General features: G+C 39.6%; 7 protein-coding genes and 1 pseudogene across 12 annotated transcripts; 3 read left to right on the forward strand and 5 right to left on the reverse strand.

Moving 5' to 3' along the window:
- Positions 1–14,523: 14,523 nt before the first annotated feature.
- On the reverse strand, positions 14,524–21,242 carry snap47 (synaptosome associated protein 47). Its single transcript, XM_061044921.1, has 4 exons — positions 20,708–21,242; positions 20,046–20,554; positions 19,601–19,725; positions 14,524–16,876 (listed from the first exon to the last, which is right to left on the reverse strand). Exons 1-4 carry the CDS (start codon positions 21,202–21,204, stop codon positions 16,730–16,732), a joined length of 1,278 nt encoding a protein of 425 aa, XP_060900904.1. The 5' UTR covers positions 21,205–21,242; the 3' UTR covers positions 14,524–16,729.
- A 365-nt stretch (positions 21,243–21,607) lies between these two features.
- On the forward strand, positions 21,608–24,364 carry jmjd4 (jumonji domain containing 4). Its single transcript, XM_061044920.1, has 6 exons — positions 21,608–22,300; positions 22,406–22,571; positions 23,074–23,199; positions 23,315–23,582; positions 23,678–23,824; positions 23,945–24,364. Exons 1-6 carry the CDS (start codon positions 22,036–22,038, stop codon positions 24,278–24,280), a joined length of 1,308 nt encoding a protein of 435 aa, XP_060900903.1. The 5' UTR covers positions 21,608–22,035; the 3' UTR covers positions 24,281–24,364.
- A 119-nt stretch (positions 24,365–24,483) lies between these two features.
- On the reverse strand, positions 24,484–27,389 carry iba57 (iron-sulfur cluster assembly factor IBA57). Its single transcript, XM_061044923.1, has 3 exons — positions 26,898–27,389; positions 25,316–25,665; positions 24,484–25,176 (listed from the first exon to the last, which is right to left on the reverse strand). The coding sequence occupies exons 1-3, from the start codon at positions 27,254–27,256 to the stop codon at positions 24,785–24,787; spliced, it is 1,101 nt and encodes a 366-aa protein (XP_060900906.1). The 5' UTR covers positions 27,257–27,389; the 3' UTR covers positions 24,484–24,784.
- Positions 27,390–27,947: 558 nt separating this feature from the next.
- On the reverse strand, positions 27,948–40,211 carry gjc2 (gap junction protein gamma 2). 2 transcript variants are annotated; one of them, XM_061044925.1, is made up of 2 exons: positions 40,099–40,211; positions 27,948–30,263 (listed from the first exon to the last, which is right to left on the reverse strand). In XM_061044925.1, the coding sequence occupies exon 2, from the start codon at positions 30,232–30,234 to the stop codon at positions 28,978–28,980; it is 1,257 nt and encodes a 418-aa protein (XP_060900908.1). In that variant the 5' UTR covers positions 30,235–30,263; positions 40,099–40,211; the 3' UTR covers positions 27,948–28,977. The 2 variants fall into 2 exon arrangements, with proteins under 2 accessions (XP_060900908.1, XP_060900907.1); XM_061044924.1 differs by lacking the exon at positions 40,099–40,211 and adding an exon at positions 33,240–33,950.
- A 7,051-nt stretch (positions 40,212–47,262) lies between these two features.
- Positions 47,263–49,909, reverse strand: LOC132979262 (5-beta-cholestane-3-alpha,7-alpha-diol 12-alpha-hydroxylase-like). Its single transcript, XM_061044926.1, has one exon. The coding sequence runs from the start codon at positions 49,864–49,866 to the stop codon at positions 48,331–48,333; it is 1,536 nt and encodes a 511-aa protein (XP_060900909.1). The 5' UTR covers positions 49,867–49,909; the 3' UTR covers positions 47,263–48,330.
- A 1,113-nt stretch (positions 49,910–51,022) lies between these two features.
- On the reverse strand, positions 51,023–51,810 carry LOC132978534 (5-beta-cholestane-3-alpha,7-alpha-diol 12-alpha-hydroxylase-like; annotated as a pseudogene).
- A 4,376-nt stretch (positions 51,811–56,186) lies between these two features.
- On the forward strand, positions 56,187–58,638 carry higd1a (HIG1 hypoxia inducible domain family, member 1A). 2 transcript variants are annotated; one of them, XM_061044932.1, is made up of 4 exons: positions 56,187–56,345; positions 56,873–56,947; positions 57,181–57,315; positions 57,434–58,638. In XM_061044932.1, exons 2-4 carry the CDS (start codon positions 56,878–56,880, stop codon positions 57,505–57,507), a joined length of 279 nt encoding a protein of 92 aa, XP_060900915.1. In that variant the 5' UTR covers positions 56,187–56,345; positions 56,873–56,877; the 3' UTR covers positions 57,508–58,638. The 2 variants fall into 2 exon arrangements, with proteins under 2 accessions (XP_060900915.1, XP_060900914.1); XM_061044931.1 differs by lacking the exon at positions 56,187–56,345 and having other exon boundaries at positions 56,854–56,947.
- Positions 58,639–60,054: 1,416 nt separating this feature from the next.
- ccdc13 (coiled-coil domain containing 13) lies at positions 60,055–65,419 on the forward strand. 4 transcript variants are annotated; one of them, XM_061044928.1, is made up of 14 exons: positions 60,055–60,166; positions 60,762–60,946; positions 61,442–61,590; positions 61,681–61,823; positions 61,979–62,062; positions 62,153–62,269; positions 62,579–62,683; positions 62,780–62,950; positions 63,027–63,203; positions 63,749–63,958; positions 64,082–64,182; positions 64,471–64,533; positions 64,653–64,773; positions 65,332–65,419. In XM_061044928.1, exons 2-13 carry the CDS (start codon positions 60,765–60,767, stop codon positions 64,744–64,746), a joined length of 1,596 nt encoding a protein of 531 aa, XP_060900911.1. In that variant the 5' UTR covers positions 60,055–60,166; positions 60,762–60,764; the 3' UTR covers positions 64,747–64,773; positions 65,332–65,419. The 4 variants fall into 4 exon arrangements, with proteins under 4 accessions (XP_060900911.1, XP_060900913.1, XP_060900910.1 ...); XM_061044930.1 differs by lacking the exon at positions 64,653–64,773; XM_061044927.1 differs by lacking the exon at positions 65,332–65,419 and having other exon boundaries at positions 64,653–65,196.
- Positions 65,420–70,211: the final 4,792 nt, after the last annotated feature.

Raw genomic sequence — 70,211 nt, forward strand, 5'->3', positions numbered from 1 at the left:
TCTTATTACCATCTTATTTTAAGACCTGGGTGTTGTAGACTATAACCTTTAATTTTGTCACATGGAAGGAAATATCGGTTTAATTATGAAATGAAACATTTTCCGAGCCGTGCCTTTACGAGAGAAAGCGTCGAGGTGGGTAAAGATCAAAGACAATGATGTAGCTGAAACTGTTGGGAATGAATGTCACCCTCGGGCGCTTTGCTGAAGAATGTTCTTAATCATTCCCCACTTACAGGAAGTCAAATTAGTTGCTGAGATTATGAAACAGTCCTGACCTTAAACACATGGCCTTCACCCTGCTTGCCGGCTTGGCTGTGGTGCAGGAGTGCTACTGCATAGCAACAGAACAGGAAGATACAGTAGCACCACCTTGTGTTGTGCCACAGTCAGAGGTTAAAGGGTCCACAAAAATACCCCTTTAGTAGCTGTGTTCACCATAACATTTTAAAGAAACATTTAAAGACTAAATAATTATAAAACCTTTCTGTATGAGGCATCTTTTACCCTTGGGAATTTCTCCCTCACCCAATGACAGAGCTGGGTGGTATGAGGGCATCCCCCTGGCCTTTATGTCCTACGCACAGACAAGCGTAGAAGGGCTTGTATTGGCTCTTCCTCCAGTCAAACGCAGCCAGACTTTGAGTTGTTCTGGCATAATTAGAACCTGCTGCAGATGTCTGAAGTATTACCTCACTGCAGAGAACACGGCTTCCCCAGCTTGCAGCCCCAGCTAGCTGGATCTGGATCCTATTCGGCTTCTGATCAATGGGGAGCTCCCTGCTCTAACAGCCAACATTGGTGATGTATATCGACCGAATCAGATAAGAGGGGTGGGCACTGGGGGTAAGACATGCTCTTTCATTGAGCTCTTGGCAGAGCAGGGGCCGGTCCCTCCAGGATTTCCTTTTTTTCTTTGAATTATTGCGACCTAAAATTCTTGATTTCACAGCAGCTTTGCCAAAAACCTACAATTTAGCCTGTGATTTCTTTTTAGTCATGTGTGTAATACATTACATATCCACTGTGAGCCAGTGGGCAGGATTCCTTTAATAAAAATAATTTATTGGAGGGCACGATGTTTGTCATTTGACATCACATCCAGCTATAACTTGGGTGTCAAGATGCCCAAATTTTGTAAAAGCTGAATGAAACTTCAGTAAATAGCCTTGGAATGCTCGTTCTGCACTGATCCTACATATGACGATACTATACATCTGTGCAAAGAAGAATCTACTCACTACACATTCACATTCATCAAGATGAATTCACTGCATGTAGTATCTGAAAAGAGCCTGTAGTTTAAGGCTACTTTAGGAAGCTCTGAAGGACACAGCCACATTTTAGCTATCGTTAGAACAGCGCAGTTGTTTGCTTCTCAGATTCTTCCTATAGTCCCGTATTAAACTGGCTGGCATGTATAAGTTCTTCACACTGATGGTCTTCACAATCACGAAACAGTTCCCTCAACACATATTTGAACTTTATTTATTGGAGGACAGGGCTCTCGTTCTCCTTCTATCTTCAAGTTCAAAATGTGCTCACACAAACATCAGGGGAGTCCTTAAACTGAGTGCATGCTTCGTAGTAGAAGAAAAGAAAATACATATTTTCCACTGCCATTCTCATTCTAAGTTCTCAGAATTCATTAATAAATTAATTATAAGAGCTCTTATATCGCACCAGGCCTTGTGCCGTCATAACGCAGGCATTATAATATCTATGCACACTTCCCAAGTGGCAAAGAATAAGCAGAGTCTTAGAGTTTAAGCATGTGAGGGACAGCTTTGGGATCAAGGCCGTCTCCAAGGTCTCCTAACTGCCTGAATCTAAACTTAAGGTCGTTCCTCTGCTGCTCGACCAATTACTCACAAACGCAGCTCTGCAGAGTCTCAGCCAGGCACTTTGGCTGGATTTTCCAGGACATCCTCCTGTGAGTTTACACTGGAAAAATGGATTGCTATTTACTGACTTTTTTTCAATTTTACAAACTCGCCAATACACAGGGGACCCAAGGGATTGATCATTTACTTGCCCGTTGCAGTAAGTAGCTATAGCAGACATTAAATAGCTGTTAGCATCGGCGTGAGAATTAATTCTTAATTTCTTGCCTTTTTTCGCTTTGCAAATCACTTAACTTAATGGGCCTTTAGTGACACATCACTGCCTTTTAATATTTTCCAAATCTCAAAGGAAATGTGTAATCACTGCCCGATATCAATGACACCATGTCTAGGACAGCGAAAGCTTTCACATCCCTGAGAACATATTTGTGGACGCTGTTCGCAGGGTGAGTCATGTCATGACTCGTCTGTATGTTTGCTCCATAACCTCTCGTCCCCGCAGAGAATCTTATTACAGGGAAAACGGTGGTAATTGTTTTTTTGTGATGGGAGGAGGAATCAAGACATGTCAAAGCAAAGACGGAGACCAAGAGAGACTACCGTACCGATTTAAACAATCTTGAAAACATCTCAAAGCTACGGTCCTTCATTTTATATCAACAAGGTCAATCCATAATTTGTATCTTGGAGGAAGTCTGTCAGAGTGGTAAACATAACTCTGCAGAGCTCTGCAAATAGTTTTAGCATCATTTATCTTATTGTTATAGTATCTTTTCTTGTAGTGTTTCGGTAACATCTCAAATGTATTTTGCTGTTATTTGTCTGCTGTATGTCTAATTTGCAATTGTCAAAGGTTTGTAGAATTTTATGACAATGTTTACGTTCAAATATCTAAGTAGCAGAGAGAAGTCCCATGATTCCCCACCAGCCTCAACGTTATCTTTTGTTATTGTTTTGATTGAGCGCCCCCTGGTGGCAGATTTTACAAACTGTGCGTTTAAGATGTTTGATAAATACATAAGGTAAAAATGCTGTTTGCAGCTTGTTGTGCTAATATTCAAGAGTTTGCTCCTGTGGTTATAATTCTGGGACTCGTTTGCTGTTTTCTAACATGTTCATATAGCACTGAAATAAATAAAAATGGTGTATTCTACAGTATGTATGGAGGGCCTGTATAAAACCCCATTTGATGCAGCCCCCCCCAAAAAAGAGAATTTCATCCTCTTTTTTTAATTTAAAAAATGTACATGCTCTGTTAGTATTTAAAGCCCCAAGATAGAGCATGTCTGTTTTGATTTATGGAGAGGAAATGGTTGTGCTCTCCTTGTGGGTGGGCCTGTTAAACCCATGTCCCCCCCCCCCCCCCCGCCCGGCCTTGTGTAAGCTGCAGCGTAAGCCCAAATCACAAGAGGTCGTCACCTCCAATAGTCAGTTGCAAGTCTTGAATTACAACTTGGTCACTGTAGAGAAATAGTCCAAGATGTGGCTTCAGTTTGAGAGTCGAACCCGGGAGAAGATACTTGATCACCTCCAAAAGCGTTGCTGAAACGGCTGTATGGAGAGAATCCCTTGATCATTGAACAAGAGAAAGAATCTGGCTATGATTCAAGATAAAAAATAATCTAGTTTCTTTGAATTATGTGAACGATAATGAGCGCAGTATTCACTTGTTATTAGGGAGTGATGTGTGGACTGACATATGAGGGTAATAATAAAACCAGACATGGTGTCATAGTTGAACACTTTTTTACTGCTTCTCTGCTCCTCAGTACCTTTTCAATGGACTGTAAAAATGCAGGATGGGTCCCATGAATTCACGTAATCGATGGCGGTTATTACCTCCCCACAGGCTGCAAGGAGAATGTATCAAGAGCAGGTGTGCTCCTATAAAAAGCATACCTAAATAATGGCATATGACTCTCAAAAATAAAGAGATTTAATAACTTTATGAGACACCTGGACTTTTTTCTTTTTGTAATAACACTCCACAGTGGGCACATTAAACTGAAGCAATAATCCAAGGAGGTTAATCTGGGTCTATAGCCATGAAGAGAAATATTATCATAAAGCGCTCCAAAACAGTTCAGATATCGTGCGAGTGTACAAGACATTTTCTTTGGGTCCAGTGACTGCTTACGCAAAGCTGTGACATCTTTGTTGGCCCGCTCGTCATGGAGACATGATGTAATTTTTCGATTAGGTGGTTGGTTTTGGTATCACCTCAGCGTGATGTTCTCATGTCGTCATTGAGTGATATGTCTCTCCGCTTCAACGACCGCAGACCCTGATGACCCGATCTGCTTCATAACAGATCTAACCAACACAAATGTCGTACTTCTCATCTCCTCAGAGGTCAACGGAATCTCTCTGGAAAACAAATTGTGAGAACCAAAGTAATAAATTCTAACTAATACAGTATGAAACGTTACACCGCTATAAATCAAGTTAGTGAACTCGACAACAATGGGTGTGAGCACGTTCGTGACCCACCAAAAGCTCCGGCCTTTTCCTCTCTGGAGTTTCATAAGAATGAAATAATGCACAGTGTATAACATACAATATGTCGACTGTAATATAATGTGAGCAAACTGAACCTTAAATCTTAAATGTAACATCTGCTACTTTTTAAGCAAATCGTACAAATAATCAAGGGTAGGGAAATGATGTATGAAATAATGAAATATCCCTGATTTCTTTTTCTTGAAGCCATGCCTTTAACTAAAGCTATACAAAAAGGTATGATAACTTTTGTATTAAATGCTGCAACTAACTTAAAAAAAAAAAGCAGGTGACAGAATTTTACTTGAAGATGCATCTCAAAATACTAGGGGTGTTACATATCAAAATGTCAGGATAAGAGAATACCCCAATAACAAATCTTTGGTTAGCGATATATTTAAAAAAAAAAAAAAAAAAGGAAATTGAACACTTGGAAAAACAATGATTGAACATTGAAACGTTGAATGAGATAGGTCAAATGACCTAAAAGTCCCTTTCATTCACAGTATAACATCTATGATTTTTTCTAACCTTCTCTATGCTGTACCTATACCTCATTGTAGATTAGGACCCTCGCTTCCTTCAGAGTCTTTGGCATGGCTGGATTTCTTTCTCGCATCTTTTTGGGGTGACAATTTACCAAGTGGCTTTTTCATATTAGCGTAGGTCAGCACAGTCTGTCAGTGTCTGCATCTTGTTTTCTGTTTGTCCGACACTTTCTTCTCATTCTCATTTCAAAGGACATGGGGAAACCAAAATGCTTTCACACATCAGATTTAAAAAAAAGCTGCTGGAGCATCCACCTGTACTCCCTCTCAACTAACCCCGGTGACTTCCATTTTTGCTTTACTGAGGCAGCGAGCTGAGCGCAAAGGATGATGAGGCGTATGGAAGACCCAATTGTTTCATGTCGTCAGAGGTCCATGACGGTATTGACATAATTTTGTCCTGGCGATAGTGTGACTTGACAAACCGTTATATCCTATAAACATATTAGAATTTGACCCACTCAACACTGTTTTATCTTTTTTTTTCCTTCTGTTTTGAAAAGTAGTTGATTACAATAACATTTGCAGTAAGAATTCCAAGGACAGACAGTGTAACTTTGCATAAATACAAAAAGTAACTTAATATGTAGCTTGCATTAGAATGGCACTTAGCATCCAGTGTACAACAGGAACCAAAAGTCTGCCAGCTGTTTTTATTGAACAGAACATTCTAGTTATACGTGTCTCTGTTCACAGAGTTAAGCAATATTTAATGAGCTACCCCTCTAATTGGAGATTAAATCTCACCACTAATAACAGAACACCACGGTAGCTTAAAGCTGTGCCTGTAGTCTTGAAAACCACAGAGGAAGAGAAGAGGCCGGAGAGTGACGCACTTTGTCGTATATATAGACCTGGTGATTCCACCTCTCTCTCACCAGAATGGAAGGAATGTCGTGATAGATCTGCCCACGAGCAGGAAAATAACAACCAACATAAGATCCTGAAATTCATGTAAATATAATGTTTATTACATGTGTATTTCATTACAGTCATCATATGTAAACTGTGAAAGAAACAGCAACTGCGCAGTGTTAATTTTTCCTGTCAATGCTCTAACCTTGTCACATCATACGAGTATAAAGCCTTTTCAGTAAAGCAGGGATTGTGGATTGATGCTGTAAAAATATCCTTATGATGACAGATAGATAGCTACAGAGGACAAATGTGGCAAGTGAATAACAAAAAAAAAATGTGTTTGTTTTCACAAAAGTGTAACAGTTTGAGGAAGAGAAAAAGAGAAAACAGTATCTGACTAAAATCACCAGAACTAGATTTTCTTCACTTTCACCGCAGTGCTTCTGTAGTTAGCCTGAGCAGAGCAGCTAAAAAATACAAACAGGGATATGTGGACCAAAAATACCACAGAAGACTACCAGCAAAAAAGCAATAAAAGACGGGAGCCACTCCATTTCACCAACCAATGAATGCAAAGGAAAAGAGCGATAACATTGACTACATCAACAATCATATCTGATCAATCACACTTTAAAGGAAGCACAAGCTCTTACTCTAAGCTTGAGATGGACAATGTATGTACATGTACATATGTACACATATGCATACATTTATAAATATACAAATACAAATATAAAAATATGACATACAAATAAATAAACTAATTTGTATAAATAAACGTGCATTTGTAAATATATTTTCGAGATTTGAAAATGAATATGCTTGACTTTGTGTGTGGATTCTGCATTTGTGGATCGCTTTTGGGCTTTTATCCCGATGACATAAGTTTGAGATATTTTTACCACCATACTGTCATCTACAAATAAATACCCCCGAATTCGGATGCGAATACACCCTCCCCTGAACAACCAGCAGATGGCAGTGTTGTGCAGCCACCGCTGGTTATGGTTAGGTATTTGGCAGACGCTTTTATCCAAATTTACCGTCTATGACTGCTGCAGGATCAACAACATGGAAGCGAACAGTGGACTAACTGGATGGGTAAGTAATAACTAGTGATAACTGTTTCTTGTGCCATTCTTTAATCTACTAGACAGTATACATGAGTCCACTTAGTCAGTGTACAGACAGATGTCACTGTCAGATGTTACCGATGTTGACATGACGTCTGAGAACGTTAGCCAGCTAGCAGCTAGTTCTATGTCCCTAGCAAACAAAACAGATCAAGCCATCTAGCAGCTATAGTGCAAGAACATTTGTTGACTAGCAGCGATTGCTAACCATGCTAGCGAAAAATGTATTTTTAGTTTCCATCAAGTAACAAGCATACTACTGTGTGGACAACGCTGCCTTCAGATGAAAACAAATAAACATTCTTGTTTATTTCGTTACTTCGAATTGACTATGGCTTAATCCAGACACACTATAGCTGCTAGATGGCTTGATCTGTTTTGTTTGCTAGGGACAGGGGACTTAGAACTAGCTGCTAGCTGGCTAACATTTGCAGACGTCATGTCAACATCGGTAACATCTGTACACAAGTGGACTCATGTATAGGTTGTCTAGAAGATAAAAAAAATGGCACTAAATATCATTTCGATATGTATAAATCTTTTTGAGACAATTCTATCTCCATAGTTGAAAGAATGGTAGAAGAACGGTTACTTGAAATCCTGGTAGTAACAACAACTAGGATCTTTTGTGTAGACATTAAGATTTCATTCACAAAACCTTCCTGAAGATTGTCGTGAAGACAGCAAATGGGCCGAGTTATTGTGATGGGTGTGTATGATGGGCTGTTTATTGCATCATGTGAGAGTATCACTGCAAACCATATGAACTTCCCTCAATAAGTGTTATGATATAATACAGGATACGTCAAAGAGTTCATGTATTTTGCCAAAACAATTACATCATGCATGTGTTAACACAGTGCAGACAAGGGCTGGTGAATCAAAGTGCATGGCATCAGTGTTAACTATTATTACCCTCATCAGTGTTAGACCAGTAACATGAACTTTTGCTAAGCTTCAAAATGACTGGAATCAAATAAACTTGTATTAGAGATTGATTATGTTGGTTTTTAGAGCCCATAACTCATGGCAAATACTTTTTAAATGGTCAAGATGAATGACAAATTATAGCCGAGTATTAAGTCAAAGCTCTCAATACTCCCAATCACAGTGTAACCGTTTGGTTCCAGACATTCTTGTACATCAGATCCAGTCTGGAATTGTTTTTTGGACAAAGTCGGAGCTCCTTCTCACATGACAAGAGCCCAAATATTCAATGTTTCTGACTCTCAAAAACATCGGTCTACCACAGGTGCAAGCTTTCCATACCAATTAGCAAGTGCTCCACCCACAAATTTTCCGTCAAAATAAACTTAGAACACATAAAAAATGCACATTAAAATGGGAGTGATTGTCTTTGATATTCAATGCTTTAATTGAAACCAGGCAGCGGAGCTTTATTTTGACGGCTCCATGGTTTCCATCAGTAAAAAAGGGGATTCCTGAGTGATATCCTGAGGAACACTAGATTTCCTTTTAGAGGAAAACCAAACAGGGTAACACGTCATTGTTTTGGGTTGGCTTCATGGTCAACGGGCTGTGATTTTTTTTTTTTGTACCTGTAATGGACACTGGGTCAAAGGTTCACACTCCTTCTGTCTGCCACTCACACATCTTACACATAAGTTCAGAAAGCAGCTCACATATGGCCGGGCTGAGTAAACATCTGGTAATCTGTGTTTCAGCTTCTCAATAGCTCACCAGGCCACGGTCTCTCTCTGTGTACTCAATCTTCTCAAATTACCTAGTTGCTGGCTGCTCCCCTGAGGTTTACGCGGACAACCTTTTGGGATTGCGGAAGGAGTTTCCACATAATAGGTGTTGTCCAAAAATTCCTTGCAGTTATGGAAATAAACCCGCAAAAAGAGAAAGCAATATCAAGACCGGGGAAAGACATGGCGAGCTTATGGGCATGACTTTGTGTTCAAACAAGATTTTTGTTTACAACTTTTCATCATGGAAATCAGCCATTTAGTGCAATAATTGAAGGGGACATTTTAAGTAAAAACAGACATTGTTAAGGCTCATTTGTTATAAGTTGCATTAAAGAAAGGGAAGAATTGGTAGACCCAAAAATGTCCCTGGTTTCACTTTATTTCTTGATTAAACCCATTCTAAGGCCAAAGATGGTTACAATTATTCTTTCCGTTAGTAGTTGTATTGACTTCAAAAGTCCCAGCCCATGGTATTAGACAGGCGGCTTCCTTTTAGAAGTTCTCCGCAGAACACGTCATAACATTTCCAACCTGAATGTGATGGTTCCACACCCTCAACACAGGCCCAATCTAACCTCCTGGCATCGCTCTTCACACATTTCCAACCATCCTCTTTGCCTTCTGCTGATCTAAATATACAACCAACTGTGTCCATTCATTAATTTCTAAAAAAGGTGCATCTGGATACCGACGTCTTTGGTTCGCACTGTTGAGCCTGTTTCATACTACGCTGGCGGCGACCTAGACAAGGCCGCCGGCCTCCGGGGCTCCTTTTCCTAAGTCACACCCAGACGCTGCGTGCGCCGTCATCCTGCTGAAATGTAAACCCCACATTCAGCTGTGTTTGTTATGGTTGTAACGCTGACACAACCTAGCTATAACAGCGGGGCAATATTTCAACAACAATCTATTTGGTCAGCTGCGATGCCATCACTAGGTGGTCGGCCACATTAGTTTGCTGGAATGATAATGAGGATTATTTCCCGGGCAGTCTTAGCGAGGGTCCTACCCAATGTTCTTATTCCCTTACACACCTTGACATTCAATACAAGAGTTTAAGACGAGCGCTTTTAGAGTGTGTTTTGATTGTGTCTGAACTTGACCCCACGGTTCACAGCAGCACCATTATTACTGTGTTTGTGCCAGGATGCTCTGTTTAACAGCAGGGCCGACTGTACCCCGCCGTCTCTTTTAATCATGCATCCACAGTATAAACAATAGTTTTAGACTGAACACTAGCGTTGCCCTTGAGATCACTGGCCTGCTGCACTAATGGCTATTTACTTTCCAGGGGAAAATAAGTAATAAAGAAAGTCTATTTTTGTCCCCAAATGACCCCTATGTCAACCTCAGTGAGGTGCAGGAGGTGGGGAAGGGGAGGGGCACATCCTTAACTTTAATCAAACTGCCGGCCCTGCAGGCTGTACACTGGTGCAACAGCCTTTGTGTGATTAATTTTCTCTAACCCTCATGTAAGCCCATGTGACTCAAAGTCACCATCACCCAGCAGATTCCAAGAGGATTTACTGTAAAAATATAAATCTATAGTTTGTGTGCGTCTAGCTGTGGCTCTGTGCAGTGTGGCACAAGTAGGGTGGGTAATTTATTGTGGGAGCTAAGTGTTTCCATTTGCAGTAAGAGCCACTAAAAACAGCCTGACTGTAGGTTTCTGGGGGGGCCGCTTGTTAAAGTACTGATGCAGTGTGCACTGAGCACTGGCTCAGTGCCTGACAACTTGTTTGCGGAGCTGTGAAGATTAAAGAATACCGACGCAAATCTCAAACACAGAAGGAGGAGTCCTCACACTGGCCAAAGGTGGTGCACTAGGGGTGTTGTCTTCTTATCCACCTTATAAGGAGGGTCAGGGAGTATCCTGAAGAGAATATAACCTGCTAAACAATTCTCTTGTTGGTAACTGTGCTCAAACGTTCACAATGAATAAACTGCCAATTTGGATATAAGAGCCTGAAACCAGTGAGAGGGAGACGCTCATTCCACGGGTTATTCCATTCTTTGGAGGTTTTCATATGAAATAATGCATAGAGTCCCCTTATTCACTGTACATGTCGGCTCTACGGAAGCCCTAAGCAGACATTCAACCATACATTTTACTTACTCCATTTTCCTGTGCCAATGACTAAATTCTGGTTGTTCTCTTAAATACATCAAATCTGTTTTTCTGCTGAGCCATCTAACATGAGTAACACAACTGCAAAAGTAGCAATAACACAGTGTGTGCAAAGACAAACACTACAGCAGAGTTCAGGTGGGCTATAACTGTGGGATCTCACCTGGAGTTGATTTGAGACCGATACTACTGTATAAAACCGCAGCCAAGTTTGGTTTGGCTGCTTGGCTGTTAACTTTGTTTGCGCAGAAATGAGAAAAGTTTGTGAAACAAAAGCCAGAAAACCAAAGAGCACCTCATAGACCAAGGAAAACATAACAATAAGTGCAAGAGCAAATGATATCATCACGCAGCTCAGCATCTGGGAAAGTACCATGTTAACAGCCACCGTGAAGCTCCTACGTGGTCTGACTAAACCAAAGAGGGATCCAAATCCAAACAATGTATGTGCACAGAATGTATATCCACATGGAATAGTCAAATGTGAATCCACAGTTAAATGTATGCCTGTAGTCCATCTTAAACAGAAGAGAAAGGTGTTGCCGCGCTGACAGAAAAAAGATGACGTTGATATATGGTGTCATATCGCTCTCTGTTGTAGTCTTCATATACACCCCCTGGTTGGACTCAAGCACCTTCCTTCCAATAACGTTTTCTCCCAGTTCTAACATTAACCAACAGGCCTTATTTCCTGAAACCAGAAACTCCCACAGCAAAAAGAAACTCTGCAACACCTGCAAGAGTAAGAGGCTGGCCAAAACGTGAGTCAAAAATCAGCCCATTACACCGAGGCACAAGCAGTCTAATAGTGCACTAGGAGTGAAATATGTTTTTTATAATATCTTCTAGGTCTGGTCGACATCAACAATTTCTCTTAAATATAATTAGTGGAAGTGATGACAGATTGCCGAAAAACATAATTGTTAATAAATTATAATTGTTAGGTTATATAAACTTTGCCAAATAAAGCAAAAAGAGTGCTTTAATTTTACCAATAGAAATTGAAAAGCACTCCTGTGGATGACGACTGCAGTTTACGGTATTTGTTCTTCAGTCACATGGCTTCATAGTTTGGATCAAAGTGCCCTCGCAGCCCACAAACTTTGGCTGCTTTTTTTTCCCCAGCTAGAGTTGATTGATTGGCCATCAAAGTTGACACGCTCCTTGAATGAGAGTGCTCACCGCAGAACTATCGAGTAAACAGTCTTGGAAGTCAAGGCCAGCAGAATCCCTCGTGTCTCAATACCATCCGTTAGGAAGGCAAAGCCGGATCTCATGTATCTGTGGTCAGACAAGACCGCCACCACTTCCTCGTATTGCAAGGCTGCTCCGAAAAACCACGCCAGTGTGCGCTCTGTTTCCCTAACCCCTTTTTTGAGGGTTGGAATTCACATAACCATGTGGTTGTGCTTCTGGAGTTTGGGACTTCCAGAATCTCACTGTTTATCACTCAAATCAACCAAAATAATCAGTCCACAGTGAAAACATATCCACAGAGGAAGAACCTTTTCTTAATGCCATCGTTAGGCGTCCCTTGTTTTTATGTGCCTGTGCTTTCAGTCTCCCATCTCTCATGTTGGGTTTGTTTAAAAGGAGTGATAAGTTCATGCTAACTGTTGAGTGAGACTGTCAGTCTTCTGTGCAAGGCGTCTTCCTGATTCATAATTGATCACTCAAGCACTTGCCAAATCAAATCTGCTCCACTGTTGACATTAAAAGTCTCAGCCTGACAGGCAGGGTCCGATGCCAACAGCCTTAGTGCCAACAGGATGTAATAACAGCGAGCCACATCCACACAATCTCATCTGCAGTTTGTAGTTTGCACTAGTTTTAATAGTCTCTGCTGTAATTTGTCACACGAGGGAAAAACTATGAGGGGCATCAGATATTGACTTTTTGATAATAGAACAAAGCCTGCTTAGAAATCAGAAGTCTCATTTCATTTCATTGTATGCTGGGATAATACAAATAGGTTGTCAAAACATCGAACCCCGAGGAAAAAAACAAGCAAAATTACTTTTACTTCTCAATTCTGGCTCTGAAACAAAAATGAAGACGCCAAGTCCAGCCTTAGCAATGCAACAATAAAACAGCATAGGAGGTAGAGTTATCACCAAATAAAAAAAAGGATTTCAAAGATGGTGTTGAGTCTTCTAGGTGGGTGTGTGATCTAGATAAGAGAACATTAAATAATGCCACATAGCATAATCAAACTATCTTAAACATACATGACTGTGACATCACACCAGTGAATACAGGAGATTCTATGAAATACGTTTCAACTACACCAGAAGAAATTAGATTCTACCTTTAAGTTGCAACACCAACATAATTCCACTTAATAGTACGCATTTATCACTATAAACACAGTACTAGATTCTAGTTCATATAATGCGCTGGCTAAACGAGCATTAATAGGCAATGTGTTTGTTAGCTTAGCTCAGCAAAACTTGAACAGCCAAAAAAACTACAACATAAATGCAGAGAACACTCAACATGTCTTTGTCAGTCTGAACACATCCAGGTTTACTCACAATCTCTTCAGTGAAGCACACAACCTAAACCGTTTGGAAAGTAAATCCACTCCTGCTCCATGTTCTGTCAATGCACCTGTTAACTCACTGCAGTGCCTTCCTGTCTTTTAAAGTGTAGTTGTGCACTCCGCCACTAGAGGGCACTGAGGCCACAACTTACAGCCTGTACTTCAAGCACTATAGTCTATGATAACAAAGTTAGTAAATTTACTGACAATACCAGATAAGTTTTCTCACTAAACCTTAAGAAAGAGCAGCAGCAGCAGCAGCAGCAGCAGCAGCAGCGGCCAGGTCAAAATAAGTTGGCACGGCGGCCTGATAGATCTGAAATAGGCCGACCTTTTGATGAGTCCACCACAGGTGTCGCTTGTAATTGCTGGAGTTATGCCTCCAAAAAGCCCTTGTATTCTTCACCAATTTAAGCTCAGGTGTAGGTCCTACTTTCCTGATTTACATTAAAGGTTCATCTAAATGGTGTAAATAATGAATTCAGGACAGTATCATCCTTACTAGCAGTTCCGTTACTCTAGGAAAAAGGCCAGTTAGGCTAGCTACCTTAGTTTTGTGAACTTTTAGCTAGCTGGGGATTCTTGTTCTCACAGCAGGAGGACTTCTCATAAAGATGATAGCAAAGCCCCTCCCCCAATAAGAGGGAAGCTGTGATTGGTCCATTATACTGTCATTAGAAATTCATCTCTAATTGAAGGACATGGCACTAATTTCATAGGAGGATAACCAATCACAGAGCTGGAAGCATAGCATTTTCTTCATAGTAGCAGCAGAGTGAGAAACTAAACCTTCACATTCAAACAAAAACTGAAGAGAGGTTTTAATAGTTGTTTCCCCAATTCCTGAGCATGATACGGAAGTATGTTACAAACAGGAAATCTCCTCATAATATGAGAAAATATGCTCATTATCAGTAGTTTCTTATCATTCATTTTTAATAGCCTATTGAAGTTCAAATTAAATTATGTACTCCTTTGTTCTCTGTTTTGCTCAGCACCTGACCTGATACATTTGGAGGTTCTTTAGCTACTAAAAGCTCAGCGTTTCTCACTAGCTGAATGCTAACTCTCTTCCTTTGGATAGCAAGGTCAAATTGGTTCATCAGAGATACGGTACATAGCCAATGCTAGAAATCCTGATTAAAACAATAAGCTAGTGACAGATATTAACTTGCGTTTTCTCACCATGGCTGGAACTTTGAAGTAAAAAAAAACAGCAAAAAGCCAAAAAAGCATTATGAACAATCAAACGGATCTTATTCATGATAATGATTTTGATTCCAGACTTTATTTCAAATGAAACGCTTTGACAGATTTGTTTCTTCTATATTGAGAGATCATTTATGGATGCATCTTTATAGCAATTAATGATTATTTAAAAATATGGTAAAGATATTTCAAGTTCACATACAGTATGTAGCTAATTGCAAGTTTACATTGAGAACAGACCATAAAAATCACTGAACTAAAATAAAATGTGTCGGTCATAGACAGATAATACAGATTTCAAATAGTATCCATCATAAGGAAGACATAAACAGCCTCATCAGGGACATGTTTTCATGATCATCTTAAGCTTACTCTTATTGAGTACGAGAAGAGTGTCTTACTTTATATTTCTGAGTGCCAGAACTTGCACATCCTTGCACATTTACAGTCTTTTGCTATATGTTGACATCGATGAAACATTTTCACTTGATGCGATACAAAGCAGTAATATGGGACATGCAACATGGGCTACAGAGAAACTGTGTGCAGACAGTATTAGTGACACATTGGAACTGAGAAAGAAAATTCACTGGGACAAAAAAAAGGTTATAAAAGGGAAAGCATTCTTATCAGAATCATAAAAAACGCTGAGACGACTCTCTAACACTGTTAAACTTTTAGTCCGTCAGTCTTTCACTTTGCAAATTATTGAATTATTTCCCATTTATCTTATAAACAACATCTATGGGAACAACATGCAGTTGACTTTACATTTGTGCTGACAGAATAAATAATTTGTTTTGTCATATTTTTAAATATACTTGTATTAAAAAAACAGATGAGGCCTTCAAAACTTCAAATTATCTTTAAAACAGAAGGTTATGTTACACTGTGGTAGTTATATTAGCTAGTTCCAGTGTAGATGTTGAGATTATATTCAGACTGGGTCCTTTGTAGGATGGGTCTTTAAATGATGGCTGTGTACCAAGCGCCACAATCAATCAATCAATCAATCAAAAGAGGGCAATAAACATCCAACAACAACTGACCGACATAGCTGATGAGGTTTAAGATGAACCGAATCAAAGCCCTCTCCACCAGACTTCAACAGAGCTGTGGGATTTATTTCTCCTCCGAAGTAATTAGGTGCTAATGCAATAACTGTAAAACTGAAATGTCTTCTGCACAGAATCTTAACCAAAAGTTGACGACCAAGCGTAATTTTTTGTCAAATGGCAACTCCAAATAGTAAGAAAATTGTTGTGTGTTTTGAGATGAAAGCTGTGGAGCCAATGGCATCTGAACCGTATGTAATGCTCATAACTAGCAAGATGTATATTTAGAGGGCTGAGCACAGATGCTACCCTTCATCAAGGCGGCTCATTTACTTACCCAACATTGTTTTTTTTTTTACATAAGATAGTGAAATTATAAAACTGACTATTTTGAATTTGAAAAAATGCGGTTCACTTATGTTTTTCTAAAATATCATGTTAATGCATGATCCCATAGATGAGATACAAGATGTCAGAACACTGTTTCTATAGTCATTTTCAATGATGTCCAAATGTCAGTGTTTGTGGTGAGCATTTTCAGCAAACATTGATGCACTTCCCAGAAATCCCTGCAACTCTAACCCATGTGAGTATGTCATAATAACCTCCCGTGTTGAAGAATGAAGCCAATGCCAGTGTACAAAAAAAAACGCAGGCTGCAAAAACCAAGGAATCCACTTTAGGTCCCATGTTAAAATTATTTTTTTCAACATCATTTAACATGTTTACAGCCTGGTAAAAGAACAGTTTGGGTCTGAATATCTAATTTATTGATTAGTAAGAATTGAACAGGGGGTGGGGGGTCAAGTTTTTGTAACTCATCCATTTTGTTAATATTTGAGCTAAAGGTTTTTTATAAATGTACATAATTCAGGACAGGCTGGGTTGACTGACAGATGGGCGCATGTAGCTGTATGCAGACTTAAGGCCCGCCTCAGCTTCAACTCTTTCCCTACTGCTATTGATCCAAAGTAAGGGGGAATATGTAAGCAAGCATTTCCAACATGAGGACAGGGATTTTGGGCTTCAAATGCAGAATGTCATTGAGACCAGTTCCATGTTTTATACAGTATATGATTAAAACATCAAGTGCAACTGAAAACGTTCCTTTGAATCATTTAGAGCATATTTATCTTTTCCCACTGGTTGACCTCATACACTCAGAATGTGCCATAGTGTGTCTGCTTGTCTGCCAGAACTACAGCAGCCTCTTCATGCGGCAGGTGTGCTTCTCGATATGCATGGTGGCCCGGTCTGTGGAGCTCGTCAGCACGTCCAGAACCTCATCGTGCCGTTCCAGTTCCGTCTCTGCCTCCAGGGCAAGATTCTTCAGCTGCATCAGCATCTGCAATCACACACACACACGCACTATTTTGTTTAGGGAATAACACATCAGCCTCCGATGAGAGTGGAAAACTAAGAAGCAAGACACGAATAAAAGAAGATTAAAAAACTTGAAACCTAGAGAAAAAAAATGGTGAGCTGTTGCAGGGTGGAATGTGTGGACCATATGTGCAGAGGTGCAAAGATGGGGTCAGTGAGGTATAAGTGAGTGTGTTAGTGAAAAGGGAAAGAAGATAGGGTTAGAGTGAAATGTTCATTTAATCCAGAGAGCCTGCTGCTTTATGTCTGTAGAGGAGAACAAACCTGAAAATGTAAAACCAGCCATGATGCAATAACAGCTAATCACATGGCATTCATTGTTATGTTTAATATTGTGCAGTCTCTGGAACATGAGAAGATACTCAGACAGACGTCTTTGCTTATCTCCTGGGATCTTTGATATCATAAAAATACTATTTGTTTTCTGCTCGCAGTGGATTTGGGGAGCTGTGTATGCTAGCTGTGATGGAACAACTTAAATATACAGTGATGTGCCAAGCAAAACCTAATAAACCCTCCTCCAAACCCATACCACCATGCTTTCTAAACTAATATTATGTTATGCTACACACTCACACACCCACTGACATTATGTCACCAAGCACAGAAACAGTTCCAGACAGCAGTTTGAAAAACAGATAGTATGTCAGTACACACCGTGGAACCACTGTGTTGCCTCACTCAGGTCTGACTTTTTTACAATTTCAGGCAGGAGAACATGATGGAATCACACCGTACAGTTTACATTCACAGGAGGTTTGATGTGTCATAGAAAAACACATAACATGAATATTTTTAGCTGCTGCTTATACAATGGTTAGAGGACTTAAGTCATGTACAAAACCCCCCAAAATTAAACATTTAGGCTAGAACTAACAGAAAAATACATGACTTAAATAACTAATGTCTTGAGCATGACAGGGCCAAGATTAAATAAAAAATACAAACATAACAAAACAAAGATCCTTATTTTCACGAGTGAGTCTGTGTCCTTCTATTCACGGCAGCTTCTTCTTTAAAAATGCTTGCACGAGGGGGAATATTTGCTGAAGTGCTTACAACCTGACATTTAACTGAGTGACCCTCTGTACAAGTCGCCCAGCTGTAGATTTTAATCTTGACATGAATTACAGTAAAAGCAGGGTGTGTACAGAAGCGTAGCATTAAGTCCAAATGGTCAGTCTTTGAAGTCTGAACAGCTGTAGACAATATGTGATTTATTCAAACAATAGCCGACCAGAGTGCTGCTTTATATTAGCTGTTAAGTGTTAACCATGCTTTTCCCAAGTTACGCAATGCAACAAATATTTAATCAAGATTTTTAAGTCACTAAACTACAATGGAAAACACTGCATCATGCTGTCCTCTAATTTCCTTGGTATATCAAATAAATTCTCCAAGTTTTCATTAAACATCTCTGTAACCTGGAGACAATTCTCTTGTGATGCCTTCATAACTCCAATATCAAAGTTCTTATTGCTCATTGTCAAATAACAATAATAAGACTGGCTCGGCCAATGTATTGGCAGATATAAGCTTATCTCTGATATGGACATAGCTTAAGGACTTTTTTAATTGTGTTGTCTTTGTGTGTTCTGACGTAAACGTCCTTGTGTCCCTTGAAACGCTACACATGTTAATTTAAGCTATTTTATTATTATTATTGTTATAAAAAGCCCTGGAAGTAGTGGTACTGACTTGAAAAAAACAAGTTATTATCTCTGAATATTTTGTCAACCAGAGAGGACCATGCACATTTAGGGCCCCTTTAAAAAGCTATATGTAAGAAATACGTTCAAAGAATATGTTATTTCCCCAACTAATTGTATGAATTGGAAACCCACACATTTTAAGGCTGTATTTCCAATTGGCATTTGAAGTGATTGCATAATGTTTTACTTCTGCAGCCAATTATTTGCATGATCTTTTCTTACCCCTACATCTTGTTAACTCTCACATAGCCTGTTTGGCACCAGCTATTAAAGCCTGACTTGTGAATTTGATTCATTTGTTAGTCTGAAACCACATGTGATGTGTATTTAAATGTGCTGTAACTAAACAAATGGTCAGTTGGTTCTGGTTACATTAATGTACTGTACCAAGGTTGCTGTGGCTCAGGAGGTAGAGTGGGTTAACCACTGATCACAGGATAGATTGTTAGGACTTCACCTCTTGGGTAAGACATAGAGTATGTGTTCCTAGTGATCTGTATGGTAGCTCACCATCATTGCTGGGGTGTGTGCATAAACACAATGATACAAAAAGATAATTACTATATGTAACCATTTACATAAAAAAATACTTTTTTGAAGCTACCTGGAATAAAAAAAAAAAACGGTCCGAACCATTCTTCTGGATGTGCGTCACTATGTAGGTTTTGCCACCGCAGACCATGTCTGAAACATTTCTTATGTTGTATGCTTCTGAATGGAAAGACGTTGTAAAGTCTGACCAAATGACTGAATAGATTTCTTTCCCTCTCTTAAAATCAGGATGGACTTTGGTTTGTGGTCTCACTAAATAACATTTTAAACATACAGTGAAAAAAATGTAAATCATTATGGTGTATTATGGGTTTGAATGGGCCTATCAAAACATGGGTAACTGAAATCATGGAGTTATTTACTATGTGTACAGAAATATAAATGCCACAGTAGTGCATGTCATATTTTCACACAGGTCTCACCTGTTTGAGCTCCTGGGCCTCAGTCCGACTGACAGATGGCTGGAGGACTTGCACCTGCAACTGGGAGAGATCTCCTGCTGGGACCTCCAGTGGGAGCTCGGTCTCTTGGCACCTTGGCAGCAAACCTGAGTCCATGGGTGGAGGAGGTGGTGAAAAAGTGCAGAGTACATATGTTGTTTATGAGGAACCCAGACAGTAAACTCAGAGTACAGCAACTGAGGCAATCAGGGTAGAGTGACTCATCAAAACACATTTCTGTAAGGGAGAGACACCAATGGCCGTGTCCAAAAGCCATGTGGGTAAAACGTTTTTACATTTGGCTACACAGCTATAAGTGTACAGCTGTGGAAAAAAATAGACCTGTACTGCCACTTAGTGGTCGATTTTATACTAAACATGAAAACAGTAACATACTGGAGCCATTTTAATATTTTCTGTGCCTTACCTTCGTTCCAGTTCTTTCCCTCTGCGTCAGACGGAGACGAGACTGGAGTTGCCTTAAATGCAGTGAACTGACTAGTAAGCTCCAGCTTCTTTTTGTACTGCATCTCTAAAACTGACAGCGCCTCTGGCATCTTGGCTGACAGGAACCTGTAGCATATATCTGGCTTCCCAATAAACCGCTGTCTGACAGTGATCTCATACGGACTGTGCACCCTGATTTCGTCGACTTCATTTCGTTCGAAGCGGTGAAGAAGCTGGCAGTTTGTGTCTCGTACCTCCAGCGAGGACACCAGCACCAACAGGCATCCGGGTTTTAAGTCTGAGTCCCCGCCTTTGGTCACTACAGCTGGGATGCTTGTGATCACCTTATTTCTACCGGATTCTCTGCCCGCTGCAGCAGCAACTGTAGCAGCAGCTCTTGCAGCATCCTCAGCCTTTGCTTCCTGCTGAGCCTTCCAGGGGAGTTTACCAAAAGGCCACCAGGAGGGAGACTCAAGCTCTGACAAAAGTCTGCAACACAGCACAAAATACAGAAAGGACACATCAGAAACATCAGCGTATGAACTGACATATTTCAGTATAAACCTGTTTTTTCATGTAGCTTATTGCTGCATACGAGTAAGGGCATTATATCTTTGTGAAATTAAATATTTAGATAGTTACTTATCAGCCACTCCCAGATCTGAGTCAATCTTCTCTAGTCCCTGCATCATATTGTCAAACTGGTCTCCTTGGTGGCTGAGGACTCTGCCAGTGTCCTCCAGTCTTCTTTGAGCCCCTGCCACCAGGCTGATCAGCTCTTTGCCTTTAGAGGGTTTACACTCCGCCCCCCGGGGTTCTGAGCTGGGGGACAAAAGGTGTTCTCTCCAGAAATGTTCCAACACATTATAAACCACCACCCTGTTGGGCTTCAGGGAGCCAAACCAGTGTTTCACGTTGCCCTCTTCAAGCACGGTGAGGGTGCTGAAGATGAAACTAGACGACTCCATCTTGATATCCATGATTCTAGAAAGGCGGAAATTGGCTAGACTCTCCTTACTATGGGGTGCGTAAAAGTACAGCATGGTCCTGGTGAGGGACAGGGTGCCACTTTCCCATCGCTTTTCACTGTTGATGTAATAGGAGCCAGACCAGCTGTGGATGGGTGTGATCCGGCTCATCTTGGAAGGACATTCACTTTCTTACCTGGAAGAAGGGCAAAAAGAGCTTCTTTATTACATGTTTACCATACAATAACACACACTTGTTACTTTTTGAGTCTATTATTACACAACAAAGACAATAATGTGAGAGTATCCTTATAGTAACATACTGTTCAAAAGCCTTATATGGGATGCAGGCAGCAGATTAGCTTCTCTGAGGCGAGGAGCGACCTTCTTACCTAACAGCCCGCATTACGAGTGCCTCACAAAATGTCACCTATCAACACTTATTCGAACAAAACATTTCCCTAAACAATAACCGACAACATTGCCTTCTAGGACATCAGCGTAACGTTACCCCATACTCGTCCCAGGAAGGTAGCGCTGATGTTTATTACGGAAGTGACGTCATGTAAAAGCACGGCGGTATTTACTGTTCGGCTGGAAAATCCTGCAGGGAGAGAAATCTGACACGACAAGGGCTTTGAGATCAATTGTTATCATTAGCCGGCGGTTACCTAAACAGATAAGATGGCATGCATTGCAAGAATTTAACACGTAAAATCTTATAAATAACAGGTTGTGGTAACATTAAATGAATACTCTCGTTATTTACACCTCGGGATGGAGTCATTTGCAGCGACCTGTTGTCAAGTTAGCAAAAAATAACCTTACGTTTTTTAGCACAATGCTAGTTTTCCAGCTCTATCTAGCACATGTTTACTGTAAATGTGAAGCGACATGTGCTGTGTAATGTTTACCCAGTCGAACTGTAAGTCTTATTATCACGTTTCTTGCCGTCTAAACGGTGACAGCTAAGCGTTGCTAACAGGCTAGCCGAGGTATTGAATGTTTACCATCATGGACAGGGAGGCTTATCGCAACTGCTGCAGTCTGGCAAAAATAACAAGACAGTCTTATGACCAGTTTTGGTCTCCTCATTTTTTAGATTACATCGACAAGGAGTTGAGCTACTCCAAGTTTTTCAAGAAATACTTGCTTCCGAACCACCCGTGCATGTTTTCAAGGAGGTTTACAGACGACTGGAAGTGTAGAAAACAGTGGGTGTCTGAGGAGGGGAAGCCTAATTTCCAGAAGCTGCTACAACAGTTTGGTAAATAACCATGTGACCATGTTACCAGCTTCAATGCATCAACATGCAAGTGCTGCCATTGATGTGCCGAATTGTAGATAACTTTTTGTTTGTTATTCATGACAGAGGAGACTCCTGTTCCTGTCGCAAACTGTAACGCAAAGGAGTACAACGCCAACCCAAAACAAGTGATGCCTTTCAAAGAATTTATACAATACTGGAGGGAATACATCCAGAACGGCCACTCGTCACCTAAGGGATGTCTTTATCTTAAAGACTGGCACATGTCAAGGTATCAATTTTGATTGTATTACATTTTTACTGCACAATGGGACGGCTGTGGCTCAGTTGGTAGAGTCTTCGCCTCTGGACCGAAAGGTTGAGGGTTCGATACCCAGCTGAGCAACATGTCCGACGTGTCCTTGGGCAGGACACTGAATGATGATGTACGTCGCTTTGGATAAAAGCGTCTGCCAGAGTGTATTGTAACAATGTACAGTACCTCAGTCTGTAGGGACTTGGGTTGGGAATTGGAGGGTCGGTTCAAGTCCCGGCACGGAAATTTGCCTGGTAGCTGGAGAGGTGCCCTTGAGCAAGGCACCTAACCGCCCCACTGTGGGCAGCCCCCTCACCTCTCCATTAGTGCATGTCCATAGGATCCTGTTTGTCATGTTTGTGTAGCATGTTCACTAGACAGAGTGTAAAAAACGCGGGATCAATAAAGTATAAATTATTATTATTATTATATACCCACACTACTGACTAATGGTCATTTCTGTTCTCTTGTTCTACAGGGACTTTCCAGAACATAATGTTTACACCACACCGGTCTTCTTTTCTTCTGACTGGCTTAATGAATACTGGGATACACTTGAGGTGGACGACTATCGCTTTGTCTACATGGGACCCAAAGGCTCATGGTGGGGGAAAAAAAAATCTGTTTTGTTTGCAAATGTATGAGAACACATACCAGACGTGTAGTGAAAAACTAGTTTGTGATGTTTTATGCCAGTCGATGCATTTTCTCGTCACCAGGACTCCGTTCCACGCCGACGTGTTCCGCTCCTACAGTTGGTCTGCAAACATATGTGGCAGGAAAAAATGGCTCCTGTATCCCCCCGGTCAGGAGGAGTTTTTACGGGACACTCATGGGAACCTCCCCTATGATGTTACATCTGCTGAACTGCGAGATAAAGGCCTTTTTCCACACTCCGAGGAAGCCTGTCAACCTCTTGAAATTATTCAAGAGGCGGGGGAAATCATTTTTGTGCCCAGTGGCTGGCACCATCAAGTTTATAATCTGGTAAACTCTAAAAGAAACAAAATTACACTTATAAACATTGTGGCTTGTTATCGTATTTTGACAGGAATTCTCTGTTCTATATGTTTATCTTGCAGGAGGACACCATCTCCATAAATCATAACTGGTTGAACGGCTGCAACATCGACATCATGTGGCAGTTTCTTCAGAATGAGCTGTCGTCTGTTCAAAAAGAGATTAATGAATGGAGAAACACGATGGACTCGTGGCACCAGCACTGCCAGGTACTGTAGGGAAAGGACTTATCAACCTGCACACTCTAAAAAAAACAAAAAAATAACATTCTGTTACTGGGAATGTTTGCAATGCAATAAGTGAAGTTAATGTTATACTTTACTTTTCAGGTCATCATGAAAGCTTGCTCTGGTATCAACTATGGAGAATTTGCCTCGTTTTTAAAGATCATTGCCAACAACAGAATGGCTTTCCTGAATGCTTGCTCCTCTGGGGATTCCTCCGAATGCCCACGACATCTGTCAGAGACCCTCACCGTACTTGGACCTTACCATGCTGCCTTTGACCTACAAAGAGTGGCTCATATTATTGAATGCCTACTCTGCAATGACGACTTTAAGCGGCTGGATCATTCTACTTTGACTTTGCAGCCAGAAACCATGTTACAGCAAATTCGTGACACCATACAATCCACCAGGGGGCAGCATCTCCTTTATCAGGAATAAGATGTTCAGTGGTGTCTCGTCAATGTGCTTATCGTCTGGAATTAGCTTGAATGACAAGTGCCAATTTGTATGTTGTGAAAAAGAGATGTTGCCTCACCTTCGGTTTGGAGTAGAATACAATGTGTTGCTTGTGAATGTTTACATTTTTTTTTTTGCACTGAAAGATAAAAAGGTGAATAAAAGATACACAAGTGGATGGAGTGTGTTTTGTTTTTTAAATATTTATTCAACAACCAATACCATAAACATAATTCTGTAGTGCTGAAAAACATATTTTTAGTATCATATTTGTGTTTTAAATAATCTCAATAATTTGGGTAAAATCACTCAAAGTAAGTTTTATTGCAAAAAAACAAACAAAAAAAAACACCCATTTCTGGGTCAGTGCCACACAGCTGTTAAGCAATGACAGTGTAACATACTGTACTTCAGGGTTCTTTTCAAGAGACGTCTGTCAGATTTGATGTACATCACATTTGAGGGAACTGTAAAACATCCTTGTCTTCAGTTGACTTTCACGTCTTTAGGCCACCAGTCTGGCACAGCCACCTCGAGTGTCACTTTGGTGTCGTCAGAAGATTTAAGCGTCAATACCTCTTTGGCATGTGCCATGCGGATTAGGCTCAGACCCAGCTCTCCAACCCCTGCTCGGTACTTCCCAGCTGGCTTGCCGGACTGTGTTTGCAGGGAAGCGCCGTCCTCGAGGTCTGACACTGGCGCTGACAAGCGTGCTGGCATCAGGCGTTTGCGAATCACCCCAGTGTGATGAGTCCTGGCTGTGAGCTCCTGGCCAATGTAGCAGCCTTTGCTAAAGCTGATACCCTGCATGAAGACTAGATTCGACTCTAGTGGTAGTGCCGTCCCAGGGGGTAGGTCCTTCACCCCCTCAGGAAGTCCTAGACAACAACGACAGCAGAGAAAATAAACAAAACTTGTAAAACAATGTCAGCACACGTGCGTGAAAATCCTTTGTCCTCAACCCACCACTTTTTTCAAATACAAACTGTATGTGTGCAATGACTTGATATCTCTTACCTAGCGCATAACGATGTTTGTGATACTCCTCTGTGTCACCTTTCTGACATGATGAAATTACCTCCGAGGGGTCGACCTTACTGTCCACCACCAGTCTCCAGCCCATCATCTGAGTTCGAGGATCAGTCTCCCACACCAAAGCTTTTTCTGGGGAGGACAGCTCCGGTGCACTGGCCTCTTCACCCGTGCTCTTGTGCTTTGGAAGTACAGCCCATACAGAGAGGTCGGGACATGGGTTTATGTTGATCTTTCTGCGAATCTTGTACACCTTCAAATGTCTCAAGATTGAGTCTTTAACTGTGCAGTCGCACTCCAGGAAAACCCCCTGTCCTGCTTCAGCTTCTTTTAGACTGAAAGGAAATACAGCAAGTTTTGATGTCTTTTTTTCATGAGTATAAAAACAAAATATAAAATCACTTTTCTTCTTGGTGTTATTTTTTAAGGTGAACATATTTTGCCGTCTGACTGTCTCCCTCAATTAGTTTTATTTTCTTCTAAAAATAGTTTTGATGATCCCCAGAAGACATGCATTTGGACACACAGCACTGCAATATGTGAAATGATATTGTATATCTTCAGGGTGGTCGTGCAGCTTTAATGGAGCTATATGGCATGACTAATGTCCATATGTGTACAAAAGATAAAGGTATACATTCTCCTGCCTTAACAGTTGCAACAAAAAAGGTTTTGAGTAAATTTGTACCAAACACAGGCTGCTCATAAATTCACCATGAACAATATTTGTGAAGGGGCTTTTTATATTCGACGTTATGCTTCTTAATCATAACAAACTGTAAACAGACTGCTGCATCTATCAAATGATTTAATTAAGGATATCTTGTTATTTGATCGTCAAGGACAATAAAAAACTACTAATTTGACAGTATATATAAACAAACTAAATCAAAATAAAACCTAAAAACTATCATTTAGCATCTTCAGAAACATGAAATTCCACTGGTTAATTTAGTGTTTTTTTTCCTCATCTTTTTAAAAAAAAAAATAGAGGCTTCCTACAGTCTATGTGCATTACACAAGCTTTTGTTGTCATATTGCAGATATTCACTCAAAAATGTACCATTATAATACTGGTTATAACTCAGACTGTGATCACTTTCATATAAATATGGTCACTTTGTCAGCAAACTTTAAATGATACACCAGGTTAGAAAAGTGAAAAAAGGTTAAACTAAATTGTATTTAGTACAGTCCAACATTGAATTGATTTACTGCTGAAAATATGTTCAATAGAGACATTTTTTTAAAGGACACACCTTAGGAGTATGTTCAGCAACACCACTTCCTATAAAAAATAAGGGCCTATTTTGTGAAAGTGTTATGAGGGATTATTTTTTGGTTATGGTTTGCAACTGAGAGTAACCCTTCAAGGGGATACAAATAATAAAGCAACACTGTTAGATCTTAAAACGTATAAAATCTAAAGTGAAGACCAGTGTTTAGTTTGAGGTCTCACACTTGCTGTAATCTATGAGGCAACAACTGCGTCACAAGATAAGGAGCCGCACCCTCGTGTTTACTTAAAAAAACAAGTGTTTAAACGGCATTATGACGCGTACTATACCTGTACAACATGATGTCATATAGTGTCCTTCCTTGCACATTTAGCATATGTGAGTACATGACTTTGTGTGCAGGGTCCTCCAGCAGCGCCATGTCATTGGTTATAATCCCCTGAAGAAACGAGCTGGTGTCTTGTCCCTGGATTTTCAGTAAGGTCCGGTGACAAAGGTGGTAGCACACAAACTGTCCCGGTGCAACTCCTCCGTTATTCGTCCCCTGGCTGCTGTACCTCTTCACTTGTATTCCTGACGGAGCTGAAGCACCGGAGACGTTCAACGTTACGCACAAATACCGACCGCCGTATTTTCCGAGACGATTGGCGGACGTGAACGCTCCTCTGCAGAAAAACAAAGGCCCCATGTTGTATGTTAATGTTAGAGTGTAGCTGGTGTCTAAATTAAGTGGTTTGATCTACTATTCATCACAGTGGACGACTACATAATACTGCACACGACCATAGGCGCCTCCATTTTGCCATCCCACAATGCATTGCTCGAAAATATTTCAAACACACGTGTGACGGTGTGACGCTGTTTTGCTTCAGATGCTAGTTTGTGGTGATGGTAAGTTTTTTTTTTTTTTTTAAATTTTCCTTAAATTACCTGTTTCACCTATAAATATTATTAATATGTTAGTTACTAAATATGTTTGAAATGTACAACTATTCTAGTAGTTGTAGTAGTAAATGCATTTTGGCCCTCACTGTAGAAAATACAATCAGGCTAAGGCCAAGCTATGCATGTCATTTTACCATGAAGAGCAACAAGTGTGTGAGTTTATATTACTGTCACGTGAAAAAGTATCCTTTTATAAGACTTGTTATCGCCACATCAAAAACACGTTTTTTTTTTTTTTTTTAAATATATGGGCTATAGTATTTTCTTACATTAGCATATCTTCTCAGGATACTATTATGACAAGATATGCATAATATATCTTCATTATCATTTTAAAAAGAGCCTTCCATACCTAAAAAAACAACAGCCTCTACATTCTGAAGTTTGAAATGATAAATGTGTTCATATGTGAAAAAAAACAGAGAGGCAAGAAATCAGGTTTCAAATAGGTTTATTTCCTCTTGAATAAAATACTTGAACAGTCTTTAAAAGTTTGAGGCACTTTGAAGTATCAGAACACTGAAGGCTGGATTAAATATTACTCTGAAACCAATTCTAGAAACATACTGCTTCAATGACGGAAAACATGCCTAAACGTAAGGTAAATGAAGTTGAGTAGCTAAGGGTGGGGTTTTCTATTGTAACCTATGTGTATACTATGTTCCCAGTTGTAAAGCATGCATCGTCTGCTTCAGATTGCAGAAAATCTGTTTTTTTTATGTTAAAAATATCTGCTATCCACTTACCTCGCCCCCTCTTGAATATGACACTGCAAGGTTTAGGAAATATAGAGTAGATGAAGGCTTTACAGGCTATGGCCCAAGACCAACAAAGTGAGCAGATGTTAACCACAAGAGCCTACATAACACAGCCCTTTTTCAATATCTTTATCAAAATATTTCACTTTAAATCTGCTTCCAGCAACACTCATCCATACTGCATCCCAAAAAAACCTCTCAAAATTCCCATGCATCCCTCCAACAACAATCATCATTCTCAAGAAATGACTCATTGTGCATTTTGTGCTTTCCACCACTTTTTCTAATTTGGATTGAAGGTACAATCACACACTTACAGAAGTTAAATGTCTTCATGTTAATCCAGTTCAGTGGCAGTCAAGGGTAGTTCAGATAAATAGCTCCAAGCAGTCTGTTTATACTTGGACATTTTAGCTGGAATTAGAGATGTTTTACTAGGTGATTATGTGTCCAAAAACTATGTTAAGTATAGGATTACACACAACAGTAACAAAGAAGATTCATGATACTAGATTGGATATTTCCTTGAAGTATTTTTCTTTTTTATTCCCCAAAACTGAACCGTAATTCTTCATTAAGTGTGATTGAAATTCTCAGTTGTTATTGTCTTAAATTGCATCTCACACACAGATCCTCCAGCTGTGTTTCAGTGCAGTCTCAAAGTCCTAAATGTTTTTACTGTTAATTTACTAAATGAGATGCACCTCTATATCCAGACAGAGGTCTTTCCATTTTTCACAATAGTTGCAGCCTTCTCTGTGGCCGACTTCGGCCTTGCTCCCTGCTTCTCCTGAACTGTATTGACTCGATTTTGCTCTGCCATTGTGCCCCCAGAAGTAGGACTACTTGCTCTGGAGGTTTGTTGGTTGTTTTTGGTTTGATAAGTTTGAAAGGCCATATCAAGCTGTTCCTGGGCCACCCGGAGGTGCCGGTGAAGGCTGGCCAAATCAGAAGGGATGTTCTCATCTGGACTGATGCACTGCTGCTCCTGGGCCACATTGGCCACATTCTGCTCGTGTGTGATGAGGCTGTTAGGGATCCTGCTAGGTTTGTCGGTCTTCATCACAAGGTTGTACCCTGGAGGGGAGCCTTGGATGTTGCGAGTGAACGGGCAGCCGTAGGACGTCCGTCGGCCCCGAATCCTCTTCATACGAAGGGTGTCCCGAAAGGTGCCTATTCCCAGGTGAAGCATCTCACACACATTTAGAACTAGACAAAGACAGCTTACCACATACATGATAAGGAGGAAGATTGTTTTCTCTGTTGGCCTGGAGATAAAACAGTCCACTCTGTGAGGACAGGGGATCCTGTTGCATACATATGAAGGGCTAACTCGAAAGCCGTAGAGGAGATACTGTCCTGCCAGGAAAGCAATTTCAAAAATAGCTCGTGACATGAGCTGAAGAACATACATTCTCATCAGTCCTTCTTGCATAATTCTTCGGCGTCCATCGTGCTTTGGTGGGTCTCTGCTTGTGCTGCTCACGGGTTCAGGCTTGGCCTCTTGCACCTCAAGTGTATCCTCGTAGATCATAGGCTCAGCATCGTCGTCCTCATCCTCCTCTAAGACGTCCTCCAGATGGTGGCTTTCTCTCCACCTGGAGTGAGGAGGAGGCTTTCTTCGGAGCCTGTTGTGCTTCCTGCGGTCCTCCTCTGATGTTCGGGCGATCTTGTGGATTGCGTAACCCAGGTACATGATGGAGGGAGTGGAGATCATGATGATCTGGAAGACCCAAAAGCGGACGTGTGAGAGAGGGGCAAAGGCATCGTAGCAGACATTGTCACAGCCCGGCTGCTTGGTGTTGCAGATAAATTTGGTCTGCTCGTCCGAGTAGATCGACTCTCCTCCGACTGCTGTGAGCACGATGCGGAAGATGATGAGCACGGTCAGCCACACCTTCCCCACAAAGGTGGAGTGATGGTGGATTTCTTCCAGGAGACGAGTGAGAAAGCTCCAGCTCATGTTGCTCTGGTAAGCTTTTCAACTAGAATCTGGAAAGAGAATAAAGAAATTCATTGAGATCTATTATTAAATAAATGGTATGATTTGCTGATAAAACATTTTGTTTAATTACATTTCTTACTAGGAATTGTTGGAAGTATTAGCTTGCAGAAGTTTTTAAACCAAAGCAAATACAGTCGAAGGCTTCAACTCAACATAAACACATTTAAATATCTGTTTGTTGAAGTACATCAACAGTATGTCCAGAGCTCAAACTGACATTTTCAAATGTCTTGTTTGGTTAGACTGCCACTCCAAAAACCCAAAGATATTCAAACAACTATCATAAAGACCAATAATTACTGTAAACAAACACATTAGTGAAGATGGAGCAATGTAGTTTTATGGCATTGCCAAAAAAATAACTTACTATGAGGATTTTTCAACTGGTTATGAAACATTCAGAAATAAACACTGGTGCTTCTTTTATGACCTAAAAAAGAAAATAAGGGAGTTTTGACATTAGCACAATTATTTTGCACCGTGCCAGGGCCAGATTGCTCCCCCTCCCCTCTCCTCAATTGGTCTGCATTCACATTAGTAACACCGTTCCACACCTGAGTACACTTGGGTATGTACACAGTCCGATACAGCAGGGGGCAGTATGCACATAGTTGGTTTGCAAATGCACCAAGAAGTCCATCCTGCTAACTGACGCCAACAGTGACCCTCTTCCTACTTCCAAATCTATCATGCAGCTCAGAGGAGAAAATGGGCCCATGCTGTGCGGATACGACGGTTTCTGAAGCGTCAGGAGCCTTTTAGTATTACGTCATATAGCGGTCCACTTTCTTGTTTTGAGCACGGTTGCGTTCACATCTCCCTCAGACCATACTCGAGAACACCTGAATCTCGCCCGTAACCACCTCTTCAAGCCGACAATGTTTGTGTTCACTCTGATCAAATGATCCAGACTTTGGGGTCAAGTGTACTCGGATCCGGACCCGGGTCTCTAATGTGAAACCACCTTTATAAGCGAAGATGAATGATGTATTGCTTTGTCCACAGAGGGCGACAAAATGATAAATAGACCGAGAAGTTCCTCACAGGAGCTTTAAATTGTATTCATTTTATCTTCCAATTAATTTTCAGTCATCACCTATTTAATTGCCCAATCTTAACCCCATTTCAACTGTAATCTGTTGAGCCTATAACTAAAAGTGTTTCTTGCCTTTTTATTAGGTAACCAGAAAAATCACTGTTCTTCTGTAAGTCTTGGCTTAATTTTTCAATCCATGAAGTCACTCTGAGTCCACGCAGCTTTGTGAGAGAGAATACTGTCCTTCAGTGTAAAACAGTCTGTTGTACAGTCGAACTGTTTGATAAGGAGGGGACATCCATTTTCAATAGATTACACGGTCAAATATAAGACAATGGCTAGGTTTGATAAATTCAGTAAGTGAGGTGATCACTCTCTATAATCACATTACATGCAGTAATTCTACTATCCCATTTGAACAGATTGGGAGTCGAAGGGGAAACGCAGCAAATGGGATGACAAATAAACACTCCGTCAACTACACAAAACCCCACCAGCAACAACAATCACTTTGATTGTTGCTTTGACCCAGGAACACGGCAAACACTACACGAGCGTGACAGACTGAGAACACAAACTGAAGCTGACAGAGCTCTGAATGTATAAAAAAAAGACTCTGCTCCACTCAAAGTGCCACATCAGAAACATACTGTACTCCGTATTTTCAACACATCATGCCAAGGGTCACACAAACGCGCACACACACACACACACACACACACACACACACACTATACAACAGATGACATGACGCCTCACACTGTCACAGTCACTGTAGACTGTGAGGTCAATGAAGCTACGAGGAGGAGACAGCGCAAAGCTTCTGTCCTCCTCTTTCAGAGCTGCAGAGTACATGTTGATCTCATGACTGCGGCACTGTGTTCCCTGGCGTGGGATGTGCCGTCTCCCCTGCCATCTGAGTGAACAGGAGAGGCTTGTTGCTCTGCCACGAGGCCTCCCCTCCAGATCCAGCCTGAGTGGGGATGGGGAGGGGGGCCGCCACATGGAGACAGATGGCACCTATATGGTGGGTAGCTCATGTGGGCCTCAGGATGGCATGACATGAAGAGGCTTTACTGAGAATTTACACTAAAGTTTGAATGAATCTGTTTTCATGGCATCAGCGTTATACATAAACCTTTCATTATGTCATTCCAGTGTACCTGAAGAGAACCTGAGCAAACAACTCTGCAAGTATTCTACTGCTTGTTATGTTGAGTATTTGCTACCCTGTCTGTCTTAAATTGCCCCTACAGTGGTTGTTACAGCTGGTTTCTCCTCAAACAAGATTGTAAACTTGAGTAGAATTTACCACTTAAGTTGACAAAAGATTGAACTGTACTGATGATAAAGACAACTCACATTAAGATAAGAAATATTTAAGAAACAAGACTTTTTAAAACAAACATATTTCCACTTCAAATATTATTCAAGGTCATGTTTTGATTTCTGCGTCTCTTTCTACAAAGGTGTCATACAGAACGAATTACTCCGAACAATTTACTATTTTTCATTTCATATAATTAATAAAAATAAACCAGGACATGAACAGATTACTGTCACCATCCTGGTGCAGGAATACGGGGTAGTTTAGAAAATGCTGTATCGCTATGACACATTTTCCGACCTAATGAAAACCAGCTATTTAATCATTGATGCAAATACAGGCATAACAATCTTAGTAAGCATGCATCACATTTAAATTAAAAAACAATGACATATTGACACTGTTTCAATTACTTTTCCTGTACAGCAGAGTATTAATTTATATTTAAAGGATTATTGCAACTGTGTTGCATTATCTCTAAACATGATTAAAGAAGACATGGGACATCATGAACGGTCCACAGTTTTACTATTTAAAAATATGCATCTAAAATTACTCTACAGCGTCAAAAAGTCAGAGACAACCGACAAAACAACCCACCTGGAATAGTTGCACATGCATTTCCCATCCTGAATGTCTCCTCTGCCCTCTCTAGATATCCCCTCCACGATGTGATCCTTTGAACACATATTTCATCCTCATGTCCAGCCTTCCTCTTCTTATTACAACTTCCAGATTGGTAAGGGAAAAAAAGACGAGGAAAAATTTTGGTGCTGCTTTGATCTAGACTTTCTTTTAATCCTGTATTCCTTCAACTCTGTGAAAAAAGTGAGGTCTCACTGCTGTGAATGCCTTACATTCTGACTTGTGTCTGGTTTCTATTACACCAGCCTTCTGCCCGTGAAGAAAGTATAAAAAAAAACAGAGAGGAAGAAAAAAATCCTCTGGCGAGTGACCCTCATCCCAGGGTTCAGACTTGAGGATATCTCAGTGCAGACTGAAACGAACACCGGGGCTGAGGGAGCGTGTTAATCGCAACACAGCCGACCTCCCCCCAACACTCGTGCAACATTTGTAACACAGATGATGAGGGTCTTTCTCTTTCTCTCGCTCTCTTCTCTCACTTTCTCTCTTTCTACATCTCCATATCTCCATCCATCTCTGACTCTCTCTACATCTCTCTGACTCTCTCTCTCTCTCTCTTCTCTCTCTCTCTCTCTCTCTCTACACCTCCATATCTCCATCCATCTATATGACTCTCAGCACTTACTGATTAAAGGCTTCATGCCCCCCAACCCCCTACATCAGAAGAAGCTCATTCTGAGTTGTATTACACTGAAAACACAATTTGTAAAAATGCAAAATGTCCCTTTCTCTCTAGCACACACACACACACACACACACACACACACACACACACACACACACACACACACACACACACACACACACACACAGTGAACGCAGATTAGCAAGGTCTATATTGTCTGTCAATTGTATAACAGTTTACAATGTGTGACAGTTATGAAAAAAACAACTTCAGGGAGACAAATACAAGGAGTCTGAGGACAGAAATGTCACAGAGACATTAGCCACCTTGCCTCAGTGCAGATCCGCCAGAATCTAACCAGCAGGTATGCTCCGTCATATCAAGTGTCATAATATTTAGATCCTCCATCCAGGCAGATGGCCAGATAACATAGCAGTGGATAAGTCCCACTCCGCTCTACCGTTACACCTCTTTTTCCGACTTCATGTTTATGCTACAGGCCTACGGAGCGCAGTAGCACACGTTGTGACTTAGAGGCACGTGATGGATTTTTCGACATGACAGCAAGTTACTTTCCTGCACATAAACTACTTTCAATTGCTTTTTTGTTTTGAAGAAACAAGGCACGACAAAATACAGATGAGGAGGTGATTCATGCAGGATTAGAATCGGAAAGGAATTTTTACATTTCCTCCTCCTGTGTGCCAAATCTTGCAGTCAGGTTTAGGAAGTGATCTTAACTCATTTACTTTTAATAGAGGACAGATAAACGGGTTAGTGTCTGGCTAGCATTAATGAAACCTGTCTGCTCAATGTCACAGTGACCATATTATTTTTTATTACTTATTAGTTTAACAGCGTCCTCAATAACCCGTAGTTATGACCTGTAGCTATAAAGCCAAGAATAACGTTCATCAACATCGGTAAGGTCACCATCAATCAGATCAGTTCTGTAAATAATGATGAGAATTAGTTAATTTCCTGCCTCTTCATAAATTGTGAGAATATGAGACAGTCTGAGGTGTAAAGAGAGCAAAGAGAACTACAGGAAGACATGTCAAGAAGGAGATTGTACAAGCACATGAGAAGTCATTTAGAGCTTATTTAGTCTGATTAGTTTGTGTTCTGAAGAAAGCTCAGAGAGCTAGCCATCTGGGCCCTGCAGGATCTGTCCTCTGCAGGCCTCGCCTCCGAGGCTCCCCTCTCCATCTGACAGAGGAGATGTGGCGTATCGAGCACCCTTGGTGCAGCACTGAGGAGAAGGAGACGGGGGATGCTGCTGGAATGACTAGAGCATTTGGGGTTTGGACATGTGCTAACCCTAAGGGACGGATACGCACGTGTTTTTTTAGTTCTACTGCGTTCCTTTCCATCCAAATTTTTTACATCCTCCAAAAGACACAGATGGTCCCGAGCAAAGCGTCAATAAGTGAACGTTCAAGTCGAAATCATTTAGAGTTTATGTTCCTGGACAGTTGGTGAAAGATACTGGGATTTACAATAAACACTAATGGAGATTTTATGTACTCTACTTTGCTGAAATGAGTCATGATATGCAGGTCTTTAACATGAACTGTGCAGTACTTTATATACTGCTCTGCCTTCAGTATGAATCTAACAAGATTATGTGATGATAAATGTAAAATAAACAAGTTCTATTTTTCAATTCTAATCATCTATCTTTATAGATTTTACAGTTTAAACATAACTCTTAATTAGTTTAGTTTTCTAGATCTTCTGACACTGTGTTATTCGTTTTAATTAATCTTCAATAATAGAGCTGCATTTAATTGGTACTTGTAAATATTATAGTTTTGACAAATACATCTTTTACCAAAGAGTTAAATTAGTCTTTGAAAGTGTTTGAAAATGTCTGAATAGCCAAACTGGAGAAAAAAAATCACAAATGCATTGAGTCAATGACTTTCTAGTTTGGAAAACATTTCTGTGTCCTCGGACATGTCAGGCTACTCTAGCTTTGGGAAACTGTGTTTCGAGTTGATAAATATTGATTGGACTGCCGAGAGCCAGGAAAATATAACAGCATTCCCCTGTGAGACATTGTTTGACATTGCTGTTGTCACAAGGACTGGCATCATGTGACAGCCAAATGGGAGTGTTTAATATTCATTAGGTCAAAGTTATATTTAATGTTAAATGTAAAAAAGATACATATTTTTTTCCCTCCATGGTCACATCTGTGAGATGGAAACAGCTGTGAAAAAATACAACATGACAGCTGACAAACATGACGACAGACTGAAGTGACTTTGACTAAATACATTTAAAAAAATATTTTAAGTTGATACTGTTCCTATTTCATAGATTAATTTAATTTTGTAAAATGTTGTATTGTTGATGCCAAAAATAATTGAGGATCAGTATTTTGTTTAAATTCCCAGACAGTTTCACCTCTATGAGGTCACTGGGAGCTGTGAGGGTTTGAAGCGTAGCCGAGTGTACAAGTGATGCAACACGGAGGAGTGAACATCTCAACAACTCTCCTTGGCCGCCACCAATGTCATTACAAGAGTTTTACCCTTATGTATTTACTGAACAAAGTTGATGCGAGCAGACTTGGGGCTGTGGAGGTCTGCGTTTATGTAACAGATCAAGCTCCTACCATGTGACTTACAAGTCCCCCCCCCCCCCCCTCCACTCCCACCCCAACCACCACCTCCCCACCCCAACCACCACCTCCCCACCCCAAGAGAAAAGAGTGACACAAGACAACAGAGCAAAAGCATGCAACGCTATGCATGGACTCCTCCTTTCTTTTTCCCCCCATCTCTTCTTCTGCTTTCATTAAGCTGCTTTCACCAGGCTGTGAGAGGCTATCCCATAGGCAGCCTGAGAGTGGTGGCAGTCCCATCTCATTTGCTCATGTTTTCTCCCAGTTTCTCAGCTGAGCCTATCCCACCCCTGGGCAGAATGCGTCCCGTGCCAGTTTTACTAAGGCTGGACTCCACTGAAGCCACTGAGATGAAAAGCCTTGAGGTCCATGCCAACAACTTCCCTCAGCCAGGGCGCTGCATCTCCCACATACAAGCTAAGGAACTTGTTTTGGCCGTGCATTGCACTGTTAAAATATCACACTCACAAAAAACGGTGAAAGATGGTTCAAATATATCTGTCAGTCACTCAAAATTTAGCCACACCTTGACACTTCTGTACAAATAAACAAACAGAGATATTCTTAATGTTGATTGAGAGCGCGGAAAAAATAAACTTAAAAAAAAAAACAAGAGTCAAATGTTTAATTATTTCCTAAGATATTTAATATAATGTATAAAGCCTTCTTTTTCATCATCCTCATAAAATTGCAAATGAGGCAGCAAATAAGGGTATAGAGCATTTTTTTTTCTTTCTTTAAAATAAGTTTATATTGGATTGTAATTGGGTCATGCACTGTCCCACAGGGAGTTTCCTTTCTATGGCCCTAAAAAGATGCAAAGATTCCGGAAGTACAATGAACTCATAATTTAGATAACAACGTACTGTACCTGTGCTATCAGACAACCAAAATGCTAAACGTCAAGGTCCAATTTAAGTCAATTTATGTTCATGAGTGTGAAGCCATAATGTTTTATATCATTGTTGCCTCACAAGTTGTAAAAATACAACTATGTTATAATACACCCACACACACATAGTGAGCCAAATATATCATTCACAGAAGGTTGTAAATATGGGAAATGTGTGGTTTTGTTCAGCAGTTTAAAGTGGCCTTTGTTCATGATGACTGTAGTCTACATGATAAGATGCATGAGGCCACATCCTGATTGGCATTTGTAAGTGCTAACATTACCTGCAATTTCCAGAACTGACTGTATCACTGTATCCTTGACATTACAATTGAAGGGACTGTTAACCTTGCTGGTAAGATATCAGTATGTGGAAAATTCCCTCCAATAAGCTCATCAGCTTTTGGACGGCTCCATAAAAATAAAACAGACATGCTGACAGTTATGAGAGAATTTGTATTTTCAAAATGAGGAACATGTATTTAAAGCCTAGTAAATGTCCTTTGCTGTTGATTTTATTTTACTTTGAAATAAATTAATTTATAAAAAAAAATAAAACCTGTAAGTGATAGTCTGGACAGGCTGATTTTGATTAAAAAAAACATCATTAAATTGGACCTTTACAAGGAAAACCTTGAACCTTGAACGTGTTTTGCTTCCTTTTAATAAATGAAAATAGGATAATTAAAAACTGTATCTAATAAATTATAATGTATTAAGTTAAATTAAGTTAATTATGGAAATGGGCATAATATTATATTGTCTTATTCCCTGCAATTATTTCTACACTCTCACTGAAAGGGCGGCAAACGCAAACCACCCCTCCAAATGAACAAAATAAGAGCTCTTTGCTTACACAGCTGGGAGCCCTTAATCTTTGACATTATCTTGTCTTAACTGGCTATGTCATGGGCTTATCTTGGGCAGGCCCAAAGGAGCAGCAGACCTAGTCAGGGTCATTTGGACTAGCAGAGATATGTTTACTGAAGCTCCTTCCTTCCAGACGCCTTTGTGCTGTTGCCCTCCTCCAACTGAGTGAACTCCATACACTGGTAGCAACGCTGCAGGTCCCTCACTGATAACAGCAATATAACCATCTCTCTGCTTATGCAACTAAAGCTCTGATCAAAACTGCACATTCGCATATACTGTAAAGTGTACCACTTAACACATGTGACATTACAGGATAAACTATAAAACCTGGGAGTTACTGAGACAATTTGTTGAGCAAAAGACAGTGACTAGAAGTAACAGTTCCTTAATAAACCTTTGAGGTCCATAAGTGATTTGTAATAATGTCTTCAGTAAATTGAAAACAATGCACCAGCCAAAAGATACAAATTAACCGTTTCATGTATGTTTGCTTTGCCTTCAGAAGTGTGGTGCATGTCTGTGTCCATTCGTCAATGGATGCTTTATCCACTAGGTGGCAGTAAAGTTTTTAACTGTCAATGACTCCTCATCCATTTTCACAAATGTGTTGAAAGTCTGTGACTTTCACCGAAACTAACTGGGGTAAATGACCTGTTTAGACTGACTAAGTCAAAGACTAACAGTCCTGTTTCTGGGGGCAATGACCGCAGCCTGATCCTGGAACTTATGACGTAGACCAATGGTTTTCAAACTTTTTAGACCGCGTACCACCTCCGAATATTTGGCTCTCCAAGTACCACCATTATGGTAGACGTTAAAATACACTGTAGGCCTATTTCAACATACATTTCATGCAAGGGGCAAATTAATTCATAAAAAGAATATTATTTATTATTGACTGCTGGCAGCCACACTGTAGGACTACTAAGGCCTCTAATCCCTCTCGACTCCTACGGAGTGTTGAGGCATCAAAAGAGAGCAGAATCACATCAGCTTCAGAGCTACAGAGAGAGAGATAGAGGGAGGGGGAGCGATAAGGTCTACTGCCCGTACATGCATCAAAACTGAAGCTTCTCCTGGCTCCGTTTTAAAAATGTTAATGTACAGCTGCGGATTGTGTACTGAACTCCAACAAATAAAAGAATATCTGTTAATGTAGACCTACATTAACAGATATGTTATAGTTCAGTACTAAAAGAACAGCAAGCACCTGTAGGTCTACATTAACAGTTTGCCAGTTTAATCACTGTTAATGTTGGCATTGTGCCCTTGAAGTCAGGGAAGGAAGACCGTTTATTCAAACAGATTAAAAGGCTTTGTGGTGCATCAATAGCTTAAGATAATCTTCTTTAAGTGAATGGTTCAGATTTGTTCAGGTGTTTTACATCTTGTCCAGCCATTAAATAAGTACATTCAATGTAATTACAGAGGCACAACAGACAGATTCATGGTGCACATGTAATCAGGGTTAAATTCTGAATGTTTAAAAGGAAACACAATGTGTTGCAATGGTGAGTTGCATTAAAAACTTAACCTCTCAGCTTGTAGTTTAGTTTTATTTTTTTTACTACCTTCTCTTAAATGTTACAAAAAAGATTATATGAGATCAAATAGTAAACAAGCAACCCTTTTTATTTTCTACCATTGACTTCCCTGTGAGGTTCTACATATTCAGATGCCGGTAAAAAAATTTGAGCCCTTGTTTATACGGAGTAGCCAACAGCTGCATAGGATAGCATTCACAGTGGTTAAAAAAAGAGACAAAAAAAGAACAATATAAGGCTGCACCTACCTGTCCATGTGGATAAAGAAGGATCGTATTCTATGCTTTATGGTAGGTGATCCTGGGCGAGCATCCAGGGGCATCGTTTCACTGTTCAGGCTAAAAAGCGGGATGGGAGAGACAATGGGTCATTTTTCTTCAAAACCCCTCACCACCAAGTACAGGCAGATGCTCAGGAGACCAGCATCCTGCCAAAGGCCCCATTGTTTCCCAGCCCGTCTGCCTGCTTTACCATGTCCACTGATTATTTCATTCAAGATGACTCCTACTACTACCCCATTCATTCACCCAGAAGTTAACAGTGACGTAAATCCAGAACTCCAAAACCTTGTGTTTCCTTTTTAGGCTATAGTTGATAGTTTAATAGTGCTCCTTGAATGCACATACAATGGTAGAATACTGCTAAGTTATCCCCAGCAACCCACATTCATTCTAATTTTCCTTAAAGATTTAGTCAGCCTCCATTGCCTTTTGGATGTTGAGTCAGATGATAAATCTAAACCTTTACTCTGATGCATGATTTGCTTAAGATTTTTTTTCTTTTTGTTATTTTTAAAGGTTATTTTCAAGGCCAAGAAACACGTGTAAGGCTTTTCCTCAGCTGGATACAGAGGGTTGTTTGTTATTCTTGATAACTGATGGAAATGTGGCGTGACAACTCCTTTTTCCTGATGTATCATGGTAGGGCAAACACTCGATGACCAGAACTTCCTTTTGCACTGTTTTGACCTCTTGTTCTCTGCCCTGTAGGCTACTAGATACAAAGTGTTTAATACAATTTAACAAGGCTAATACAGGTCTTCATTGCTAATCCAAAATGATCATTTTTATAAAACTACTCCACCCATAACCAATGTCTTTTGTTAAAAAAAGAAAAAGAAGTTACAATTATTTTTGCCAATGTATCTATTTAGTTTTTAAAGAATAAATAACACACTTGTAGATTCTAACCAATAAATATTGTTTTGAATAATCTTACTCCTATTAAATAGGACCATTTTAGAATATGGAAAAAAACAATAATCATGTTTCACATCATTTCATAAAGTATTTGTCCTTCAAAAAGGGCTGTTTAGTCTTCAAAACTTATTTTCAAGTGCTTTAAATAGCTGCTATTGTCATGATTTGGTCTTATTTAGTTTTGTATTTCAGTATTTAGGTTTCCATGTTTTCATTTATCCTGTTTATCCTAGTGTTGCTTGTTTCCCTTGTGTGTTTTTGTCCCAATGTTTCATAGTTTAGTCTTTAGTGTTTCCTGTTGTTGGGCCTCAGCCATGTGTGTGGGACAAAGAACTCAGGTATGTATCACAGTTCTCAAGCCTGACTAGAGTTAGTTTGGAGGAGACTAAATAAAGGAAAACCCCCCCAACAGAAACTAACAAATAGGTGTGAAAAGTGGGGGGGTGGGGGGTGTCTGAATTCTCTATCCTCATTGGAGGAGGCCTGAGGTAAACCTACAGGCAGCTCCAGTCTTTAAAAGCAATCACCAGGCATTGCCTCCTTCTCTTCAAGTGTGGTCTGCCGACACCAGAGGATACCCTCTCCAACAAGATGGACTCCAGCATTCGAGACGAAGCCTTTCCTCCTCTTACACAGATTAAACTCCAGAGCTGAGGTTGCTCAGTATAGGTAGCTCTTCACATGCTGAATTCAAGCATCAGAGGATTCAGCTGACTACTTCCACGGCATATTTTTAGGAGTTTTGGGCGCAATCAGATGCTATCAGGTTCGAGCAAAAAGAGTTTCTTTCCTTTGATTTTTCGTAAGACGTCATTGAACGCAACTGGACAGGAGCGCTAAAGGAAGCCCACTGATCCCTGAATCCACAAGGACACATAATGAACTCGGCTCCTGCAACCAGAAGATCTGAAACCCGCTACCCTCCTCCTACACCTGCCACGAAAGAAACCTGCCTGAATCTGTTGATTTAACATTCAACAGAGTGACGATCTAACCAGCTTTGCAACGATCACCAGGAGTTACCCCAAGTAAGAGCTTTGGTCTGGGGAGGATTTAAGATGAACGATGATCGTAAAGTGACAGATCATCATACCCTATGTCTATTTAGTCTCTGTGTTTCATCCCCTCTGTGTCAGTTCATTGTTGTTTGTCAGTATATGTCAGTTTTTGCTCGTGCTCCTGTGTGGCTCCCTGTTTTTGATCCCTGTGGTTTTTTTTGGTAAGTAAGTTTTTGTTTGCCTTTGGCCTTTTTGTTTATTAAATATATTTAGTTAATTCTGCATGTGGGTCCAGTTCCTTGTTTTTCCCCTGAATGTGACAGCTACATTCCCATCCAGGACATGATAGGACTTGCTACTCCCAACACAATGCAGTTGATTAACATGTTTGTGCTGTAATGATTAGTGTGTGCATTGTATGTGTGTCAGCCAGACTACCAACAGAAATATTCTGAAGAAAAATTAGGCCAATGTTGAAAGTGAACTCTTGTGTTTAATTTGAGGAAAATGCATTTCAGGACCAGAGTGTAAAAGTCCACTTCTATGTAAGTACTGTGTGTTAGTAGCTTTTGAGTTACTCATAACCATTATCTTGAATTCAATGAAACTCAGTAGTGAAGCAAATGTTTTTAATCTGTTAAAGCAAATTGACTAATCAAAGACCTCAGCTAATTTTGTCTTCAAACCATATCCTCTACAAGTGGAAAAAGTTGAACATGTCAAAAGAAGCAGAGATCAAAGTTAAGGTCATATTTTCTGACTAAAAAATGATTAAATACCACATGGAAAGATCAATGTATTTTTGCTGTCGCTTGTAAGTCTACTTGATTTGTTTATCCATTACATTTTGTATAAATGTTATGAAATGGGATCATTCCAAGTACTTTGTACTGACTTTCAGCCACTAGCAGGCCAAAATGTGTTATGCAGTGAAATACTCGCACATCTACTGAACTGGAAAGATTATCATAAGAAATTGGTTTATGATTAGTCTGAAGATTCCATTACCTTTTCCTCTATTGCCATAACATTGTGAACATCAAAAATCAAATGTAGTGAGTGGTCCAGGATTTATTTGTTTGACAAAATTATTTCCATCAGCCATGGTGACACTGAATCATTCTCAATGCTTCTCCTTTGTGAAGTCCCACAGGGTTCTATCCTTGGACCTACGCTGGTTCACTTTATACACCCAATAATACAAGAAAATATGGCATCTTAATTTGCTGTTATGCAGACAACACATGAATTTGACTGCCTGTAAAACAAAAGGGGGATCTTTTTTAAAAACCGTATGAAATGTATGGCCCTGAAATGTCCTGCTATAAATATGGATGTCACAGAGACATTGTGCTGGCCTGGCATTGGAGGTAGTAACAGGAATTAGAGGGGCAACTTATCATTGTAAATCGGCGGGGACAGTTGGGGACAACAGCGCTGTGTGTGTTTGTTCATGTCTTGAGTGTGTGTGTATGTGAAGATCTCACCATTTAAGTTCTTTACACTACTTGTACTAGAACTTTATTAGACCAACACCTTGTGTAACACGCTTGGTGCAGTATTTTTTGAAAGCGTAAAATTATATTGTCACATCTATGACAAAGCACAATATGAGCGTATTAAAAAATAGCCATGACCTACATTACATTTGTGTTTTTGTAAAGTCAGACATGTTGGCATATCTGCCTTGGGTAGAAAATTAACCAAAGTATGCCATAAAGTGAATTGCTGTTTCAATGCTTGCGATGTTCTTTCAGTCTCACCAACATGCCTGTACAACTAGTTTTTTCTCAGCACAGTGATTCTTTATACATTGATTTTTTTGTTCAGTTTACTCTGGTCAACAATCAATTAATATTTACTGATTGTTTTATCGGCTTAGTCATGCAAGTTAAAATTTCTCAGAGACAACTTGCATAAGGTTTTAAAAAGTTTTCTGACAAAGACACCACATAAAATGACATTTTTATAGCAAAGAATTTGATGCTGGATTACTGAAAGTGTACAGTTTTCTTGGCCCAAAATAATATTGGGACCTGATCCACAAAAGGATTTTGCTGCTGTTGTGCTCTTTAAACCTGTGCAAATGAATCACATAGACAATGTCTAATCCACAAAACACACACTGGAGGTTAAATGCACACATAACTGTGCCGCAGATCTAATCGCATCTCTGTGCTTCGGTGCTGGTTGTGCACTTTTGGAATGTTGGCTGCATTTCTATGCAAATAAACCTCTTTGATAAGCATCTAATGCCAAAACACTGGCGCTTAGAGTGAAGCAAAAACAGTCTGTTGAATCCATGTGGTTACTGCGTCTTAGTCTTTTTTTAAGACATGTCACACTTTCAATACAGTACAATACAATGCTTTAGTGTATGGGGCGCCGATTGTAAAGTTGCGAACACTACAAATAACAACATTTCTCCACATTTAGCCCTAAAACATCACTTTTTATTCACATTTAGAGAAATATTTGTGAACTTTGTCATATTTACTTTTGTGAATAAAAATGTAAGGTAATTTAATTAAATGTTAAATATTATATCTAAATGTTGAATGTTTTATCTAAATGTTAAAAATACATGTCCTGATTCTAAATATTTAGCTTTGATCCTATATATTTAGCTAAGATTGTAAATATTTATAATCAATCAGTCACTAAATGTTTAGAAATGTAGCTAAATATTTAGAATCAGGACATGTATTTTTAACATTTAGATATAATATTTATATTTGCCAATTAAATTATCTTACATTTTTATTCACAAAAGTAAATATGACAAAGTTCACAAATATTTCTCTAAATGTGAATAAAAAGTGATGTTTTAGGGCTAAATGTGGAGAAATTTTGTTATTTGTAGTATGCGCAACTTTACAATCGGCGCCCCATATTAGTGTCCACCCCGTGGGAAATTTGTAGTCACATACACAGATAGTACATGGACACACATACCAGTCAATGTGGTAATTTGTGTAGGGCATCAATAGTCGAGCGAGCAAAGTTCTTCTGGAAGCGTGCCCTTTTCCAGGTCGGGACTAGTATTTGGAACCTGATGGTAAAAAAAAGAAGAGTGGTATGGGATGAGTGGGGTCATGGGCAATGGTGAGTTATCTGTGTGTCAGAGCTTTGTTACTGAGATCTGAGAGGATTTGGGTGGGTAGTCAGAGGCCTCTCAGATCTCAATAACAAACCTCTGACACAGAGAGCCCTCACCAGTGATCAGAAAGACAATTTTGCACCTGTATGACTTTACAGTACATTTTCTGTATACAGTCTGAAAATATTACTTTGACATTAGTATTATTATTAGAACCAGAGGTTAAATCAGTCCAGCTGTCAGAGGCTTGACACTTCATCCAAATCTGTAGAGACGGTCTGCAGCTGTTTCTCACGAGGATGGGAGGTTTCTTTCCTAGAAACTGTTTAAAAACAACACACAAATAAAATTACCTGTTTTATTCACATGCATACAATTACAGGGTAAAATACACTATTTTATTTGAATAGATTCAAGATGATTTTTTTTCAGATTACAACAGGTATTTTTTATATAAAGCAAGTTTATTAAAAGAGCACCATACATGAAGCGATTCAGTGGATGTTGAGTCATAAATAGGGTTAGAGGGTAACTTAAAATGACTAAAATACATTTCCAATGAGAGAGTAATTACATTCTGTAACAATAAAGAGATCACAGTATCGAGAAGCTATGGTTATCTCTTGTGCACACAAAACAAATGACTTCTAGTGAAACCAGTCCAGTGGCATTCCAGTTATGCTTGTGTCCTAAACAATGGAGATTGCTAGCTTTCTCCACAGATTAAGTATTGCATACGCATGAGACAAAACATTTCAAAGATGTCACTTGCTCTCTCTTACGTTTAGGTAACACAAATGGATGGGAGGTTTCTTTCCTCCCTGAGTTGTTCTTGCTCGCTCCATTCAGAGAAAACTTTGTTTCAAATGTCAAAACTTATTTTACATTTTTCTAGTCTGGTTTTAAAATCTACTACCTGAAAAAGGTTTCCCCAACAGCTCTGCCAATGACGAGAGCACAGCTCCATGCAGAGTTCAAGTGCAGACAGCTTTTGTCGAGATTCTGACACACAAGAGTAAACTATATGCAGTAGGATAACTTTTGGTGCTTTGTGTATTAGACCATGAGACGGAGCAGATAGGGGAAGCAAATAATGCACAATTTTTGGAGCTATTAGCAGCCGCAATCCATTCTTAATTAATCAGACCCGTCGGTTTAGTCCATAATAAGTTACTTGATATGGTATGGGAATTTTTTTGAAAAACTTCAGGATATTTAAAATTGGAAAAAAATCTGTCATGTAAATTAACTACAACACAAGGTCATCCGTTTTCATTGCAGAAAATGGAAGCACTTTATATTACATTGACACGTTTTTCTGTTCACCTGGCCAGAGTTGATATTTTAAGATAAAAGATAGGCCCTGGAATCTTTTTGTTTGCACAGAGTTCATTTTCAGACAACTGTTAAAGAATGTAGGTCAGAAACAAAAAAACAAACCCATTGAGTTGTTTTCAACCATTGCCACATGTTTCAGTCAGATACTGGAAATGACTCAAGGTCTGTTTAAACAATCTCATATGATATGAAAAGGTTCCAGATGTATGTCTGTGTTGTGTGTGTGTGTGTGTGTAGTCAGTGAATGTTTTAAGAAACATCAAAAGCAGCGGTCACAGTAAACAAACATGGTGAGACCTCTTAGGTTAGACACTTTCTCCAAAACGTAACATTTTATATTCATTCTAGTTGTTAAACTATTGTTTAAGATAAGCACTTTATTTCAAATTTTTCCAGTTGCTTGTGTAAGAAGTAGTATAATCATCAAACAGCATTAATGCATTGCCTCATTTGAGACAACAGGGGAAGGATAAGAAATGTAAGTGTGAATTCTGCAAATCTGTATAAGTGATGTCTGTACAAGGAGAATATGTTGTATTGCAAAGTAACCTTAAAGAAAAAATACAATGTATCAGACTTTTTACTAAACAATGGACTTTATCCAATCTGTGATGAAGCAATAATCTCAGAAACCCTCTTCCACTGTAGTCCCTTATAGAAATAGTGTAATGTTACCCACAACATGACTTGATAACAATGATGACCAGAAATGTAATAATCAAGGTAAATGTAAAACTTGATAAACAACATAGAAACTGTTTAAAAACAACACACAAATAAAATTACCTGTTTTATTCACATACAATTACAGGGTAAAATACACTATTTTATTTGAATAGATTCAAGATGATTTTTTTCAGATTACAACAGGTATTTTTTATATAAAGCAAGTTTATTAAAAGAGCACCATACATACATGAAGCGATTCAGTGGATGTTGAGTCAGAAATAGGGTTAGAGGGTAACTTAAAATGACTAAAATACATTTCCAATGAGAGAGTAATTACATTGTGTAACAATAAAGAGATCACAGTATTGAGAAGCTATGGTTATTTCTTGTGCACACAAAACAAATGACTTCTAGTGAAACCAGTCCAGTGGCATTCCAGTTATGCTTGTGTCCTAAACAATGGAGATTGCTAGCTTTCTCCACAGATTAAATATTGTGCACGCATGAGACAAAACATACCAAAGATGTCACTTGCTCTCTCTTGCGTTTAGGTAACATAAATGGAGCCATCATGGTGAGAGTCCAACAGGAACACATGTTAAATACCCACAAAGTCATGGTATTTTTCATGAACCATTACTGTTATCAAATTGACATCATTACACAGAGCAATCACAACCTTTGGCAATGTATGCACAGTGGATGTTATGTAAGCAAGAACTGATAATGCTATTTAAAATAATCAGGTAAGACAAACAGAGCTGTCATGGTGAGTGTCCAACAGGATTGCATGTGAAAAACCAACAAAGTAATGGCTTTTTTTCTAATTATAAAAGGATTTCTTTGTAAAAAAAAAAAAAAAAAGACATGTATTGTAATAAAATTTACAGAATTACGACGAGCAAGTCAGAAAACTGTTGGCCTTTGCGAAGTCAAACAAGGTGCTTCAAAATTGTGGTAGTAAATCTATCAAGATTTTTAATGGTTTTTCCCAAGCTTTGTTTTTTTCATTAATACTTCATTGTTACTAGAAAGTCCCAATAAACTAACATACAGTTAAATAGGTTTAACAATCAACGTTTCTATAAATACTTAACCAATACCAAAGAAACATGATTTTGTGAAATTAAAGCTTGCAGAGATGATCAAAGTTTCAAAACCATAGTAATGATTGGTTTAATATCTGAGTCTGTATCGAAACTGAACGTCTCCGATAGGCTGCATAGATCCAAAACCCCACCGCCTGAAATCAATTTCCGGTATCTTCTCATCCTGGTTCTTGAGCTCAAACTCAAAATAGACCAGCATGAGGAAAACAAACTGTTTCAGCTCATTGGTGGCAAAAAAACGTCCAGGGCACATGGAGACCCCGGCACCCCAGGGCATGTTGTAATACTTCACCTTCTTCCCTGCTTTGTAAAAATCTGTTTTCTTGGATCCGTCTGGATTCAGGAAGCGGTCATACTTGAATGAGTGTGGGTCAGGGTGGATCTCTGGGTCAATGTGAACTGCAATGTAAGGGAAGAGTGCAACTCTGTCTCCCTTGCGGACAGAGTACTCGCATCTGTCGGCCATCTTCAGGGTCATATCCTGGAGCACAGCTCTTGTCAGAAGGGGTGCAGCGGTGAGTCGCAGGGTTTCTTCCACAGCACTGTCTAGGATTGGTGTTTTTAAAAGCATCTCACGTGTCAGGTCGAGTAGAGGACCACCACGGGTGACTTCCTGTCCAGACTCCTTCACAACCTTATTGATCTCTTCCTTCACTGCTGCCATTGCCTCTGGATGCTTCATGAGGTAGAGGAGCAGCCAGAATGCGGATGGCCCGGTGTTCCCCTGAGAGGCCCACAGAAGCACAAACATGTACCTGTCTATCATCATCTCACTGTCACCCAAGTCTTCTTTGGCCTGCTGTGTGTCCCACACCCAGCGACTGATGTTGTCTTTGATTTTCATTTTCTGCACTGACAGAGTGTTCCAGAAGTGTCCCAGAAGCCTCTCTGCTTCCATCCTTCCTCTCGGTGTCAGGACCCCATAAGCCAGGTTGGGGAATAGCTGGTCATATTTACGGAACTCGTAAAATAGGGCTTCAGATTCGACTCTGTCTTTCTCTTTAGCTTTTTCCTCACTTCCTTCTGACTTGTGTGGCCTGTTACCATAAAGAGACAAGTAGCCAGCCCTAAAGACAATATTGTAGCTGTACATAAACAGTCCGTCTTCTATCCAGGTCTTTTGGTCTGTTGCTGATCCCATAGTGTGCAACATCAGGTTCTGCAGATTGCTCATCATAGCTTGTGTCATTACCTCCAGGCCATCCCCTTTCAGGTGCTTGTTGCTGGAAATCTGGAGAACGGTGTGGTCACTCTTTTCCGCTTTGTAGCCAAAAACTCTTTGCACCAGATGCACAGCAAACTCATTGAAGTCCAGTTTATCTCGACTCTCCTTCACAAGCGCCCCAAACGACAGAGGGTCTTGAAAGAATGTAATGTAAAACCCTCCCAGCTGTACTGTGAAAACATCACCATGCTTCTGCTTCATTCTTTCCAGAAACTTCAATGAGTTCCTGCGAAACTCCAACACATGACCCAGCCAAGGGATGAGCCCCTTATCCAGAGGAGGCTCTCCTGGTCTACGTTGTCGAAACACCCCGAGGAGGTACATCGCTCCCATCAGAGCAGCAAGAATGCTCAGAAGGACAGGCAGCAGCAGCCCCATGACTGATTTCTCTTTGAGCCACACAGGGATTTGGAAGGAATGTCCAAATCCAGCATGATAAAGAGTATGTTGCTCCTCCCTTCATTTCCTCCCTCTAGTATTCCAGGAACTACTTAACCCTTTACCATTTCAACTTCAACAATTGCATTCGTTTGTGTACAACCTGCTTAAACTGTAAAATAAATGTTAAAAATACTGTTACTGAAGGCAATTTGTTAACTGAATCTTTTTAAGCATTCGTCTAAACATAGTGCAAATTTGGCTGAGTCATGGTTTTTGTGTCTAAAGGTATACCACCATGTGAAAGTTTCTGATAAGGAGCACATACTGAAAGTCACATGGAATACATACGTCAAACTATAGGTCATTAGGTTTTCAAAGTTCGTGCACAGAGCTGGGGAGTGTGGTTTTAAATCCTGTTTTTTTTTTTTTATTGTGCTATAAAAAATCTAACATTCTACTGATTTAGTTTGTTCTTTTTATATAAGCTGTTATAACCAAGTAAACAAAGGTTTTCATTTCTAGCATTGTCAGAAATGTTTAGGTAAAATGGTGTAAGCAAAATAATATACTCTTGCCATACGTGAATTGTCCCGTTATGCAGATTGGCTCATGACAGAATAAATGTTTTATAATATAGTCAGCTTTTAATTGAGCTGGTAAAGTCTATTTGAAACTGCTGGGTAGCAGGTGGATTACCCCACACAGCCTATAAATGTCTACCTAAATAAAATATTTCTCATATTTTTATTCTTAATTGGAATATGAAAAGTAAATTATGTTATCATGTGGAGAAGCAGAAGTATGTACTATAAAAAGGAATATACTAAAGTAAATAACTTGTACCTCAAAACTTTAGTACTATTCAAATTTGCTTCTTTATTTGCACCACAGCTTTGAAAAATGGTTGTTCCCTATTTTATACCAACATTTCAGACCTATCAGGGGAGGATGTAATGGTGATGTTCACCAGGCAAGTAAAGTTATTGATCTCTGGGAGGCATGTAAACATGAAACCCAATTAATTTTGTGAAACTAGTGACAATAAATGGTTACAGGTTGACTTTAGGGGTCTGAAATTTGCGTTCAGGCATACATTCCTGGTGAGATTGATTGCATTGAGATGCGGCCAGAGCAACACCAAAATAGACAACACCTCTGCTCTGTGTCTCTAGGCCAGTTTGCCCCCAGAAGGCAAATCTAAAGTACAGCCTCTGATCTTCCCCTGAGAGGCCCACAGAAACACAAACATGTACCTGTCTATCATCGTCTCACTGACACCCATCTCTTTTTTGCCCACTGATGTTGTCTTTGATTTTCATTTTCTGCACTGACAGTGTTCCAGAAGTGTCCCAGAAGCCTCTCTGCTTCCATCCTTCCTCTCGGTGTCAGGACCCCATAAGCCAGGTTGGGGAATAGCTGGTCATATTTACGGAACTCGTAAAATAGGGCTTCAGATTCGACTCTGTCTTTCTCTTTAGCTTTTTCCTCACTTCCTTCTGACTTGTGTGGCCTGTTACCATAAAGAGACAAGTAGCCAGCCCTAAAGACAATATTGTAGCTGTACATAAACAGTCCGTCTTCCATCCAGGACTTTTGGTCTGTTGCTGATCCCATAGTGTGCAACATCAGGTTCTGCAGATTGCTCATCATAGCTTGTGTCATTATCTCCAGGCTATCCCCTTTCAGGTGCTTGTTGCTGGAAATCTGGAGAACGGTGTGGTCACTCTTTTCCGCTTTGTAGCCAAAAACTCTTTGCACCAGATGCACAGCAAACTCATTGAAGTCCAGTTTATCTCGACTCTCCTTCACAAGCGCCCCAAACGACAGAGGGTCTTGAAAGAATGTAATGTAAAACCCTCCCAGCTGTACTGTGAAAACGTCACCATGCTTCTGCACGATAAAGAGTATGTTGCTCCTCCCTTTGTTTCCACCCTTCTGCATTCTGGGAACTACATAAACCTTTACCATTTAAAGAAGAAACAGTTAGATTCTCACAGACCTCAACAACTGAATTCATTTTCGTACAACCTACTTAAACTGTCAATAAACGGTTATGTTAGACAATTTTTTTTTTAAATCTTGTATTTTTTAACCTCAGTAAGTGCATTTAAATGAACAGTGTAGAAAACATGAATTGTCTCTTTGAGCAATGCACTCAAACTGTCAAAATTACATTTTTTTTATGAAGGTCCCTGCAGTATACAAATCCTCTGCTATTTTTGACACGCAAAGTAGGGCACATTTGGCTGAGTAAAAGTTTTTGTGTATAAAAGTATACCATCATGTAGCCTACACATTTTTGATGAGCAAATCACATTGAATGCATATCTCAAACAAGGACAATAACCATAGACTGTAAATAAGAATGGACGAAGCCTGAGTGACGTCACCTGCTGCTGGAAATCCTGTCTCAACTTTCAGGCAAGAGCTGGAGCTGAGTCGGGTCTTTAGCCTCCTGACAGCAGCTACACCAGGCCCACCTATCAATCAGGTCAGCTATGCACCTTACTGTGAATAACACTAATCCTTCATAATCAAAACAGATGAGTTAGGAAATAATTCACTCTCTGAAGAGTGTGTGCCGATTGGAGACATGAGCCAATCAGATCAATATTGTTTCTTAACCAAGCTCTAAACATGTTAATTTCTGCTGTAAAAACTGGCTTTTAAGAATGGGTGTGGATGTGACTTCTATTGCTTCTGCCGACAGCCTCAAGCGGACACTCGACGTAATTCAGGCTTTTGCCATTCCGCATTGGTTCCATTTTTTAAATCCAGAGATTGCTGCTTGAGAATGACAGACCTTCACTGAATCATAATTTTTTTTGATTAGTATTCAATAATGGCTATACAAGTTCATTTTAAGATGGTAAAGTAAATTTGGTGTAGTAATTGAATTAAATCGTAAAAACTGCGATAAATTTAGATATAAAACGTTCTACATCAAGTTACTGATTGGTGACATGTTTCGCTCTTGGGCACCAGATTCCAGGGATCAGGGCCCCCATTGACTTGCTTTGTAAGTTGCACAAACGCATTTGTTCCTGTTCAACACAAGAGGTAGAAGCTTAAATAGGTGGTGGAAAAACGGAGAGGGTCCATGCTGCGGATTGTGGAATGTGGCCGACACAGATCCCTGTCCATGTTCTTATTTGAAAAGCCCCTATATATATATATATATATATATATATATATACGCACCAGCCACCACTGGTCTTATAGGTAGGCTACTTGTCAAAGGTGGTGCACTGAGTTGGAGAGTGAGGTTTTAAATGATGTTCCCTTATTTGTTCTTTAAAAAAATGTAAGATTCGGGGCGCTGGTGGCGCAGTGGTTAGAACGCGCGCCCCATGTATGGAGGCTGTGGTCCTCCATGCGGACGGCCCGGATTCAAATCCGACCTGTCCTTTCCCGCATGTCATTCCCCACTCTCTCTCTCTCCCTGATTTCCGACTCTATCCACTGTCCTATCGCTCCAATAAAGGCACAAAATGCCCAAAAATAAATCTTTAAAAAATGTAAGATCCTACAAGTGAAAAGTTATATGAACTTCCAAAAGTATGGTGAACAGTTTTCTTCTTTTTTCTTTTCAGCTGTTACAGCCATTACACAAAGGATTACATTTTAGGGTTAATTTTCAAAAGGCAAGCAGATTTGATTTGTATAACTGCTCTTGCATCTATTACATCTACAGATCAAATACACCAAACCCCTTTATAAAACTGCAAAGTGCAAAGACTGTCAACAGAACCCTGACCATTACTACTGATTGTATTGATTTAATGTAGTCACTGTTTATGAAAACTTGAAAACATGACTTTATACTGCACAAGTCCAATGACCTTTGATTTGTGCAAATATTAAAAATCTCTGCTGAGTCTAGGTCTAGGTTAACACAAATTATTTGAGTCTATATTTATTCAGAACGGCTGTCATCTAGGGTTTAAAGTCTGCAGTGGAGGGTCATCTGTTTGCTCTGGATCACTGCTAAGTTAAATGAGTGGACCTCTAGCACCACCTGCTGGATTGCTGAGTACAAAACCGCAGGCTGTTGGCGCATCAGTGGCCTACTATTATTGTATGTTTACTTCCTCCTTGCTTGAGGGATCCCAAGAGTGAGGACACACAAGAGCAGTCATCTCGGAGGTCTTTTACCAACTTTCCCTTCATTAGATATCAAGTCATTTATTGGAAGATTTGAGTTCATCATCATACATGTAGCAGAGAAAACTGATGAATATCCTGGAGCAGTGACGCTGTGACCACATATTCAGTCTCCATAGATTATTCCTCATGACATAAACTTTCCTTAAAAAAAAACAAGTAAATACGTGGGACTAAATATTTATTAATGATTACTAAACGATCAAAGAGCACCTTTTTTATATTATCACCTTTACAAGACATTGTACTGGGGGAGATATGCTCTGTATTGACAACATTACTGCAGTCCTGTGACCTAGTTGAATAAGGGAGTTTGGTTTATAACAGTTCTTTTTATAACAGGGACACTTCTTTGTCTTTGAATAAGGCAAAGTGAAGAACTACCACAGCTCTGTTACAATACAGGTTTGGTTAGTAATTTACAATCTTGCGTCTCCATTGGCGGAAAAGTTACACCGTTTAAATGAATATAAATTGTGTAAATGAAATTGTGTTCATAAAGAGTTGTGAGGAAGATGAATGTTTGTCGACCCCAGCACACTTTCATGCATCTCTGTTCTTTCATCTTCAGTCCATCAGGGTCTGGTTGGTGCAAGCTAAGAACAGATACATCATAATTGCATGAATGAAACGTCACATGTTCATTAGGTCTTCAAAGCTGTTTCTTTTGAGGCACCTTTCATTTTCTTGGTCAGGTTTGAACTCATGGCTCGAGTGTAGATCACATGAGTCCAAAAAAGAAAAGTGTAGCCTGCTTCATGAGGCTAAAGTTCATTTTCTTTATGACAATCCATTTATATAGACACTAACAATATCTGATTACTCAAAAAGACATACAAACCCGAACTTCCCCATGCTGATACTAAGTTGTTGCCACATTTAAAAAACAAACAATTGACCTCTTGTGTTACACCTGCTACTATAAAGCACCGCTTTAATGCAATATAGGTAACTGGGTTCACAGCGCCGCCCAGTGGTCAAGTAAACAAATTACATGTCAAATGCATAGACTGTAAATATTGGTCAAATGGCTTGCATGGTACTAGGCCTATTTCGCGGCCAAATATATTTTCATTAAAACCCGATATGAGCAAAATGCTCTTATTTCGATTCCATAGGCCTATGTTGATTTAGTTTGTTTTATTATTAATATTTAAAAAACAATATTGTAACAACAATACAGCTGCAGTTACTTATAGGCCTAGTCCCCCTCCACACCATAGACTGTAAAACACACACGCGCACACGCGCACGCACATTGGTTCTCAGGCTGATACCGCACGTTGCAGAAACGTGCAACCACGAGCCCTCTTGACCCAGGCCCACTGTTACGTCATCCCAGAGATCAATGTAGTAATCAAGAGTATTACCTCCCACCTACGTACACCTCGGTTTAAATGTCGTAAGTCATACAGTGGCATCATTATACAAAATGAGAGACAATAGAAAAGCGGGGAACACTGTGGTATTTATTTAAAAAAAACGGATACAGATGGTGCAGACCTGGTGCAGACTGAGTGCCCAAGTCATGAGAGCAACAGTTAAAGAGTATTTTGTTTCTTTAGTTTATCCAAACACAATAATAACGTGATAGTTACTGCTAGAATCCCAGCCTGGTAACTTCTGTCTGCTGACTGTGTGAAAAAAGGTTTTCATTGATTCAATTGTAAACAAACCATACCCTGATTGGGCCAGGAGTACCATCTCACATTCGCTTGTCAGTATTTGGTTTGCGAGGGGGCGTGGCCATTTGATGCTGCGTTCCATGCACCTCTGATTTACCACAATCTACATCCTGTTGCGATTTAAAAGTGAGTATAATTCGGCAGCCGCCGCTCGATATACTAACTAGGCTAACAGCAGCATTTTATAATACGGTATAATGCAACACTTCACAAGATAGCATTTTTAATTAAAAGAGAACTAGCTCGTTCGCATACTGTTTTGTTATACTTATTAAATCTATAGACCTAATTTATCTAGTCTGATTGTTATCTTAAATAATGTTTTCTTTCCATGTATTAGCCACAGAAAATCAATTTAAACATAATTATGCAATTAATTTGCTGAGATAAAAGCTCGACATTTCAAGACAACAATTATCTTTACCATTTTTCTACTTTACCTTGAACACAACGAAACGGGTCATCGCCCGCTGACGTCAGACGTGCGTACAGTGGTAGTTACACCACGTAGGAGCCGGCTATTTCCTTTATACAGTTCGTGCGACCAGTGGCTCGTTTAAGACTCCTAAAACCTCCTCTGGATAATAATTTTACAGGCCATTTAACAGCAACTCACTCCTCACACGGGTAAGAGTAACTTCGGTATTTGTGGCGTTATACTCAGGTAACAAGTTACAACCACAGTCCTCGCTGTCAATTATTTTATTCCCTTTGGGTGAATTCTGTTCTTTGGCCTTTTGACCAAACTGTTTAACCATTGAAAATACTGTGATTTATCCTTGCACAAGGATTTATGTTTCTTTCAAAACGCCGGATGTTTGGTGATTTAGGCCTACACATGAATGTGACGTCTCTCTGTCCTTCATACGTAACCTCTGAGCTGTTCCTGTGGTATTAACCTCAGCTGTGAACATTGAGTAACAAACCAGCTGGGAGTAAGAATTAAAACAGTTATCGTTGTATTTATTGAGCTTCAACTTAAAATGTATCTACAACTGTAGCACAGTTCAATTGCTTTTTGAACAATTGCTTTAATGAAACCCTTCTCCTCCTCACAATGGATGAATGAGCTAACATGCTATGTTTTGAAAACCATCTAATAGACAGCATTACTGTACCTAACATTTGTTTAAAAATGTTTTCTCTCTCTTTAGTCAAAATGTCTGATTATGAAGAGAATGAGTCCAAGTTCCTGCGAAAAGCAAAGGAAAATCCATTTGTCCCAGTGGGTGAGTAGGCTACAGCTTGTGTCCTTACAGGGTTACATCGTGTGGGGGAGGGGGAAGCTGCAGGTGTACCTGGGTTTTGTTAGAAACTTTAACTTGTAACAAAACTGTATTGTCCGAGAGCATGCTGTTGAATGCTTCTAAATGTTTTCAGTATTTGGTTTCAACTTACCACCCTCATTTCGTCTTAATTGGTCAACTAAGTATAATGATTTGTCTTTTTTGGTCCTATGCAGGAATGGCAGGATTCTTTGCCATCGTTGGGTACAGACTGCTGAAAATGAAAAGTCGCGGCGATACGAAGATGTCAGTTCACCTGATTCACATGCGTGTGGCTGCTCAAGGATTTGTAGTTGGAGCCATGACAATTGGTGTGCACTGAAACTTAGATGACACATTTCTGAATTGATCTCAGTGAGTTAGTACATTATGTTTTAAGTAGATATAAAGACTGCGATTTAACTTGCCTCTCTTTTTTTCTGTTTTCAGGGGTCATTTATTCAATGTACAGAGACTACATCGTCAAACCCAGAGAAGAGCAGAAAGCAGTTACACAAAAATAACACGGACTCTTGCCCTGATGATTTATGTCCCTTAATATTACCTCATATTAAGGTGTGTAAAACATTTTGTGTTATTAGAGATGTGTCATAATTTTTGTATGAACATGTCCCTTCACCACCTAACCTTTTACTTTATATATTTATAATTTATTGATTACAGTTCCTATCTTTAAGATGGTGTACCAGATGGTCAAGCCACCACTCCCGTCATGAAAATGAGATGTATTGACGCGGCTGTTTTTACAGTGGTTGCACTCTGTTGATTTGCAGCTGTAAAGCTCCTGGTGTGCTATCACTGTGGACAGGTGACATGATATGATACAGAGTTCTGCTGCCTTTTTTTTTTTTATGTGTGAGTTAGATATGGAAGTAAAACAGTTTGAGGAGGCTCAGTTAAGATATAAACAGCAATGGCAGAAAGTGTTTTTTTCTTCTTTTTTCACTGTTGTTGTATTCTTTTGTTTACTAATATAGGAACTTTTGCCAAATTAAGAATACTTGCACCTTAGACTATTTTTAGATGTGAATGCCTGAGCATGGGGGGGGGGGGCTTGATAATATCTGGTCTTATGAAAGCCTTATTTGTCAAAAGGACACAAACTGATTTTAATTACAGTATCAGATTATCACACAAAACAAATGTATGAATAGAAAGTAATATAATTTTCCACAATGTTGGAAGCTCCCATCAAACAAAACCACAAAAGTGTTGGTAGACATAAAGCAAGTGGTTCAGTGACTGGTCTTTGCATATATTGATTTTAAAGGCCAGGTCCTTTTTTATAATATCATTATGTCGTGGCACAAAGGGGTCCAACGTTTCATTACATCAGCTTCACATCTTCATTCTTGATGTGCCAGCTAAACTGAGGTACAACTATACAGACTTTACAGTTTGAATATCATGCTGTACAGTCATCTTGTAATATATAATGCCTCATTAAATCCTTCACAGAGTTGAGTTGAATTGTTCTGTAGCATACAAAGGGATATTTTTGTAGGTTTTAAAATGTTCTTTGAAAATAAAAAAGTGTCTCGTCATTCTGACACGGTGTTATCATTTTGAAACCTCTCCATGTTGCACTGAAATGTCTTTTGACCATTAAAGCGTATTTCTTATACAAACGCTAAGATACACTCTTATGTCTGTTCATTTTGATTTTGTCTGTTTTGTGTTACACGTATCTCTCAGTACAACAGCACTGTAAACTACAGCCTCAGAAATAACCTGAAGTTCTCTTTTATCACTCTCTGAACAGTTAAAAGGTTGATATAAAATCTGTTGTACCGATTGGAATTTTTTTGATGATCTTTTATTACTTTAAGTTAGGTGTGCCTATAAGAAGTAAGACGTTTAGTGCTCATTTTATCGTGCACTAGTAAGTTCCAAACAATAAAACCCAATCACATTTTAAAACATTTCCCTACCACTCCCATCAAATATGACTTATCTGCTTGCGTCACTGTGTATTCTACCACAGATCTTATCTAAACAGGAAGTACATCGTCAACTTTTAAGATACCAGAATTCACTTGAGGGTTGGGTCATTAACTCTGGAACTTCTGTGATTGCAAAATAGGTCTTTTAACTCATGAGGATGTCAATGACCGTAATTGAAATCCAGGACAACACTGAAATTGTCTGGTGACACTGCATCTTTGCTCACATATAATGCAACTGGAGGTTACATTTATTTCATGTGTGAAGTTGTTTAAAATGATACCTGAGAAAACTTTGTATGCATATTTGCAGATTCTATGCCAAATCATACTAATGAAGGTTATCTCTTACCTCCAAACCCGGTGTGAAGAATCACTGAGGCCCGTGAGAAGCTCCACAGGGGTCACTATCAAATGATAAACAATCACTTTCAGTTTAATTGGTCTTTTTTTCATGGGCAACATATTGTATTGTTCAACATGAACAAAACAAAACACAGTCTCACCTTTGACAGTTACTGTTTTGTAGAGTTTTCTCCGATTTCTCTTGTGGATATCACACAAAGGGCTTGTCTTCAGTTTATAAGCTACATCTCCCAGGATAAATAGTCTCACATCACTTAATGATCTTTATCACTTACATTTGTGAGGTAAAAGCAAAAGATAAAACGTCGATAACACTTTGAGCTTCATCAGTGATGCTTTTAGCTAACTTTCCAACTTTTTTTTTGTAATCTTTATTTGTTCAATATTCAAGAACAAAAACATGTAGCTCTAAATCTAATCGTATAACCTTAACATTTTATACATTAAAAAGCATGTAGCCTTTATGTTATCTACACTTCACACATCTAGGCCTTCTGTGATAAACTAGTAAAAATTAAAAGTGTTACATTTTCCAAATAATGAAATAACTTTCCAACTCTCCCAACCTTTTCAATTATGTGAAAATATTTGCAAAATTAGGAAGAAGTTAAGAGAAAACATACTTAATGTGTAAAATGTATAAATAAATAAATAAATAAGTGCCCGGTGAAAGGAAACTCGCTCTTTTGTTTCCGTGACTACAGTCTTGCTCCCGCGAGATTATCGTCCAGGGCCTCTTGTCTACCGTTGCCTAGGACACAGGAGCGTCGCAATCAGCGAGAAAGCCACTGAGTGTCTCTGGGCAGAACAACATCTAATTTGTTTACAAGGGTGCTAAACGGATAAAAGACAGGTGAGCTGTTTTCTCATTTTACAACTTAAACTTGTGACACTTGGGGAGGAGTTTGAAGACTTTAAAAACTGTTCTGAGAGATTAGCGTCGCAACGTTTTGCACTATAGTGTTGTTTCATAGTCATAGCCAAACCTGCTCACATCTTGTGAAATTTAGACTACCACTGGATTCATCATAAATAACCTTAAACCTGACAGAGGGTTTCTTGTTTTTGCAGTGGTTCTACCTCCACAAACATGAAAAACTAGGGCGTGTATTGGGCTATAAGAGGCTATAACTTTTCCACTGAAATGTTAAAGCAAGGGTTATGCAGTTTCTTTTGATTTACTAAAGCAGAAAAAGTGACTTAAACTTTATCATTTCACTTCACTGCAACCCTTGAAAGCGTGCATATCATCAAATTTCCACGTAATTAGGATTACCAGTTCCCACACAACTAGAATCAGAATCAGAATTTTTATTGCCAAGTAGGCACATACAAGGAGTTTGTCTTTAGTAGTCCCAACTTCATTCTCTGCACCCTATATCGTTAATTAAAATGTTTTATACTTAATAACTCCACCCATTACATTCTTCTTTTGTTTAAAAACAAAGATCATGGAGCATGAGGATGAACTGAATAATTTGCGGCTTCAGTTCCAAGAGCTGCAAAAACAGCAGGAGAGACGAAAACTGGAAAAGAAAAAGGAGAAAGAACACGTTGAGCTTAATGCCAGTGCTAACCAGGATGATTTGGATTTATCTAAGCAAGGAATCCAGGCAGACAATGTTGAAAACAGGTGAGTAAGAGGTATGCTAATTTTTATTAATTTAAAAAGCACATTAGAGTTATTTTTTAGAGTATTAAAAGTTCACTATGGAGATTTGGCAGTGAATTTTAAAAGTTGGAGAAGTGAAACAATTCTATGCTATATTTTCTGAACTGAATACACAAACTTTACTCACAGAAAAAAATGGGTGCCTGGAAAACTGTTTAGAGCTTAAAGGCTCCCTGGAGAGTTCTGGTTTCACTGGGCCCCCCCACCACAACTCCTCACATAGCATTTTATTTTAAACAGTGTTACAGGGACCACATTTTTCTCTGAGGACAGTTTGTGTTTAGAGTTATGAACATATACCACATAATCTGTACACTGCTCCAACTTTCACATTGTACTCTACCAAAACTCCACAGTGCTCTTTAATCACATAGACCTGCATTAATAATCTTGAATAAGCGTGTTTTTAGATTGCATTACCCTCATTTAGTGTTTGTTTACATAACCTTCATTTAGACTGCTACAGAATGAGAATGAAGATTTGCTTGACGAGCTGCGAGGACTAAAGGATGAAAATGGTCGTCTCTTCAAGCTCGTCAGTGAAAAGGATTTTGAAATCAAACACTTGAAGAAGAAAAGAGAAGAAGAACGACTGGCTTTCACAGGTACACCGTATAACCTTCAATTATGTTGCACTGCAGCGATGTTGTAGTTACTTCAGAGTTTCCTCTTCACTCATCCACTTGTCCTTTCAGGCACATCAGGCTTGGCAGGCGATAAAGCAGCCACCAAGATTGTGGAGCTTTCCAAAAAGAATAGAGAGCTGAGTGCTGAAATAGAACGAGAAAAGATTAAATCAAAGCAAAACAGCAACAGAATCAAAGATCTTGAGAAAGAGGTAAAGTTTTGATTTAAATGCATCATTTGCATTTGATTTTTAGGAGGAATGATTATCTTTTATGAACACTCTCAGTTTGAACAATATGGAATTTAATAATGGATATTACATGTAGTGCATAAAGAAAAATATATAACTGATGTTCCTTTCTGTAGCTGCAAGATGCTTTGGTTAACTCAACGCCTGTGAAAAAGAGTGATGAGAAGTCACAGAAGAAGAACTCCTCTGAAGACTGTGAGGTAATTATTAATGTAGAAATCTACCATGAGTATAGTTCTTTGCGTTCCCAACTTTGAAGAATGTATCTTTAACTGAATATTTTCACACAGCAGAAAAATCCAGTGGTGAAAAGTCTACAAGAAAAACTAGCTGCTGCCCAGCTGAAAGTGATCGAGTATCGCAACCAGATTCAATCTGTCAAGCAGGAGTTGAAAGTCGCTCACAAGGTAATCATCAGGTAGCTGTGGAGAAACCAATTATGCATGATTTTAAAAGTATCCAATGGTAAATATGTTGAAGCCCAGCGCATTGTTGTCATGGTTTCATGATTCTTTCTGAATGAAATGCAGTTATGACAGCCTTTCATGGCATCAGAAGGAACGTTTTTCCTTTTTATGTCCATGCATTAGATTGATTAATTACTGTCTGGATGGAAAGATCATTTCAACACATATAACGGATGCTTGTAAAACACATGACCTATTCTAGCTTTAAAAACCTTTGTTTTAAAATGTAAACTGCTATTGCTGCTGTAGGTTTTGATCAATGAAGTCGGAGAGGAGGTCAATTTTCTGCAATTGCTTAACTGCCCAGGAAGCTTCAGAGGTCGCTCCCAGCAGATCCTGGCTCTCCAGACGAGAGTAAGAAAGGAATCAAATCAAAAGTGTTGCATATCTTTGTATAGCACGTTACAAAGTAACTAAGCCGAAATACAAACTGACACAATTGTGCAACAGGTGAGGGACCTCGAGCAACAGCTGAACCAGTCGACCCAGCGAAGGCAGCCAAGTGTCCTCAGTGTAGAGGAAGAGTTTCTGGGCATGGGGGTCCTGCAGAAAACCCCTCCTCAAGACAGGAACCTCAGCTACATCCGCTCCATGGAGAAGGAGAAGAGAGAAGCTTTTGAGGTGTGTATATAGCAAGTGTATTTAAATTAAAGCAAGAATTTGTATTTACGAAGGCAATATTTCCTGAATTGCGAAGAGGATCTCATCTGACTATGAGGCCCTCCTGAAAGACCATGAGGATGTGAAGAAAAAGCTGGAAGCTTCTAAAGCCAGGAACAAATCTCTGTCTGCTGAAATGAAATCTCTGAAGGTCCAGATATCCACCCTCCTGGAGAAGGGACAACATGATGACGAGCTCGTGGCAGCTCTGCTGGTGAGGAATCATAGCATATAAATGTGTACTTTTCATATGAACACACCCACAGTTGTACTTATTATATTCTTAATTGAAGGTTATGTAGAAGAGGTATAGAGCAAGTATGCCTACATTTACAATAATTATGAAAAGCACTGCATTTTCTGTGATTCATCAATTTAGACAGAAAAGCACTGTGTTTTAGATTGATCACTGTGTGAAATGTTCTTTCAAAATGCTGAAACGGGAGTCATTTTTTTCATGAAACAGAAACAAACATATTGCATTTTGTTGTTTAACTGATGCATTTAAAATGGTTTGTAATTTAAGTACATCTTAAGGAGAAGATGCTTAATACAAAATGATCAAATGCTTTAAAAATATAATAATGTACTTTTTTTTTCTTTCTTTTTTTTTACTTTGTACCACAAATTAACTATGAAATTAAGGGTAGAAAAATCACATATACAGGTTTAAATACACCACAAATGAGAGGAAGAAGGCTTTTCTGTATAACCCATTGTTCAAAATTTACCCTCCCATATACTGTAAACTTCTGGCAGAAGCAGCAGTCCCAGATGCAGGACGTGTTGAAACAACTCAGCCAACAGCAGAGTGTAGAGAGCAAAAACACCCAGCCGATCCTAAAACCCCAACAGTGCAGTGAGTCTTCAGAGCACAGCGCTGTTGTCAAGAAACTTAAGGAGATGGTTGATCTGAAAGATGCCAGGATCAAAGAACTAGAGGAGGAAATGCAGCAGCTTCCCTTCAAGGTAATTAAAGAATTACTAAAGCCAAATGATATGTAAACTCGTCTCACAGGAGTTTGAGCTGAGAAGTTCAGTCCACTCAAACATCCCTCTGTCATTCACATGGACTGTACGCAGCTGTTACAGGAAGAGAGCAGTGAAAGACAATCCATCCTCAGGACACCAGTCTGCAGCTCAGGATTTCCCCCTGAAGAGGGCGACATTAACAAGAGAATGACATCGTCAGGGTACGTGAGCTATACTTGTATTAATACTGAATGAGCTGGAATTTGAATATTGTTTATTTACTTACAAGCATTTTTTTAATGATGGCCTTTAAGACTGTTAATCTTATGTATATATCACTTTTGCTAGCTGCTACTGTAAGACTGGAAATCTTGTCTGGCAACACAAGGGTCATTCATTCTGGCTGATGGGACTTATTGTAAAAAGTTGTTTGTGTTGTTTCCTGCCTCACAGCTTTGACAGTGTATCCTGTTGGGATTTCTGTTAACATGACTGACTTTTTCCCCCAGGTCTGTCTCTAAATTTGGTCATAAACTAGTGCTGCCTGCTGTGGGAAGCAGGGTAGAAATTAAGTAAGTGGAAAAAAAGATACTGTGGTTTTTTGGTACATCTGTTACATATCTACTCACACGCTGCTGTGTAATGACTCAACAGCAAACTTTTAGTTTAATGCCGTATCCTCTGTTCTTAGGACTTCAAGCTCTTTAAAATGTCCACAATGTTCAGCTGATGTGAGCGCGCTGATGACGCATTGTGAAGAATATAATACACTTTACAGAGAATGACTGACTGGTTAAGACCATACACGCAAAGTAAGATTTTTCTCCATTATGTTTCTTTAGATTCAAAATGTTTAAATGTTAATGCATTTTTACTTCAAGCCCATGCACATATTGTTTTTACCTTTAACAGTGCAGGATTGTTATAGTTCAAGTAGTTCATTTAATTCCTGTGTTGAGTCAAAATCATGATTCTTGTGTGCAATAAAAGTTTTAGTATTGAAATATTTATTGTAATTTTGCCAAACTCTAGCGTTAAGTTTGAAGTCAAAGCAAACCACATCTTTTTCCTTCACTAAGTCATATTGAATGTGACTAAATCTGAGATGTCTGATGGATTATTGTGTTGTATTCTGTATAAAAGCATTATCCAACCCATCCTCCTCTACTGCTCACCCTGTTTCTTCAACATGCTAACTGTTGCAAACAAAAATAAACTCACCCGTATCTCAAGTACTGCTTGAAAAATAATTTGTCTGCCCACCCAAAACCTCTCGCATCTCAACTACAATGCCCTGACACACAGAGCACTCAACATATTCCAGGACCCCCCTCACCCACTCAATTCACTCTTCTCTTTTCTGCCATCAGGTCGGCGATACAGGACTCTGACCTGGAAGAGGGCACGTTCTAAAAAGAGCTTTTGTTCCCTCGGCTATTGAAGCTCTTAATAAACTTGCTGACTGGCTCCTTTCATTTTTTATTTGTTTCTTCCTGTTGTTTATATGTCTCTTCCCTGTGCTATGTGCTTAAATATGTATACCTGTGTACAAACTGTGCAAGGCTGTGACAACAAATTTCCCCTTGGGGACAATATAGTATGGTATTGTAAATGATACATGAAATATAGGCAAATGTTTTTTATTTGAAAAAAAGAAAAGTAAGTAAATCTGACTTTACATGTATCTATTTCCATCTGAGGTTTCATTAGTCAGTCCAATCCTCATCAACAGAAATGTAATTCATTATTTCAACTCATTACCAGCTGTAAGAGACGTTAAATCTTTCAGGGACACAGAGATGAAACAGAAGCTTTTGGAGGCTGAACAGAATTACCTGGAGGCACACCTCCGCAAGATAGTGATCCTGGAGCAGCAGCTGGAGAGGACCGAATTAGACCCAAAGTAAGGGCTGTGCAGGCAGCAAGCTTAGAACTTATATGCCAATGCGGTGTGACAGCATGATGTAACAGTTCCTAACAGTTATTAAAAGGCTTCACTCATGAAATTCCCACTGGTCTGTGTTGTCTGTGGCAACTGGTGATCACTATTTCTACCCTCAGGAGCAGTGTCCCTTAGAGCAGGTTGGCAGGAGTCTCTGAGCAGCAGTGACTGTCCAAAGAAAAACTGAATACAATACGGCCAACAAATCTTTTACAATGATTTATTCTCATCTTTGCAACGCCATTGGTTTCTTCTGCAAAAGAGGAAGATTTCATTTTTTTCCAAGAATCAAAAGTTACACCACATAAATAATGATGCATGTCAATGGTTACTCTGCCTACAGACAGAGCTCATTCTGACCTTCATGTCTGGGCTGCACATGGCTCTCATGCTCTTGTATGTCGTCTCCTGGCTGGTCATTCAGCTGGAGGAAACAGAGGCACTGAGGGCATCGCTACAGAGCGCTCTCCAACGTGACCTGCGGCCCGGCTGTGACGTGATGAAACAAGTCAAGCGTGTTTTTTTTTTTTCCTCTGCAGGCTCTGTGACAGCCCAGACAAGACACTAAGCAGGGGAAATGGGCTGGTTCCTGCTCAGCATCACATCCAGCAGAGCTCTACCTTCTCCTGTCACTGTGACACACAGCAGGCTACAGGAAACAGGCTCCCCTTCTCTGCCACACGGACATCATATAGGTCCCCTCAAAGGGGGTTTGTGATGGCTCCTTTGTGCATGCCGTGACCTCAGTTTAACCACTTGAGTACCTTAGATAGCAGTGGTTTTCGACTTCACCCTGATTGCATAAGACAAGTGCTCTTGCTGATTACACAAATGTATGATGTTGATAGGATGTCTCCTTGTTCCATATCTTATCTGCTCGCTGTTTTAAAAATGTCACTGTCATCTTTTATTAAATCTTTGGATGTCTTTATGCTGCTGGGAGCCAGGTAAAGAAACCAACAATGTCTTTTTAACGGTTTGCTGAAGCATCTGACATTGAGTTTAATCAATGAAAAGGTCAAATCTTCCAATTTCTAATGTTTTTGTTCAGATGGTTGCCAGGAATCTTACAGCTAGTCAAAACAGTAAAGAAAAAAAAAATCAGTAAAGTTTCCAAAATATTCCTTTTTAATATAGCTGCTAATCAATTCTGACTTGAAACCAGCTACATGGGAATAGTGGTTGTAAATGAATGCGGACTCAAGCTGCACAAACTCCCACTGTAGTCCTCCATACACTCCCCAGAGCATGTCACATATATGTACAGTGTGTGATTTGAACGCTTCTTAATCTGAAGGTTGTCTGGTTATGCCAAGCCCCTACATTTACACTAACATCCGAGTTTTTTCTTCCAACGTAGCCAAAAGGATTTCAGCAGAACCCCCCTCCCCCCCCCCCCCCCCCTCCACATCACGCTTAATTTAAAACCATGGCTGAGTTAGTGTGCTCCTTCAAATACCGCACTATTTCTTCCAGGAGCCTGTGGGAGATTGGCAGGTCCCCATTGGACTGAGCGAGAAAGTGCCACAAGACAAAAATATCAGAGTTTGGACATGATGAAGAAAGCCTTTATGCTCAGAGTAACAAAAAACAGCTTGTGTTGAATACCTCCTGGATAGAAGGTGAGGCCTGCTTTAATGTAGTGGAGTGGGATGTGTCATTGGAGGAGCAGATGTGATAACTTAAGCCTACTTAGCCGACAGGACGGCCAAATGTGGATCAAATATAGCGATATGCGTCAGTAAGGGTGTTGATGGAGCAAATACTTGTCATGGTCCCTTACCGTATCTGATTCCAGGGAAAATGTTTAACTTAATACAATTTCATTTGGTTGTTTTTTTTTCATCTTCCATAACACAAGCTCATTTTTAATAAGTGTGTGTGTGTGTGTGTGTGTGTGTGTGTGTGTGTGTGTGTGAGAGAGAGAGAGAGAGAGCATGTGGGATGTTTTCCCAAATGTGTAACCTCAAGCTTTTTTTTGAACATGTGTAGTTGATAGGATCAAGGCCAATATAAACAGCAATTGGATATTAAATACAGTTTGTTTCTGTTCATTACTAATTAGTCATTTCCGTGAAAAACCAATGTTGACACAGATTAATTGGACCACTCGTGTTTGCTTCAGTGATTAAAGAGTGTCATCACTTTCAAATAAATTGCACTTCAACAAACAATTTTAATATTGTTTTATGTAGCTGGATTACGCAGAGAGGTGTAGATTTATTCCAAAATGCCCAATAACCCACCAAACCAAACACAAACTTATGTAAACACAGCATACGTAAACAGCCTCACCTATTTGTCATTCCAGGTTTGAATGACTCCTTTCTCCATCCTTCTCCTCAGAGGTATTCCCTCGTTCTGGACCGATGCTTCCTGCAGACCATTGACTGCATCCAGAAACTAAAGTAAATAGTGGAGCTGTGAACGCAGAGGTTAAAGTTAGCCATCAGTATATGAGGGATCTGTGAACTTTACTCAGGCCAGAAAACGGTTTCTGCCCTGTATGAGTCCATTCATCTCTCGGTGCCTCTCATTTACATGTAATGGAAAGAAAATAAACAGTGAGCTCCTAATGTGCTCATTTACAGTAAGTAGAAATCAAGTAATGAGCTGTTATCTTTGGTGAGACAGAGGCTGGAGCAGTCATGAGCACTTGTTTCTTTCTTCTTCTTTTTTTTTGGAAAGTGAACTGAAGATAAAAGTCTGCAGGATGAGTGAAGCTGCTGCTGACACTTTTATCTAAAACCAGTCGTGGAGGTGTCCACCAAAGTCGCCAACATTGATGAGAACATTTCTGTCAGCAGATTGTCTGAACTTGATTTTACTCTTGCTCCCTTATTTCATTCTTTTAGCAAAGTCATATTTACTTATTTTCAAAAATGTCTTTGCTACCAGTTTGCTTTTCGAGTTTTACAGTGAGAGCATTTTTGGAAATTTAAGCAAATGTGAACACAGGTGACATGAGACTGCAGTGTGTTTGTCATGTACTGTCAGTAGCTTTTGATGTGTTCTGCCGGCAGCCTTTTACTTGTAGATATCCTGCATTTGTTATCCTAACTGCAGAACCAAAAACTGCCAGTAACAGACATAAAATCAGCTGAATATATTGTACAGCAATGCTCTACAGTCTATTCAATACGGTACATTTTAATTGCCATCATGTTGACCCTATTGGTTTTTAATCAATAGTCAGTAAAGACAGGTGGCCTTCCTGCTTCTGGAAGCGATGAGGCGTATAGAAATGATACAATGGCTTATAGAGACTGTCCTTCCTCTTCAAATTATGCAAGAAAATAATAAAATAAATTGTTCTTGATTGCAAAAATACAGGATAAATACTAGCAATGACTTTACAATACAATCTAACTGCTGTGCTTTTGTTAGTCCATAAAAAAGCAGTGCAAAGAGCACAAAATAACTCCAAAACACTCTGAAAGAATGGCTTGGAGTTTCTTTGAAAACTATTCTCTTTTGACCTCGCAGTCTTTGCCCTCCATGTTCTGTGTCAAAGACTGCTTCCTCTCCAAATCGCTACAGCAACCGTCAATTTTGACTGTGTGTTCGTCCTTGCCTCACTTTCACCTCTCGGAAGAGAGAACAATTTCCTGACTCCAAATTGAAAAAGCTCTCCAAAACCGTCAATATGTTCTTGCAAAACTCCATCTCATATCTGATGATCCCCCAGTCATGAATCCCACTCATGACTGTTGATATTGTTGCATTTTAATGCACAGTGTACATTAAGACATGCCTTATTTATTTATATCTAAAAAATGCACCGGAGCTGGATGTTTGACTCACTGGCTGTGACATGTGTTTCAATCACCACTGATGCAGATATCCTAAGGGTTTTTTTTCAGCCAATGGGAGGGTATGTGCCTTAAAGAATATAATTGTTTTACAGAACACGTGCTGACACAAGGCGCATTGACCTTACTCAAGATGCAATCTGTTGCCTTCTGGAGATGAGTGCATGAGTGCCTCTTATCTCAGGCAGAAGATGCTTCTGTATGACTTTACCCTTACCTGATATTTCACAACAGAGAGAGAGAGAGAGAGAGAGAGAGAGAAATAATTGGGGGACACAAAAGGGGATGACACGCCAGCTGAGCCCCCTCTGGGCTTCTTACTGCTGACTGAAACTCTCTCTCTCTCTCTGTGCCTTAGGAATATAAATGTGTGACTCTTTGTTTTGACACAACAAATACATCCACTATTTAGTACTTAATGGGTACTCATTATGTCTGAACAGATTTCCAAATAGTAATACTCTGAGTGGGCACATGCAATCAGAAACTGTATGAC

This window comes from Labrus mixtus, chromosome 8 (assembly GCF_963584025.1).
Source record: "Labrus mixtus chromosome 8, fLabMix1.1, whole genome shotgun sequence".
Lineage (NCBI taxonomy): Eukaryota > Metazoa > Chordata > Actinopteri > Labriformes > Labridae > Labrus > Labrus mixtus.

Bases quoted from the DNA above. Each gene is read 5' to 3' on its own strand.
- snap47 (XM_061044921.1), bottom strand. From the start codon at position 21,204: ATGAGCCGGATCACACCCATCCACAGCTGGTCTGGCTCCTATTACATC. The intron at 20,555-20,707 runs GTAACTATCTAA...GCTGTGTTGCAG, and splicing joins GATCTGGGAGTGGCTGATAA to ACTTTTGTCAGAGCTTGAGT. The intron at 19,726-20,045 runs GTAAGGCACAGA...CCATGGACTCAG, and splicing joins GGGAAAGAACTGGAACGAAG to GTTTGCTGCCAAGGTGCCAA.
- jmjd4 (XM_061044920.1), top strand. From the start codon at position 22,036: ATGTTTACCATCATGGACAGGGAGGCTTATCGCAACTGCTGCAGTCTG. The intron at 22,572-23,073 runs GTATCAATTTTG...CTTGTTCTACAG, and splicing joins AAAGACTGGCACATGTCAAG to GGACTTTCCAGAACATAATG. The intron at 23,583-23,677 runs GTAAACTCTAAA...TTTATCTTGCAG, and splicing joins ACCATCAAGTTTATAATCTG to GAGGACACCATCTCCATAAA.
- iba57 (XM_061044923.1), bottom strand. From the start codon at position 27,256: ATGGGGCCTTTGTTTTTCTGCAGAGGAGCGTTCACGTCCGCCAATCGT. The intron at 25,666-26,897 runs GTATAGTACGCG...ATTTCCTTTCAG, and splicing joins TATGACATCATGTTGTACAG to TCTAAAAGAAGCTGAAGCAG. The intron at 25,177-25,315 runs GTAAGAGATATC...GTTGTTGTCTAG, and splicing joins CAAACATCGTTATGCGCTAG to GACTTCCTGAGGGGGTGAAG.
- gjc2 (XM_061044925.1), bottom strand. From the start codon at position 30,234: ATGAGCTGGAGCTTTCTCACTCGTCTCCTGGAAGAAATCCACCATCAC.
- LOC132979262 (XM_061044926.1), bottom strand. From the start codon at position 49,866: ATGGGGCTGCTGCTGCCTGTCCTTCTGAGCATTCTTGCTGCTCTGATG.
- higd1a (XM_061044931.1), top strand. From the start codon at position 56,854: ATGTTTTCTCTCTCTTTAGTCAAAATGTCTGATTATGAAGAGAATGAG. The intron at 56,948-57,180 runs GTGAGTAGGCTA...GGTCCTATGCAG, and splicing joins AAATCCATTTGTCCCAGTGG to GAATGGCAGGATTCTTTGCC. The intron at 57,316-57,433 runs GTGTGCACTGAA...TTCTGTTTTCAG, and splicing joins AGTTGGAGCCATGACAATTG to GGGTCATTTATTCAATGTAC.
- ccdc13 (XM_061044928.1), top strand. From the start codon at position 60,765: ATGGAGCATGAGGATGAACTGAATAATTTGCGGCTTCAGTTCCAAGAG. The intron at 62,951-63,026 runs GTGTGTATATAG...TGAATTGCGAAG, and splicing joins AGAAGAGAGAAGCTTTTGAG to AGGATCTCATCTGACTATGA. The intron at 64,183-64,470 runs GTACGTGAGCTA...TTTTTCCCCCAG, and splicing joins AAGAGAATGACATCGTCAGG to GTCTGTCTCTAAATTTGGTC.